Source organism: Epinephelus fuscoguttatus, linkage group LG19 (genome assembly GCF_011397635.1).
Source record: "Epinephelus fuscoguttatus linkage group LG19, E.fuscoguttatus.final_Chr_v1".
Lineage (NCBI taxonomy): Eukaryota > Metazoa > Chordata > Actinopteri > Perciformes > Serranidae > Epinephelus > Epinephelus fuscoguttatus.
In genome coordinates, this window is record NC_064770.1 from 8,670,597 (window position 1) to 8,737,825 (window position 67,229).

Below are 67,229 nucleotides of genomic sequence, written 5' to 3' on the forward strand. Positions count from 1 at the left end.
TTAACTTGAGCATTTCCATTTGATGTTATCTTGTACTTATACTTCACTCCATCTCAGAAGGTGATGTATTTTTTACACCACTACATTTATTTTAAACTTTTAGTCAGGCCTACTTTACAGATTCAGATTATTAACACTACAAATCAACAAATAAATTATTATTTATTGTACAGATAAAATACCCAGCTGTATATAAAGTAATTTACAAGCTTCAACATTAAAGTTATGAACACATTCATGCATCAATAATTATAGTCCAAATATATATCATTCTGAAAGGGGCCATTCTGCACAGAATACTTTTACTTTTGGGTCTTTTGAGTATATTCTGATGCTGATATTTCATTTTTTTTCTGTTTTTAGTGGAAAATGCACAGAGAAGAGGCAGACAGGACATGGGGATGACGAGAAGGTTATGTGGCATGCACTGTAAACACCACCATACATTTTCATGTCAGTTAATTTATTCAGTCACCAAGTAGTTTTAAAGTCATTCTGATTATGGGATTATAAAATTACTTCAGGGTGGCACGGTGGTGTGGTGGTTAGCACTCTCGCCTCACAGTAAGAGGGTTGCCGGTTCGATCCCGGGCGTGGGAGCCCTTCTGTGCGGAGTTTGCATGTTCTCCCCGTGTCAGCGTGGGTTCTCTCCGGGCACTCCGGCTTCCTCCCACAGTCCAAAGACATGCAGATTGGGGACTAGGTTAATTGATAACTCTAAATTGTCCATAGGTGTGAATGTGAGCGTGAATGGTTGTTTGTCTCTGTGTCAGCCCTGCGATAGTCTGGCGACCTGTCCAGGGTGTACCCTGCCTCTCGCCCGATGTAGCTGGGATAGGCTCCAGCCCCCCCGTGACCCTCAAGAGGATGAAGTGGTTAGAAGATGAATGAATGAAAATTACTTCAGTTTAACTCCTGCTTTATCAATTCATCCATTATTATATTTCCTTACCTTTGATTTTTGATTAATGTGAGCAGCATGAATGGGTTCTATGAACTTTAAAATGTGAAACATGCAGAAAACATGACACCTTGATATGATGTGTATATTGGCCCATAATACACTGTTAAAAAGAAATTAAGGGAACACTTAAATCACACATCAGGTTCCGATGAACAAATTATTTAAGTTGAAAATCTTTACTGATGTACATTGTATGATTTGTTGAGGACAAAATTAAGTAACAATGGTCAGTGGAAACCACGACCATCAACCCACTGAGAGCTGTATTCAAAATCACACTGAAAATCAAAGCAAAAAATGAAATCACAGGCTGATCCAGCTTGAGTGAATTTTTTCACGGCAACTCATAATGTGGCTCAGTAGAGCGTTTGGCCCAGTGTGCCTGTATGCACCCCTGACAACATCTGGACATGCTCTTGATGAGTTAGTGGATGGTGTCCTGGGGATCTCCTCCCAGACCTGGATCAGGTCAGCACCTGGACAGTCTGTGGCGGTACTAGGTGATGTTGGATGCAGCGATACATATCATCCCATAGGTACTCAATTGGATTTAAGTCAGGGGGAACGAAAGGGCCAGTAAAAGGTCATCATTGCCTTCGCCATCCAGGAACTGCCTTCATACTCTGGCCACAAGAGGCTGAGCATTGTCCTGCACCAGGAGGAACCCAGGGCCCACTGCACCAGCGTAAGGTCTGATAATTGCTCTGAGGATCTCATCCTGGTACCTAACAGCAGTCAGGGTACTGTTGGCTATGACATGGAGGTCTGTGTGACCCTCCAAGGATATGCCTCCCCAGACCATCACTGACCCACCACCAAACAGGTCATGCTGGAGGACGTCACAGGCAGCATAACAGTCACCACAGCGTCTCTAGACTCTTTCATGCCTGTCACATGTGCTCAGTGTGAATCTGCTCTCATCTGTGAAGAAAAAAGGCCACCAATGGCAGACCTGCCAATTCTGGTGTTCTCAGGCAAATGCCAATCAAGCTGCACGTGCTGGGCTGTGAGCACATGTCCCACTAGAGGATGTCGGGCCCTCATGCCCCCCTCATGGAGTCTGTTTCTGACAGTTTGGTCAGCTGTATGCAGGACCATTCCCTCTTTGGAGGTTGTCTTGCTTTTGCCTCTCCATTGCACCTGTTGTCACTTTAATCTGTACCAAAGCAGGTAAAACTAATGCATAATAGCTTGAGCTTCCTAAATGGACACATCCCTATAGTTTAACTGACTTGGTGTTAGACTGTGACCATAAAGTGTTCCCTTATTTTTTTTTAAGCACTGTGCAATCTGAAGCTGGTGAAGGTCTGTTCATAAATCATTTCAGAGCCTATGGATGCATATGACTTTGTAAACTAAGATTACAAATCTTTTCAGCACATCTACAAACTGTTTTCACAGATTTTGAAAGCTTTATTTACAACCACATCCATTAAACTTCCATCCAAACATCTTTTCACAGACTTCTTATTGAACCTGTTTATACCTGGTATTATCATGTCTTGGGAGATCCGATCACAAGTGAACAGTGCTGAATCCAAGTCTCAATGACCACCAAGACGTATTGTGATCCAATCACTTCCACCACATTCAGAGTGTGGTTCACATTCTTTTAGCAGTGCGAACACTAATGTGTCCTGCGCTACAGTGAACAACGGCCTACTCAGCTGACGTTCTAGCTGACATCCTGAAGCCACAATACTCCAGGTGAATGGTCACTTAGTTCAACTTTTTCCTGTTAACACAATCTAAGTGTGCGTATAGAACTACAAAGCTCCTGCCAGTTTAAAAGAACAACACATTTGGTCTTTGCACCGATAATGATTTGTGTTTATTTGCATATAGAGCAGGGAAGTGAGATCCGATCACAAGTGCTCACCCCAGACGCATTTGGAGATGCTTTCTTAATGCCAGGTGTGAACAGACAGACATGGAACTGTCCACGTGTGATCGGATCACCAAAGACGCATGATGATATCGGGTATAAACAGGCTCACTGACCCTTACCTGGGCCAACTGACACATTCAGGTGAAGTTGTTACGAAAAAAAGTGACATGTAAACATTAGAGGATTATTATCCAGTGTCCATTTATTTATTTATCATTCACTACTTTAACTCTAAACATTTTTTTTAAGAAATTCAAGTATTTGTTGGGAACACAGGTCAAAAAAACAAACAAAACTTTTTTTTGCTAAAACGAAGACAAAACATCAGTTTCATATTTATAATAATAAAAACATCAAGTTTCTTTTCATAGAAGAAAAACGACTCTAATTTCTAAAGATGACCAGCCGTCTGTCTGTCTGTCTTTCAGCCTGCCTGTCTGTCTCACTCTGCTTTAATCATCTACAGACTAGAGCTGAATCAAAGACTCAAAATGCACTCGTCAGCTGATCTCTGAACAGTGTGCAGGGAGGTCATCTAGTTTAAAAACTGGTTCTCACCTGAAGGATCTCTACTCAACACAACAACAGAAATAAAGGAAATAAAGAAAAAGTCCAAAAGGGAAAAAGTTTTGATTCATTGTTCCCTAAATGAGTAAATCTGAGCTTCAAATGAACAAATCACTCCGTCAAATGACCCCTTGTTTTGATAAATTAATTTTGTGTTTTCTATTTGCTAATGTTATATTTGTATTTATATTACATTATATATAATTTATTCTTTTCAGTTATTTTTTCAACAAAAATCTGGAGTTCTATCTTCTGCAATTCATTTTCAGTAAACTGAATCACCTGACAAAATAATGTAATTTAAAGACGTCATTCGGGGAAACTGCAACAGGAAATTGTATTCTGACATTTCATAGAAACACCAAGATTTGTAAATCAACAAACTGTTCAAAGTTCATTTTTTAAACTCTTCTGCAAAGTTACAAGATGTGCAGACAGAACGTATCTGCCAAATTTTCACTTTTTTCTTACTTTCGTATTAACCGTAGCTTTAACATTTTTAATGTTATGTTTAGGTGTTCAGAACACTTTGGTTAGAGGTAGAGAAAGATGGCAGTCTCGGTATGATATTTAAAAAGTTTGAGACAGGATGTGTTTTCTTTTTAAATAAAACCACCATGTTTCCCCTTTGGCAACCTTTACACAAATCAGACATGGCTTTAAGGACAAAGATTGTAATTAAGCTTTAGATCCAAAGTGGGAGTGTTCAGGGAATAAGAGACACATTGTAAAGGAGAGAGCATTAATGTTAATTTCAGAGAACTAACTCAGCAGTTTGAGAACATGAAGATGTAATTTAAAGACAAATTATACTGATAACTCTTCACTAATAAGTTTATATCAGTAACTTTCTGTTGTATTATCAAAATGAAAAGTTGCTATTTCACAACACCAACTGAAAATAAACATATTAGTGCTGACATCACGCAGAGGTTTACTTGCTTTTTTTTCTTTCAAATGTTTTTAGGGAACAATTCTCAAAACAATCTCCCTACTGCTTTTGTAAAAATCTAATCAGATCACAACAAACAAAAACAAAACTTCTAATAAAAATCACTTCCTAAAGATGAATTAAATAAAAAAATTACCACAAAATGTACGTTTTCGTCATCGTCGACAAACTCAACCAATTGCACAGCATTCAAACCCAAATGCTCTCCATGGGATAATAAATATACACATGCAGATATACAAGTCAGCCTCAGTGATGAGCTGTTCACAGAGACTTGCTGTGTTCCTGTAGAAGAGGAGCTGAGGTTTCAGGTGTTAGAAAATCAGGAAACTGTGAGGGACCGACAAAGACGCTCCGGCGCCTGGAGGCTCAGGGGCCCCGCCTGCTGGAGGTACAGGACATGTACAAGACTCCTCACGACTAAAGAGCCACAGGAACTAAACCAGGAGGTTCCTTCGTTGTGTTCTCAGGAGCCTCAAATTAAATGAACCAAACGTGGATGAAAAAGCAAACAGTCTGGTCAGAGGTGAATTTTAGCATGGGACAAGACAAAGTGAGGTGAATTCTGGTGTGGCTGGCCGTCACCTGGTTGGCACCAGTTGACTGTCATTGCAAAAGTTCCTGAGGTCCTTAAAAAGGTTCCTGGAAAAGTTCCTGCAGTCAAAAAGGGACCAAACATCTTGGGAGCATCACCAGAAACCAGAGGATCATACTGATGGTTGTTCATGTTTCACAGATTTATCTACAAATGACAATACTCCTGAACTTTTTGTCAAAGCACAGACTTCAGTTTCAGTTCATTTCAGCTACATAAACTTTCACAAACTGAAAACTTTCTGCAGATGTTTGTGTTGTAGTTGGAGGTTTTGTCTTTCAGTCAGAACGATGACCAAAATGGTGCATCTTCAGTGAACTCAGTGCTGCCAGTGTGCTAAAGTCGGCACTTTTTCCTCAAAGGGGTTACTGGGTTTAAGTCAAAAATTCACTTCCAGTTTCTGAAATCTGAATAGTTTCTTGAAGTAAACTGAACATCTTTTGAGTTTTGGACTGCTGAACCAAACCATTAATTGACAACTAAAAGTTAAATTGTCTTATCGATCTGCAGCAAGTTTCACATCTTTGCATGTTCATGTCCACTGAACTAACACTTTCAGGATGATTTCCTAAGTTTGTAGTTTAAAGGGTTGAACATGTAAAAACCACCAGTATGTTCACTTTTGATTTCATTGCAACACGAGAGGAAGTGAACCCAATTAGATGGTAGACTTAGTCACCTGTGTGTTTGATGATAAAGTCAGTTTGTCGACACAGGACAGATATCCCTTCCAATATCATACATATCTTCTACTAAACATCTTACAGCGTAGAATCTGATATGGTACTTTACTGATAATCCAAACCAGGATCAATACTGGTGCTTCCTTATGTGGCTTTGTACAATACATAGTCTATTAACGGGACACCTGAGCCTGAAACTAAAACAGGAAGTAAAAACGACAAACTAAAAGAAACAAAAAGACAACAAAAACAGCAGCATTTCACCGACAACATCCTTCTCTCAAAAATCCTCACACTAATTCTGAGCTGCGGGGCGAGAGGCGAGGAGCGAGCACGAGGTAAAAGAAGAAGTAGTCACTGAATCTGGAGGAATGACATTAAAGGTGTGACGAGAGGGGTTCACTTTACAGATATGCACATATCAGTTCTTTTTCTCTTTTCAGGAGTTTGAGGTAACTGAGACACTTCAAACCAAAAAGGGTGGAGACACACATTCTTCAACAAACACTCAATAAATTAGAAATTAAAAAAAAGAAGAATAAAGAAAAAAAGAAAAAACATTGTTGCTTCCTGTTTGTCCTTCCACTGGTGGGACAAAAAGTCGAAGCAGAGGAGGGCTGCAGGGAATAAAACCCATGTGGTGTGTTAAAATAATACGTGTTGAGATGGGAAGAAGAAAAAAAAAATGAGCTGCCAAATTCATAGTTTTGGCATCTTTCTGCAGAACATCGTTTCAGATGACTTAAAGTCACACTTTCCTGTCATGACTTGAAAATAAAATAGTTTGCAATGAGATGGTCTGTTGACGTCAGTAAAACTGTGGGGAATGATTTCCTGTTTCTAGACTTGTATCCTGATTAAATTCTCTCCTGCTGAATGAGGCAGGTTTCTAAAGGTGGTGAAACAACACTGATCCAGGACCAGATGACTCAACGAGAGGAATAGAAACTAAAACAATAACAAAGCTAACTGTGTGTGTGGAGGAACACTGGGGAACTCTGTGGTTAAAACCTGCTACATCTGTTTAATTGCATTATTAACGCCGCATTGAGTTGCGGTGAAAACACAGTGAGTGATGTGTTCAAATGTAGTTAAAAAAATAATAATAAAAACAAGGAAAACCTTGGCGGTGTTTGGCGGTTCATGGTGTCATGTCATTTGGCGGGTCTTGTTTTGGGTATCTGATCTGATCATGTAGCAAGTGTCTGAAAATCCGGCTGGCAAGTGAACACACACGGAGTGTTCGGTCTCCCCCGGCATGTTTACCGCTTGTTTAAATTAAACCATATTGCACAGGGCTGGAATGACTTCAAAAAATTTGCTAAGCAACAATTCTACCAAACAATTAAAATCATTATTTCTTAATGTCTCTGCTAATATAGATGGAAAATCCAATCTAGTACCAAGTTCCTCTTTCTTATCCCTCCTCCAGCACTTCAGCAGCATTTTTTTTTTTTTTTTTTAAATTCAGCACCGGAAACGCCTCGAGCATCAGCTGTTTGGGTCGTTTAAAAAAGTGAAGCAGTAGTTTTCATATCTGGAAACTTAGTAGATTTATAGGAGGGAAAAAAATGATGAGGATTTTCAGGAGGAGCTCAGGTGGGTCGGCTGTTTCCCCCTCTTACGTTGGGAGTGTTGTTCCCCTCCACACCTCGCCAGGTGGGGAAAAAAACCAAAACAAAACAAAACAAAACAAAACAAAACAAGAAGAAAAAGACCCAAACTCTTCAGTATTTTCACGGCCAATAAATCCTTTCTCAAATGTCGCCCCTCATGAGAAAGAGGAGGACCGTTCATCTCTCCTCCTTCCTGGACACCTTGGAGGAGTGCCATGCAGTGGACCTGAAGACATAAAAATTCCTTTCAGACATGGAACATGTACCATTCATCCATCTGTTAGGTGATGGCGTGTTATACATTACTGTTCATTACAAATTTATTCTGAAAAGTAATGACGTTAAAGAAGTAAAGTCTTCTTTGTGCTCTCAGGCTGCATCAGTAAAGGATTTTAAAATGTACTTTGCCATCAAAATTGTCTGAGCAAATGCATAAAATGACAAGGCATTATGTTTAAACTCTCATTTATTGCTTATTCCCTCCCATTGTTTATGAAATGGAAGACCATGTCTGATAGGAAAAAACACATAAACAAAAATACTTGTGGTAATTTAAAATTAGGGACGACTAAGTTAAAATTACGAAGAACAATGTATATTCTTACTTTTATCATGTCCAACTTTTATGTATTTTTCATTCATTGATTACATAACAATGTGCATGTCCTGAAGATGATGCAAAGTGAACAGGGAAATGATTTGATTTGTTGATTTAGAGCTAACAGAAGCCGGTTAAACTAACTTTTTTCAACCGTACAGACTGACTATGATTTAATGGTTTCAAACAGAACTTGGAAACTACACATTTCATTATGAGCTCAGACTTTTCCTCTCCCTCACCTGATGAAGGTCTTGAAGGCAGCACTCTGAGGGTTGATGCACAGCGGCACTCGTTTGCCCTGCTGGTGCTCCGTGATGAAGCGATGGATTAACTCTGGCGTTGGGACACAAAAGAACATCAGCAGTCAGGATTTATACACACAGTAACTTAGAGACTATGTAAAAGTCAGGGTGGAAATCAGTGTTCATTTGTTAACAAAATTTTGACAATAAGTGTTCAATGATCTTTTATTTCATGACTAAACTGACATCGTATATGAAAAAAAAAAAACACTGACAAAAAATTACTGTGAAATCTCCATTCAGTATGCCCTGATGTGTAAAGTTGAGACGGAGGAGTTGGCTCTTTTAGGGCGGACAACCTGAGTTAGATCACAGTAGCCATTTCAAAACATTGTTTTTTTCCCCCTTTAAACCAATGGTGTTAGCCATTAGCTGGCTGTAGCTCCCTCACCTTATTGTTAAATTTAATGGAGCCAAGCTAGCTTACCGTATACAGTACAGGCCAAAAGTTTGGACACACCTTCTCATTCAATGCGTTTTCTTTATTTTCATGACTATTTACATTGTAGATTCTCACTGAAGGCATCAAAACTATGAATGAACACATGTAGAGTTATGTACTTAACAAAAAAAGGTGAAATAACTGAAAACATGTTTTATATTCTAGTTTCTTCAAAATAGCCACCCTTTGCTCTGATTACTGCTTTGCACACTCTTGGCATTCTCTCCATGAGCTTCAAGAGGTAGTCACCTGAAATGGTTTTCCAACAGTCTTGAAGGAGTTCCCAGAGGTGTTTAGCACTTGTTGGCCCCTTTGCCTTCACTCTGCGGTCCAGCTCACCCCAAACCATCTGGATTGGGTTCAGGTCCGGTGACTGTGGAGGCCAGGTCATCTGCCGCAGCACTCCATCACTCTCCTTCTTGGTCAAATAGCCCTCACACAGCCTGGAGGTGTGTTTGGGGTCATTGTCCTGTTGAAAAATAAATGATCGTCCAACTAAACGCAAACCGGATGGGATGGCATGTCGCTGCAGGATGCTGTGGTAGCCATGCTGGTTCAGTGTGCCTTCAATTTTGAATAAATCCCCAACAGTGTCACCAGCAAAACACCCCACACCATCACACCTCCTCCTCCATGCTTCACAGTGGGAACCAGGCATGTGGAATCCATCCGTTCACCTTTTCTGCGTCTCACAAAGACACGGCGGTTGGAACCAAAGATCTCAAATTTGGACTCATCAGACCAAAGCACAGATTTCCACTGGTCTAATGTCCATTCCTTGTGTTTCTTGGCCCAAACAAATCTCTTCTGCTTGTTGCCTCTCCTTAGCAGTGGTTTCCTAGCAGCTATTTGACCATGAAGGCCTGATTCGCGCAGTCTCCTCTTAACAGTTGTTCTAGAGATGGGTCTGCTGCTAGAACTCTGTGTGGCATTCATCTGGTCTCTGATCTGAGCTGCTGTTCACTTGCGATTTCTGAGGCTGGTGACTCGGATGAACTTATCCTCAGAAGCAGAGGTGACTCTTGGTCTTCCTTTCCTGGGTCGGTCCTCATGTGTGCCAGTTTCGTTGTAGCGCTTGATGGTTTTTGCGACTCCACTTTTGGACACGTTTAAAGTTTTTGCAATTTTCCGGACTGACTGACCTTCATTTCTTAAAGTAATGATGGCCACTCGTTTTTCTTTAGTTAGCTGATTGGTTCTTGCCATAATATGAATTTTAACAGTTGTCCAATAGGGCTGTCGGCTGTGTATTAACCTGACTTCTGCACAACACAACTGATGGTCCCAACCCCATTGATAAAGCAAGAAATTCCACTAATTAACCCTGATAAGGCACACCTGTGAAGTGGAAACCATTTCAGGTGACTACCTCTTGAAGCTCATGGAGAGAATGCCAAGAGTGTGCAAAGCAGTAATCAGAGCAAAGGGTGGCTATTTTGAAGAAACTAGAATATAAAACATGTTTTCAGTTATTTCAGCTTTTTTGTTAAGTACATAACTCCACATGTGTTCATTCATAGTTTTGATGCCTTCAGTGAGAATCTACAATGTAAATAGTCATGAAAATAAAGAAAACGCATTGAATGAGAAGGTGTGTCCAAACTTTTGGCCTGTACTGTACATCTACTCCTTCACATTTGTATACGTCTTCTGATCAGCCTTTACAGAGACCACTGATCAAAGTATTTTTAATTTATATCAGCCGATAATATCAAAGCAACCTTAAGTGAAACATGATGCCGAATTTAGCAAAAGACCTCAGTAATATTGGTGATATAAAGTAGCAGTAATATGAATAACTTTAGGCATTCATTTTTATATGAAAGACGTACGGTCAGTGAGTAACACATAAGCCCTTTTTACACAGAGATCCACAACAGGGCTTCTACTCAGTCCCTTCATTATGCCACCATTGCTTTTTATACAGATCCAAACCATGGCGGCATCATGCTGACCCAGTGTGTGATTTTGGATGCCAGCATCCCCAAATCAAGAGGGCATGACATGTAACACAACAGTGACGGCCTGTTGTGTGACATAGCACACATGTCAGCGGCACTTTCATAACAATAACGGCAATACATGGCAATCATAATGATTTACCGTCCCTGTTATATTTCAGCTAGAATCTATCCCTTCAGCAAAATCCATGATAGTGTCTGAAAATTATGAGTAAGCCGTTGACTAAAATAAAAATGTAAAATAAAAAGAGAGTAAAATGGGCTTTAAACCATCTACTTTTCTTCAGTAAGTGATTCAGACGAAAACTTACTTCATTAAATTCTTGTAAAAATTAACACTGGGGGAAATGTGGTTATATATACACACGGTGATGTACCTTTTCCCTGCCACACAGAAAGCAGACTGTTCTCGTAGCTGTGGCTGAACGGCCGTTCGGCGACCGGCTCAAAGTCTCTGGTGTAGACTCGCCCGCTGGGAACAGAGTAGCAGCACTGACACATGCAGGTGTGGTAACGCAGACGCCCTTCGTCCAGGTACGGGTGGGAGAGGGCGTCGCTGCCGGAAATACGTTTGGCCTGGAGAGAAAACAGACAGGGGTTAAAGAGAGATACCAACACATGACTTTCATTCCATCAGAGATAAACAATAACACAAACATCAGAACCAACAATCTCCTTCAGTGTGCATTGTCTGAACTCACCGGATCAAACACCAACATCCGACAGAGCAGGTGCACCGCCTCGTGTGTGGCTCCATCAGACAGCATGTAGAGCACTGACAGCGACGGCTGTAAACAATGATAAATAAACATTTCTTTCATCATTCTGCTGCTGAACTAGATAGTAAATTAAATTTGGGAGAATATGAGCTTAATAATCGATATCAGTAAATGACCTGAGTCATGACAGATATTTCATCTTCAATAAAATCAATAGTAAAAGTTTACAATTTAAAATTATTTGATCCCAGTGGTCAGATCATGTGAATTATCATCAATAGTGTAGATTTACTCAGCTTTCTACTTGTATTTTTTCTACTTGATGTGTAAATAAACAGTTTTTTTTCCATTCGGTGATTGACCTAAAAAAAGGTGGAGATATGTAGCAGACTGTCTGTCAGCTTGTTTTCAAGGTTTTCTGTTACCTGGTGGACAAAAATCAATAAAGCAGCCTGAAGCAGCCAGTTTGCCTGAAAATTGATTATACTGTAGCTATTTAAACGCTGTTATAGGCTTCACAAATCCATTATTATTTATGCTGTACTGACAGCATGCTACAAGCTTAATTACCTTACAGGTTATTTAATTTCTAAATGAAAAAGTAAGGAGTACGCCAGTGTGTCAGGGGGTCAGAGAGATGTTATAATTCATACTTCAAGTAAGTAGCAGTGAAACAAAAAGGCCCACCACTCTGACTCAGTCTGTTAAATTAACTCAAACATGATGGATTATTATTTCTGTACATTGAACATATTCTTTATTCAACTATTGCACTTTTCTCTCCTCATTTCAAAACAATGTAGACATATATTTTCAATGTTTTTATATGAGTTTTTCTATTGTACATGTTTCTATTTTAAATTAATAAATCTCAACATTTGCTGTCCTTTTTTATTTTCTGTATGTTTTCTGTTATTCACCAAAATACCAAGGCTACTTCCTTGTATGTGAAAATCTTCTTGGCAACAAATCGGATTCTGATTCATTAACATTATGATTGTGTTTGTCATTTCTATAATTGACACAGAGTCTTGCTGAATGCTAAGCACCAATTTTAAAATAATCTTTCATATCTAAAGCAACATGCTTATGCTTATCAAAAATAAGGAGTAAAAGTCAGTTGGCTCAAACTGTTATTTCAATGTGTCAGATACCGTCTTGCTTACTGCTGAAGTATTTACTTAAAACACTTCTGTGTGATGTTCATCATCACGTATATCATTACTATCATTATACCTGATGAAGGTCAGATGCACCAAAACACTGTAAATAAATATTTCAGCGGTAACGAGACAGCGTGCAGGAGTTCTTCTCATCGTTTTTTAAGATTGCACCTCCTCCGACGCATCTGTCAGACATTCAGGTGTGCAGAGCTTTATTCACGTGTCAGATACTAATTTAATCAACATTTCATATCTTGTGCTACTCAGCTCATTTTCACATTGGAGCTGCAGGCTGTCAACATTAATTAGCCTGCCACTCAGAACTGCTTCTGACCTCTCAGACACTTCATTTACTTGCAAATGTTGAAAGATAAACCTATTTTAGATAAAATTTAAAACCAGACCATCATTTCAACAACACTCAGTCTCCTCTGTGAAACATTTTTGGTGTAAAAAAAAAAAAAGAAAAAAAAAAGAGCTTTGTTGCTGTTGGAGATTCAGTGTGAGCGGACCACACAGTCACGTACCGGTTTGTGCGGCCCCCTCAGGATGTGGGCTCTGGCTCCTTCGCAGGCTGATGCCAGGGCCGACAGAGGAGGCGTTCCCAACAGGTCTGTGATCAGATCCAGCTGGAGGACAAGACAGGGAGGGAGGAGAAAATGTGCGTTAAAGAAAGAGCTGCACAATAATCCCACTAATTTGGATTGGTTTGGTAGAACATGCTGATTCATGTGTCAAGATGCAAACCTGCACATTCTAAAAATTATGGAGGATGCATCGTCCTGTAAGGTGCACTCTCCTCACATAATATAAATGAGCTATACATTCCCATTTTTCTTCGTTAATCACATTACTACTGTTACATTAGACTACTATTACATATTAATCCTCATAGCTGGAAGGCTTTAGGTTTACCATTCTCAAGCTGGAAAGTATGGAAAGTACAAGTAGTAAAAATTCAATCAATGTATCATGCAAAAATGGCCTAATTTGGGACTTTTTAATGCGAGGAATGCTGGTTTTGTCCATTTGATATAATTGTAAAGAGAATATTTTTGCATTTTACACTTGTTGGCAAAGACGGAAATATTTGAGTATTTTATAGTTTTGTTGCTAGATTGATTGGTTGAGTGTGAGTAAAGCGGTTAAGAAGGAGTGTGTCAGCCTTAAATTGCATTTGTGCGTGCTGCAGCAGGGATAAATTGTGACCATTAATTCTTTATATGCAACTCTCCAAAGCAAGTTGAAATGAGACTGCATAAATGCCTGAATCTAAATCATGATCTTTTAATGATTTATCATGCAGCTCTTCCAAAAGGTACACGGTATGAAAAAAAAATTAATAAGAGTATAACTGACTTTTCCTCCGTAGTGTTTTTTTCCCCCACTGCACCTACATTTAAGTAGCAGTAGGAACTGGTGAGAATCTTACAGGTAACTAAATCATAAAACACAATTATGGGCTGTATTATAAAGTGTTACCATCATTTCTTCTAGTGTTTTCAGGAGACATAATGAAACACTGGGAAACCCGAGCTAACAATCTAAACAGGACAACTTACGTAAAAAGAAAAACAAAACCTTCAGAGGGATGTGATTTAATGAAGCAAGAATCTACAATAAGCCCCACAGTGAAAGGAAAATGTAAACATTCCATGGTGGCACCGGAGTTGTTTTACTGAATCTTTTATTTATTGATGGTAAGGTTGCAGAGCATGGATGCCCTTTTTAAACACCCTGCTAACGATGACTCAGCAGGTACCGGTAAATAAACAGATGTCACCTCATCTCACCTGCTGAATGGGGCTCTGAGCCTGGAAGAGGATGCGGCGTCCCAGCAGCTCTGCGAAGATGCAGCCCACCGACCAGACGTCGATGGCAGAGCCGTAGTGTCGGCAGCCCATCAGCACCTCCGGCGCTCTGTAGTACTGTGTCACCACCTCCTGGGTCATGTGACGGGACGGGTCAGGCTCCTCCACCCGTGCCAAGCCAAAGTCACAAATCTAAACAGAGAAAATAAATCATGTTAATGCATCTGTTTGGGATCATGACTGAATCTTGTTCTTGGTCTGAGGAACACTCCATTCAACACTGATCCATGTTTTCAAAAGGCAGACAGACAAATCTGAGGTTTACCTTAAGCAGGCAGTTGCTGTTGACCAGCAGGTTTCCAGGCTTGATGTCCCTGTGCAGGATCCCAGCAGAATGCAGGTACTTCAAACCTGAGGCACAAAACGAAAACCATCAATAGTTTATTCTCATGTTACCCATACCGCATTACTGTCAAGCTCGCATTACTGCTTCCCACTTAAATGTTTTATCTTAAACGTAAAATATAGGTAATCTACATACACCTTTTCCTCTCGCTCATACCTGTCGTACAAACCAGCCCGTTTAGTTTAGAATCTATTTACATAAGACAGGAAGATGTCAGATTTAACTCTCATAAACACAGTTATCCAATAGCTCTTCAGAGTTTCTGTCTGCCAGATCAATGTTTCTTTAAAATTTAGAAAAAGACATTTTGGTGTCAGGTGCAACGTGGTAAATCACACTTTTGATGTAAAAATGTTTAACTCGATAAGGTGTGCCTGACATTAAAACACACTAGTGGTGACAAAAGCCGACTGTTGCGTCACTTCTCATCACTTGTGTCTTGGCCAAAAAGCTGCATTTGAACACACCAAAACGACTACAACCAACAGCCAGCTACCACCTACGTTCTACGCCTGTGTAAGTGGAAATAATTCTCTATACCAGCAGGTGGTGGTAGTCTGTATTCGGCATCAAAAGGGAAAATGAAAAACCGACAGGATGGATTTCAGATAATAGTTAGCACATTAACAACATAACCCAATATTTACTAAATATTAAACGTGCTAGTAAACACTAATAATTATAAAGTGTTTCTGCTAAAGAGCTTAATAGCTAAAAAACGGTACCTAACACAACAAGTTTGTTTTGATTGTTTTGTCTCCTCACTTCCGTTTCTCTTCTCATACACTGAGTTGAACTGCCAATCAGAGATATTTCTCTCTCATGCTGAATTTGCCATAAAACAGCTTACATGGGCTAACTAGTGGCAATGACACACAGCCAAAACTAGGGCAACAGATGACTCACGGTCCAATATTGACTGATGACTGTCCGTCAGCTTGGTGTGTCAGGGTCCCTTAGATGCAGCTTTTTAAATGTTTACTGTTAAAAAAAAACCCCGCTAATTTCTATGCTCCCATCGTAAACCCCTGCTAGACAATTAAAAAGATGATTTTAAAATATTAAAAAAAAAGTATGAGGAAAAACTAAGATTAAAAAAATAAAAACTAACCTTTTGGTCGGATGAACATCTTTATGGAATCATCATGCAATGCTGACTACATGAAACCATATGTGGAATATTGCTCATGGAGACAGCCTAAACAATTCCTCAAACTAATTATTTAATTGGTGCAAAATTAACCTGCAAATATTTTGTTAATGGACTGTTTCAGTCTTTCAACAAACAAAATTTCCATCGAAATTCTCTGGTTCAAGTTTTTCCAACATCAGTATCTCCTGATTTTCTTTATCCTGTGTGATAATAAATTAAATAAATTTGAGTTTTGGACAGACAGTCAGAAAAAAGCAGGCATTTAAATTTGACAATGTTACCTCAGGGAAAATGTGGGGGGCGTATTTTTCTAGGCAATTTTTCTGATATTTTACAGACCAAACAATTGATGGGGCAAGTTACTACAGACTAGTTACTACAAACACAGCTCATCTTCTTGTCTTTCAAGCTGAAAAAAGCTTCGTACTGCAGTTTAGCTAACACTCCACTTCTGCTGGACTGAAACTGTCCGCTCACCTCGGAGGATCTGATAGAGGAAGACCTTGATGTGGTCGGTGGTGAGAGGCTGAGGAGACACGATCACTTTGTGGAGGTCGCTCTGCATCAGTTCTGTTATCACGTAGCTGCGGGGTGGTTTGCTGTCAAGGCAAATAAAAGCTCACACACGGACTGACCTCCACCTACATGAACATGATGCATCTCTATCTGAGAACAGGTCTCATTTTTTTTTGGGTTGTTGAGCAAATGTCAATAAAACAAATATGAAAAGAAAATCATATCAACCACTCATACTAAATATTCACTGGTGGCCAGCCTCACGTCTGCAGTGATGGGCTGGATTTAGACCAGAGAGTGAGTGAGCGGGTGGCTAAATTAAGTGAATAAAAAAGGAGGACGTGATGGGGACAATTAAAAGAAGAGAAACTAGGACAGAAAGCATGGGAAAGAAAATGTATGATTAGTGAGATAGTGTGCTGGAAATGAAGGAGAATACATTCTATATGATGGTAATATTACACAAATGCAAGAGTGATTCTGACTTCTGATCAGCTGTTTGTTCAAGGATACATTTCCTCAAAGCAGTCGATTTGTGGAGGCTGCAAAATATCCAGAGCTGACAAAACCTGCAGACATAGAAAAAAACAAACATTTAGTCCATCTTTAATCCCATCTACAACAAACAACAAGTTTTTCCCTTTGTCTTGTTATTACATTGTCATGTTTGAAGAAGCAGAGCATCCTCAACTCTCTGAAGACCCTCTTACAAGAAACCAGGTTCTGGAAGACATTAGGCATCTTCTTCAAAGCCACCTTGCGACCGTCACGTGGATCAGTAACGGACCTGCAAGACATCGAGAATCATGGGTACTTTAGACGTTTAGCTAGTTTGATGATGTAGTTTTGCAGACTAAACTCTCCTGTGGTTTGACATACTGCCAGTATAACTGTAGCAGAGAATAAATCTGCAAACAAATCTAATAATTCATTGTGGTATTTTCATGTACAAATACCAAACATTTGCTGGTTTCACCTTAACAAATTTAAGGATTTACTGCTTTTCTTTGTCTTATATGAGTAATACCTGAATATTTATCAGGTTTTGGACTGTTGGTCTGACAAAACAAGCATTTTATAGATGTCATGTTGAGCTCTGGGAACATGCGAAGAAACTGTCATCATCCAGGTGGGTACCTGTTTCCAATTACACCTCTACAATGATAAAATCAACTTACAGAGGTTTTACATTTAGGTTATATCTGCGTGGTAAGGCCGATAAAAGTGTAGATTGATTTGAAAGGCTATACCAGGCAACAACAATGCAAAATTTGATTGAAATTAAGGCAGGCATGACGTTCACTGAGATGAATAAACTGTTTCAAGATAGTTTGAACTCTCTGTAGAAATAAAAGGACACAAATGGCTGCCTGGAAGACCTGGAACAACAACAACAACAACAACAACAACAACACAGAAATTCTTTAACACACTCGTATGCTTTAAAGTCATGGTCACCAGTAATGCGCATTATGCACATCTTAAACATTCAAAACAATGGTATGATCCTTAATTTATATTTACCAGACAACACCAAAAGCGCCATAACCAATGGGGCGGTCAGGCTCCATTTCTGCAGGGCTGGGCACCTCACTGGCCGGGTTGCTGTAGGGCTGAGGCACTGCTGCTCCGCCGCCGGTGCTCCCTCCAAGAGCTGTGGGGTGACGAGGGGTCCCAGCCGGGGCGGTGGGTCCAGTCAGGCACGGCGTAGCACTGAGGCCCGTGGAGGGGGCTCCGCAGGAGGAGTTGACACAGAAATACTTGTGGCCCAACTCAGAGCCCGGAAACAAGTCTCCACAGACGGTCTGCCGGCCTGCACCGTGAAATGCCATCCCTCCTCTCACCAAACCCCAGAAACAGTCCACTTTGTCTGCACCAAGCTGCTGCTGCTAGGCGCGGAGGAAACACGGCTCCTTACTCAGCATGATTACTTAGTTTCCTGTGTGAACATACAGGAAAGACAATCACTGATAGTTTGGACAGAAATTCAACTAAAAGTATTGTCCTGTGAAAGCTCAGGCTAGTTTGGGGACATACTTTAGCAGACTGGATCATGTGCTGACAGCTCTCCTATAGTATAACACACTGTAAGTGCAACTGTAGCAGTCATTTAAGTAGCAACTCAACTTGCTAATAGCTTGAGGTACAACTCCCAACACAAACACCAAATATTTGCTGGTTCTAGCTTCACAAATGTGAGGATCTGCTGCTCTCCTTTGTCTTATATGATAAACTGAATAAATTTGTGTTTTGGACTGATGGTCAAACTAAAGACCTGTGATGGACATTTGTTTTTAAAAAATATTATTGATAACAACATAAGTAAAGCCCTAAGACACAAAAAAATGTTAATATTCAAAACAGATTCTGTATCTTTTAACTACAAATCACAGTATTTTTTATTGCATTTCAAAGTGTTTGAGTATTGTGAGTTATTTTGGATCATCACCCAGGTTTACAGTCACACTAATTCACTGATAAAAATCAACTTACAGTGGTTTTACACTTATGTTTGTGTGGTAATGCAGTCTAAAGTTCATATTAATTTGAGGGAGTGTTCTTTAATATCAGGCAACAGTAATGCAAAATGTGATGCTCACTGTGATAATAACTTGTTTTGAGTATCTACAGAAAGAAAAGGAAACCAACGGCTGCCTGCCCTAGGGTGTAGAAAATTAAAATTTTATATGTTGTAATTTTTCACTACAAATCAAACACTTTCCATGACTGAACGTGATAATGTAACGACAGCGATGTAAACAAGCTAGATGAAGAATGTGTTAACACTGCAGACACACAGAGGATTTATTAAACGTTAGCTAACATGTACTAACAAACATATTAAAAGCATGAAACATGTCGGACAAAGCTCACATAAATTCGTGAAACATGGTCACGAACGTGGCCGAACAAAATCACTGAGTCACACACTTGAAATCAGCGAGCTCAGTTACCTTTTTGTTTGCTCTTACCTGGTTAGTTGGTGAAGCTGCTCGGTTAACTGAGCTAACAGGATCCGGCTAGTTAGCCAAGTTAGCTAACGATGGTCCAGCGACGACTCCAAAACATGGAAAAAAAATAAATGTTCCACTCGATGCTAGCCTCAGCCACACACGCTGCAGAGTAATCCTCACTAACAAAAGCATGTGCATTAACGTTATTGCCTTTCTGTTACTGATAACTGATATTTTAAAAAAATACCAAAACAGCTAGCTACCGTGCTAACCAGCTGTTCCTGCTCATAGGTTAACCCGATGATGACCCATATAACTATCATTGGTCGGGTACAGTGACCTACATATTATAAAAGGAAAACCTTTCCCTTACTAATATAATTTAATAAACGTAAGAACAAACGCTCTGTTAAATCAAAGATGGCATGGCACGGAAACTAATTTCATAGAGGCGAAAAAGACAGAGTTGGATGCGGGGGTCCGGAGCTCCAACCCCGGCTAGCCGACCAGCTAGCTGCAGCTAGCTTTAGACTGCTCGCTAGCTGGCCATCGCGTCGTAATATCCACCGATCAAGCGTCCCATAAAGGCAGTTTCTTGTGTTTTCTGAGTGAATACGTCTCATCCAGGAGGCCCTCAATGTTATTTTAAAGATTTCTGGCCGCTTTTACAGCGGCTAGCTGGCTAGCTAGTCAAGTAGGAGGAGCTAGTGAAGCCGGGTGGGGGAGGGTTGATGCTTTTCACCCTGCTGTAAACAATGCTAATGTTAATATAGCTTCAGACAGTGGTGGAGGAAGTATTCAGATCACTTAGTGAAGTAAAAGTACCACAGAGTAAATGAATAAATAAGTAAATAACATACTTTGTTACAAGTAAAAGTCCTGCAATAAAAATGTTACCTAAGTAAAGATATCCATATATAATCAAGAAAATGTATTCAAAAGTACAAAAATGTCCCCTTTCACTGTTTTAATATCATGCAATAATTTAAAAGCAGGATTTTACTGTTGTAGCTGGCTGAGGTGGAGCATTTTGAACAATTCCCTTATGATTATTTTCATTCTGGATTAATCTGCTAATTATTTTCTCCATACATAAATAATAATAATAATAAAGAAATTACACTAGTGCCATCACAGTCACCAACAGCCCAAAGTGAAACATTCACAGTATCTCTTTTGTCCAACCAACAGTTGAAACCTCAGCATTATTAAATTACAAGCAAAAGCAGCAAATCTTCACATTTGTGAAGCTGAGCCTTTAAATGTTTTTACATGCGAAATGACTTCAACATCAAAATAATGCCTAATATAATATATTATCTTAGTTGACTGATCGATCAGACTTATGGTTTTGGCTGTACTTGTATAAACTGTTGGGGAGTTTAATTTATGACAAAACATCTTATTTTATAAACTCATATGTATAAATTCATCTGTTCAAAGTGAAAATCTCAATTACAGCAATTGAAGTTGTCAGATAAATGTAGTGCAGTACAATATTTCCCTCCGAGATGTAGTGTAGAAGTATAAAGTAAAATGTAAAGAAAAGATTCAAGAAAAGTAAAAGTACTTCAATGTGTACTTAAGTCCAGTACTTGAGTAAATGTACTTGGTTACATTCCACCCCTGGCTTCAGGTGAACACCTGAGAAAATCTGGATAAAGTCACCCAGACACTCATGAAGATCATTTCAACTTGAATCCACACATGCATTTTACTGCTTTTTTAATACAGTAGTAACGAGGCGCTATGCACTATGCATCAAGTACAATCAATATGCACAGCCACAGAAAAATGTGTCACCAAGGTAGCTACAAATTACATGGCAATTTACCTTTTTCAAGAATTACAAATCAGCATCCAGAGACAGAGCAAAGACCATATGAAGCAGAGAAGTTATGCACATTCAGTGTTCATGGGGGAAATATACACAAACAACTATTAGTTTGCCTTTATCAGCTATATAAAAGTGTATATACATGATGGCCCATCTGAAACAGCTTATCTTGTGTCCTGTTAGGTTTCCCTGCTCTGAAGAATATGACAAAGGCAAACTGGAGACTGTTTAGTAATAAATTAAGGGAGAAACTGAGATAAGTCATGTTGTGTCTTTAGGTCAATTTCCTCATTATAAATAAACACTAACATCATGGAATATAAATTATCTAAAAACATCAACGGCTTTACAAAATCATGACAGGCTGTGCAAGTTAGTTGACAATTCAAACAATGACATGATGGCAAATAGAAATAGCTAATCGCTAAGCCACATGAATAAAAATACACATTAATTTTCCTCCTTAATGAATGAGCAGAGGTTTTTCTTATCATTTTATCCACAGTCTCTTCCCTGGCTTGACTAATCTGATTTGCAAAGACACTGTACAGTTTGCAAAGTGTGTCTCTTAGTGTTGGTGGCAGGTCAGCTGTTTAACACTGCTGATGGAGCTGGAAACAAAAGGTCCGAAAGGGCCGCCATCCTCACAAAACCACAAGCAACGCTGGGGAGAAAAGACGACTTCCGTGGCAGCTTCTCCCAGTCTGAGTCCACTTCTGGCAGTCTGTTAAGAAATCATCTGAAAAGTAAAAACAAAGCAGTTCATGTAAGTTTCACATTTAACCATGCACACATTTATTTATAGACCATTACATCTTTTATTACAAAAGCAACTTACAGTTTTCCAATGGTCTAAAAGGTAACAAGCTACTTCTGCATACTGTGGTGAAAGTATGATCACGCAGTGGTTTAGTGGTAGTTGATGAGGTGGGTGTACTACTAGGTAGATAGGTAGGTTACTGATGGGGAAGTGGGCATACTCTCCTATATATTACAATGGCTTTTTAGCTGATAGGTGGGTATACTGTAACTGGATAGAAAAAGAAGTGGGTAGACATTAGTTGATGGGTGCAGAAGTGGTTTAAGGTTACAAGACTGTTTGGATAGTTTCAATTAGGCTTAATCAGTTGAATTGTTTGGTTGGTTGCTATAATCCTTCCTCTTGTCTGTGCTAACTATGAAGGGATTTCTCTATGTCAGTGAACACTTACACGACTGTAATAAGAGGACAAAATCCACAGTTATTGTTCTAAATTTCAGCAGAAGCTATATGTAGACAAATCAAGTGGGTATCTTCAAGAAAAGGAAAAATACAAAAAGGAAATTTCATATGAAAAAGTCTAACTTCTAAAGATCCCTACTTTATTTGTCCAATTCAAGGCTGCAAACAACCAACATATCGCTCAACATGCACATGGCACGAATGTTGTTTCAAAATAGACTTCACAGTATCCATTTATACAATGTACTTGATGAAAATGGCTGACAGCAGCCCTGCTGTAGATATCTTCAGTGTACGTATTGATTTACAGATCAGTGTCTCTACCACAACACCAGATGGATGTGTTGTACATGATCAGGTCATATCGTCCTTTAATTATAGTACCCAAATAACCGTGTTTACATTATTTCATTTACATTTCTTTATCAAAAGCCTGCTGCTGTGTAGTCGCTGTATTTCTGTTCTTTCATTCACAGGGACTAGAAAGTGGAGGTCACGGTGAGCAGAGGGTTTGCAGATATCTTTGTTAGATGTGCATTTTGAGACTTTTTTTCAACTTGCTTCATATTGTCTTTACTATTAATCTCCACTGACATCAGAAACTTATGGGTGGAAACGCAAGAAGTCCACCCTGACACATCCACTGTGATGGTGCTACACCAGCTATGTGCATATGGTGTGTTCCATTTGTAATAGGAAGTAAGAATTTCAGAGTGCCCAATAGGAAATTTCAATTGGAACGCCCCTGAAGTCAGATTTCCATCTTGGAAAGTCTGGGTAGCCTCACCAACCCCGACTAAGTAGGTATAACAGCAGCTGGAGCAGCTAAGTGACCCACCCAGTCGCTACATGACTCACCCACCATACCTACAGACCAGTCTACGATCAGCCCCCTTCGGTTCTTGGCCCAGAGGCAGAAGTCAGAACGAAATTGTTAAGTTAGCGATTAGCTAGCTATGAAGTATTATATTAAAAGATAGGTGGTTAAGCTCAGGGTAAGGGTAATGGAAAGACTACGTCTCATTACTTATGCTAATGCTAACTTAGCGATTAGCTGATGTTTGCTATGAAGAATTATGTTAAAGGAGAAGAGGTTAAGGTTAAGATAATGATAATGGGAAAGGTTATATCTCATTACTTATAAAATGAATCACATCTTCATGTATTTTGCTTAAAAAGTGGATTATTGCTACATTTGGTCTCATTTATTTATTACAGTGTAGCACTGTAGCAGGGTTCAGATAATGTGTTTGATCTCATCCGCACTCTGACATCCAAGTGAAATGGAACACAGCAAAAGGCTCTGAAACTACACCTGATCCCCTGACGCAACCATAAATCTCAGCAGTCTTTCCAAACCTACATAATGTTTCAAGAGTACTCCCCAGATTTATCATTACATGACGGTTACATGATGGCTTCTCATTCGGAATGAAATGAATCTGAACAAAGTCATTCGGAATTAAAGTGTTTCCAGGTAGTTTACATGGGAAATATTAATTCCGAATGAGGGTTTACATGGGAGATCAGTTTAATTGCCTTTATTCGGGTCTGCGCAAGGTTTGGGGCAGGGAAGGTTTCTGATTGGATAGGGGGCGGGGCGGATGTTACGTGTTTACGTTTACCGGAAGAAAACACTGTAGTCCTCGCTCCGGATAACAAGATGCTTGACGACGTCGTTCTTAGTGCCTTTTTCGGGCGTGTTTTGCTTATATTCTTAAAGCAGCAGTACGACAACAACCTTGTTCTGCTAATGCTTCATCTGTTGAGCAGGAGAAGGGAGGCAGAAGACCGTGCTGTGGCGAATGGAAACCGGTGAGTGCAACAAGTCCGACTGCTCTAGCTCAGCCCGTTGCTATGCAGCCCGTTGCTATGCGCGCTATATACGTCATCGCACCAGAAGGGCAAGGAAACGAGCATGCGCAGAAAGACCGGAATGAACTTAAAGAGGAATGAGTGTATACATGCACACAAAACTCTTTCATTCGGAATGACAAACGGAATAAACCACCCCCTTTAATCAGATTTAATTTTCAATCGGAATGACCATTTTTAAATCAGAATGACCGTTTACATGACCACTTTTAATCGGAATGGCCGTTCATTCCGATTAAAAGTGGAATTAAACTGTCCATGTAAACGTACTGACTGTCGGATCCACTATGGATAGTTTAAAGGATCAGAATCAATGCAGCAGAACCAGAGATGTCGTCTTTTTTATTCCACACATTCTTCTTCCTAATCAAAACTGTGCCCGTACATTACCCACAATGCAACACTGACAACTGTTTGTGAGATTGTGGTGTATTCTGCTGGCAGCAGCTAATGTAGTCTGGAGCCTCTAGCCTGCAGTAGTGATGAGCAGTGGGCTACAGAGGTCTCACTTTCTTCTAACTCCATACCTCCAGATATTTTTCATTTTCAAACTCGTAGTTTTTAGACCAACACTAACTCAAATGACATCATTTGAGGACATTGATCAAAATTCAATCAGACACTGACACATCTGGAAACATACACTGATGTGTAAAATCAAAGGGGTTCTCCTTTGAGAGCTTCATTTTAAATAAATAAAACGAAAAGGAACATGTTTATAGATTAATGACACACACCTGGATTGGATGTTGTCTTTCCTCTCCTCTCTTCCACGAGTCCGCGTTTGCTTTTGCCTCCATTCAACCAGCTCCCCCCAACTCCATCCCCAGCCCCACCCGTCCCATCCCCAGCTCCCCCCCCTGCCCCAGCGTGCTAGCTGTGGGGCTGGGGAGCGATACTGGAGCAGTCAGTTACCAGCAGTCCCACTGTGCTAGCACTGGACACAGTAACAGCCACGCTGGTGGTGCCCACGGGGCCCGCGCTTGTCTGGTCGGGACCAGGGTCACCCTGGTTGGCGTGGGTGCCCATGTGGCCCTGAAGCTGCGTGGCCGTCTTGCACTGCACCCCGCACAGCTGGCAGAGCAGCACCCCGCCGGCCCCCGTCCCGCCGAAGCCCCCCCGTGCCCCTCCGCTCTCCTTCCATTCCTGACCATGGTGCTTCTGAGCATGAACTCGCAGGTAGGTGAGGGTGGTGAAGCCTGGAAACACACAGACACTTCCTTAATATAGGATTGTTTTTAAAAAGTTATACTTGTTATTTTATTTCAGAAATATTGCAATGTACTATCAAAAACTTGTCAAGTATTGTGACACTCCTTGAGAAATCCTGTGATTTTGCTGGTTGAAAGTACATTTATTCAAGAACTTAAGCACAATTTGAGGTACTTTACTTGAGTACTTACATTTTATTCTACTTTATAAAGTAGTATATCAAGTAATTAAAATCATCCTCACCTTTACCAGTTGCAACATTTAAATGATAAACATATTAATGCATCAATAATTACAATCCAATATTATTCTGAAATGAGTACTTTTACTTTTGGTTCTTTATTTGAATACTGACGCTACTACTTTTGTACTTTCACTTGAGTAAGATTTTGAATGAAGGACTTTTATTATAACAGAGTATTTCTACACTGTGGTGTGACTGTTTTAGTCAAATAAATGGTCTGAGTAATTCTTTCACTTCTGTGTAAATCCTACAACTGGTCAGAACAAAAATTAATAAATAGGTGAATACAGGAAACCTTCAGCTGTGTTGGATGTGTGCTAGTTTGTGCAAACCACAGTTGAGTCTTTCATTTGCAGCTCTTCATCTAACAGCTCACTCTGACTGTTTCTGCTGCACTATTGCCTCCTGCAGCATTTAAAACTGATCCACTGACCAAATAGTGCAGAGAAAGTCTATACCTTGTTATGGAGACCGGTCTTTATTTAAGAAAGCACTGCTAATGAAGCGCTGCAAATTCTGCAATAACACATTCTCCTGTAGGTTCGCAGGTGGAATACTCCTAATATGAAGCAGCAGTTACAGGAGATGAACAAATCTTTGATACAGCTGAAAGTGATTAGTCAATGAAGGCTGATACTGTATCTGACATTATGAACAGGAACACCAGCATGAAACTAAACTCACAACCACAGACGTTCACTTAGAAGTAATGAGAGCTGAACGCAGAAACTTCTCTGCCTTTTCTTTAAAACAAGACACAGCCTTGATCAAATGAGTGAAAACTGCTGCAGCAGTATAACTTTTTTGGTGCCGTTTCCTGCGACTTACTGCGGTTGCAGAGGTGACAGGCATGGTGCTGTGACTGGTTGTGGACTCTCATGTGGTCGGTGATGTACGCAGCAGAGAGCAGCTTCCCACAGATGTGACACGGAACTTTCTCCTCGTGGCGGACCAGGTGAGCACGTAGACGATCCCGCGTGGCGAACGCTGACGTGCAGGTCTGTGGGAAAACAAGAAGACGTGCACAGATACATGTAGTGAGTGTAGTAAGGGACACACACAGAAACACAGAGAAAAGCCAAAAAACATCACGTGAGAATATAAATACATTTATTCATTCATTTTCTGTAATAGCTCATCTTGGTGCAGGTTCACGGGGGAGCTGGAGCCTATCCTAGCTGTCATTTGGCAAAGGGTGGGGTGCACCCTGGATAGTTTGCCAGACTGTCACAGGCCCGACACATAGAGACAGACAACCATTCACACTCACATTCACACCTATGGGTTAATTTTTGAGTGACCCATTAACCTAATCTGCATATCTGAGGGAAGAAGCCAGGAACCCAGAGAGAACCTGCACCATCATTATCTTATTCATCATCATCATCATGCAGTGTTTCAGGGTCTATATTATTCACTAACCTATATTGATTGAACTACTATAAACAGTCAGATGAAAACGTTACCGTGCACTTGAACGGTCTCTCTGTGGAGTGCACCTGTCGGACATGGCTGTTGAGGTGGTCCGGTCTGAAAAACACAAAACGAGTCATTACAAACTGCAAAATATTTTATCACCCCACTAGATTATACCTAACCATTGATATATTTGTAATCTCCTGCCACCAAAGCTTGATTGGGTCCGGTCAGATTTCTGAGGGGACTTCTCCAAATGTTTGAATAGTCTTTGATGCAGTTAGGTTGTAGAACATCCTCTTTACAAATACACGTTATTTTGTATGAAGTGTTTGTTTTATATATGGATAACAAAACGTGTTAACACTTTATTTGGACAGTCCATCTACAGATAGTTTATAGAATATCTGTAACATATCATGTCGTGTCCTAGTTGGCAGGGTTTTGATGTGTTAAAAGAGATGTCAAATGTGATGTTTTATTATCTAAAGGTTAAAGATGCGTCACACGAAAAAAAAAAAACACTGCCCAAACTAAACGTCTGCTCTTATCAAAGTTTGTACCTAGAGAAGGCCTTGGCACAGTGAGGACAGACGTAGGGTTTCTCCACGCCGCCTTGGTGTGAGCGCACGTGGTAGCTCATCCTGTCTTTCCTCTTGAAGCGCTGCTGGCAGATGGGGCAGGAGTACGGCTTCTCGTCCGAGTGGGACAGGCGGTGGCGGTTGAGATGATAGACATCTCTGAAGGCCTTCCCACAGGCCTCACAGGCATGGTTCTTCCTCACCTGGTTAGTGTTGGGATTGGGATTTGGATTCTGTGTAGCAGCAGAGGAGTTAAGAGGCTTTGTCACTATTTATCCTAATATAATAATGAGTTGACACAATGATATATACATACACATGATATATAAGAGAGGAAAACTACTGCTGGTATAGTTAGAATATATTTGTCAGATGACATCAGTGAAATCTTTCTTCTTTCTAAACTTAAAACCTTTGTATATTATCTAACAGTTGCCTGAAACATGTAGCTGTTGCTTGGTCACCATTATAAAAAGTGTGGTCAGACACATAACAATATGTGATAACAGACTGACTATGATCTACACCCTAAAATATATAAAATTGAAATGAATGTCATGATGTCCTGAGTTGATCAACAGACTTTTTTGATTAATTTTCGAACCAGACATTTCCTCTGAGAATGACTGTCAAAGAAGACGTGTAGTTATGCTAACAGTGGCGTATAGATTGTTTTTTCCTGGAATTGAGAAGGAGTAGGAAAGCATCAAAGTAAACTTGTGATACAAGTAATGCTTTCTTAATATTTCTATATTGATTTTTCTATTGATTTTTTCATTGTAATGCATGCCTACTGTATGCTAAAATGTAGAAATAAACAAACAGATAAATAATTCAAAGAAACTCTTCTACAGACCATCAGAAACCTGAGCTTGTCAAAGTCATACAGAGATGATGAATAACCAGGTCTAGGTTCCAAAGCATTACTAAAATCATTATTAAATAAATAAGGATAAGATGTGTAACAGGGACACCTGTGCGATTAAACACTCAAGTGTTGTTCATGATGTGGTAGACACAATATTTTGAGTGAAGTTGGATGAGATTAAACAGAACAAAAACCAAAATGATAATTGGAGGACTGGTGGTGTGTCTGTGGACTTTGCAGGCAGATGCCATTTGCAGAAATAAGAAACAGACCTGTCCTTTAATCCTGGTCCGCTACCCTCACTAACCTCCCTGCATACATATTAAACTCACTCACTGGCTCTTCTCCCAACGAACCCACCTGCTCCATGGAGCCCACAACAACAACAGCTGCCTGGATGGGTTGAGGCGGTGCAGCCATGGTTACAGTTGCTGGGGCGATGGACACAGAGACCGGCTGGCTCTCTTGGTTGGCGAGCTGTCCGGGCTGGGGGAGGGTCTCCGGGGCAGCAGCAGCGGCGTTGGGGGGAAGGGGAGGGGGAGGAGGCTGTGGGGGCAGGGTGAGGTGGAGGAGGGAGAGAGGGACCGTCTGTTTCTCCACCCGTCCTCCTTTCCCTCCGTCCTCCTTCTCTCGGGCGGCTCGGTCCTTCATCTTGATGCCCGTGTGCACCGACTGGTGCCGCCGCAGGTTGTAGCTGTTCTTGAACTCCTTGTTGCATGTGGCACAGATGTGGGCTGGCCGGCTCGGCTTGGTGAGCGGTTTGACTGACAGACACAGAGGAGGGTCAAAATAACATATTTAGATTTTGAATTTTTACATTTCAATCAGGTTTGAAGATGTTATTTCTACAGTTAAAATACACCCCGTTTTTAATATGTACATATAGCAAGCACAGTCACTGTCTATAAAAGCTACAACATGTATATTGACATTTTAACCTTCAGCAACCCTCGATCATTATTGGACCACTACAGTGTAACTGGGCTCTGGATGTTAAGTTTGTCCGTTTCACTTTGGACCCCCTGCAGTCTCCTCAGTGGTCAGACTGAACAGATTTAAACTGTGATTTGTCGGTCCACAGTAGGTTCAGCTGTAGATTTAAACAGGAACCTGTCCCTGTTTAAATCTGCACACAGTTTAATGCCTAACTTCCAGTTTCTTGTTTGTGTGAAACAGTTTTAGACCCTCCCCACCACCACCCCTCCTCCTCCTCCTCACCAGGTAGTGGCTCCTCACTCAAAGCGGCGGTGTCAACAGTGGACGGTGGAGTGACAATGTGCTCAGCTGGTGGACTCTGAGCTGAACCGGTGAGCTCCGGCAGCAGCTCAGACTGAAGAGGTGTCTCAGGTTGGCTCTGAGTCGATGGCGTCTACCAGAGATAAACAGGAAAACATGTTTTAATCCTCCGACACAGAGTTAATCAGCCAGTCCTCACAGTTTTTAATCAGTTATGTTGGATCACAGCATGTTTTTGGTCCGTTGATCATATTCACCCCACCAGGTATTATATTGGAGAAAAAATGTAGTGACCCACTAACTGAAGGTCAGGATTAGATGTAATGGTAACTACTTTACTTAAGGTTACTCAGTTGGCTAAAGGTTTGGTGTTCTAGGTAAAAATCTGCCAGAGACCTCTATTTATTAGTCCACTATTTGATTATTTAACTATTTTGAACATTAATTAATTCAATGTTTAAGCAGAAAAATAAAACCTTCTCTGTTTACAGCTTCTTTTCTCTAATGTATATTTCTTGGATTATTTTTTCAGTCCAAATAGCACTATTTTCTTATGTTTTATTGACTTAAAAGTTAATCACTTTCTTGAGAAATTAATCTGCAGATCAATAAAACATTTTTAGTTGCATCAACTCTGTCAATACCTAAATTGTGTACCTGTTTATACCTGCAGACACCGCAGTTTACGTATTTATTTTCGTCTACCACAGTATTGTATTTTCGACTATTTTATTCTATTTGATCTATGTTGTATTTTACTCCTACAGTTTAATGTTGCACTATTTTATGTCTCATGTCTTGGATTTTCATTCTAATTGTGTGTTTTGTAACTCGGTGTTGTTGAAGGGAGCCTGAGATCTCAGACTTTCATTGCCAATGACTGCTTCTATGTAACTGATGTGCAAGACAAGACCTGACACTTAAATAAAAACCAAGAACAGATTACCAGCCAGGCAAAGTGTGCAACTATCCCAGGACCCCAGACATCCAGGGGCCCCAAAAAGGTCCAGGATGAGTCCCTGTCAACTAGTGTCACATACCTGAGCACAATTTATTTAAAATAGAAATCTGCAATACTATGACACACACCAGTTTTGTGTGTTTAGTGTGTGTTGAGAACAGTTTTAAGTAGTAACTAATTTCTTTCTACTGAACTACACCCCGCCAAACGCATCACCCTGCAGAAGCAGGTGGGCATCTACTTGTGGACGACTGAGTCATGCTCGTGACAGCGCGAGATGTAAATATTAATGGTGTGCCCCTTGGCTGAGCTGTAATGTTAGCTGGCTCTGTGGTGCTAGTGGTTGAGCTGAGCTAGCAGTGAGTGCATGCCTCCTTCTGCGCAGTGACACAGTTGGCAGGTGTACTTTGGTAAGAAGAGAATAGTTCTTATATGATACTGCTCACAAGAAGGCCTGTGGATTATCTTGAGTATTATCTTGGGTCATGACTTCTGGAAACAGACATTGCTGTTGAGTTTTTCAAATGTACTTTTTTGGTGCTTTGAGCACCACAATTTGAGCGCCATCTAGTTCTATTTTATTGGAGAGAAGGCAGACATTGCTATGGCTGATATCTCCAACAACCAGCAACTTACACTAAAACAATCTAGGGTGATCAATAACAGTATAGGTAAGAGGTAAAATATGTATTTTTATATAACCTATTTTTAATTTTGTGGTGAACTGTCCCTTTAAGTAAAAGTACCATTACCTCAGTTAAGAAGTACTTTGTTGCAAGTGAAAGTAACGTGTTAATTTTAACTTCCTTATACTGCTGGGTAGCTTAACCTATAATAACACATCATATTTTATTTTTTGTATCACTAATCTGTAAACCTAAGTTATCAAATAAATGAAGTGGAGTAAGAAGTACAATATGTACTTCTGTGATGAAGTTGAGCAGAATTATAAAGTAGCATGAAATGGAAATACTCAAGTGAAGCACAGTTACCTCAAAACTGTCCTTGAGTACAGTACTTGAGTAAATGTACTTAGTTACTCTCCATCACTGGACAGGGAACATGTCTGTGTTTACATGTGATCCAACCTGCCAGCTGGGGAGGACCAACCCAAAAGCCAGCTTTACCCTGACCCCTCTGTGACCTCCCCCTCCCTCTGTAACCCCATGCAGAAATGTCAAACAACCCCCTCCTCCTCCTCCTCCTCTTCTCCCCTCCCCAAAAACATCCAAAACCACAAAGCAGCTCCAGCATCAAATAAGACTTACCTGAAAAAGGAAATTACTCCAGGAGGTATCCATCCTGAACACTGCAGCCGGGGACTAACAGCTAAGCAGCCCGGGAGCAAAGAGGGGAGGGAGGAGGGGAACGGAGCCGAGGAAGAAACGCTCCAACTGCTGCTATGAAAACAAAATCTGAGGCCTTTATCTCTTCTCTTCCTGCCCGGGTTAATTAATGGAAAATATATGATGACAGCGGACGATATTTAGCTTAAATCGGCTAACACTTATTAGTCATTCGGCTGCTATGAGTAATGAATTAATATGGCAATCTTTTGGCATTAAACAGGCACTGACAAAATGCTTTATGTAAATGCGACAAAATGGTTCATGCTTGCTTTTAATGGTGCATTTTTTAATATCATTTGCTTATGTCTACTGTAATAAAAAATGGTGAATTGCATGCAAAATAGAGAGTATTTTATATAGAAGAGGATGTAGTGCTAATCATAGCAGCTGTTCGGGAGTCATTTATTTTGCGATAGCTCCAGGAAAAAAAGGCCGCAGCGTCGGGTCCCAAGCCTCGGCGTTGCGTACAGCTCGTCCCCTAACTAGAGAGCTCCTGGTCGGCCGCGGTCCATGGCTCCGCCTCGGTGTTTCAATCGACAGGATGACATCTTTCTCTTTTTTTCAAACTCTCTCTCCGCCCTCCCTCCCTCTCGGTCTTTCTTCCTTTTCTTTTTTTAATCTCTCCTTCACCCCCTCTGTCCCTCTCCGCTTTAAAGGGAAAGTATTTTGTGTATGCACCCTCCTCGCGGACCCCGTCTCGTCTCGTGCCGTCCCTCGCCCCCGCCACCACCGCCGCCACTTCACGGGTAGGCCGACAAATAATGAAATCCGACATTTATACGTATCAGCTCAGCCTGTTCATTCCCTCCGCTTCGATTTCGCGTAAAGTAAAAAATATCCACCAGTGCATCTAAATAAAAAAAAAACAAAAAAAAAAAACACGCCCGGTCACCGGGATGTCTCTTAGCTAAAATGGTGTCGGGTTTAGCTAAAACAAGGCTTTATCCTTGGAGCATCTTAAAGGTAACGATGCGCGCAAGTGCAACAGCTGGATTCAATCCACATGATGTCCATTGAGTGGGGCTACACCAAACTCCATTCAAAAAATCCTAAAGTTCATGCACCCTTGCTTTAAGTTCATAAAAGTGATGTAATAAGCACAATCATCGATCTTTTTCTATTCTGTAAGAGGCACTTGTAAATTCGGCATATATCCAACACACCAAGAACTGTTTAATTACTAAAAAAATATTAAGTCTTAATGTTATTTTTCAATAAAAGTAGGCCTACATTGTGCTCTACATTTTCACTGAGCTGTTTTAGACTTTGCCTCGCAAAAAATTGAAGTAATGCAAACAGGGCCTTATTTGCAATACTGCATTTCCCCCACACATTTATGATAATTCACCTGTAAACTATAATTTATTTCTGTTTTTATATCCTTTACTTAAAATACACCGTCCTACTATTCAACTGCATGTTTCACTCAGAAAACCCAATTAAAAAGAGCTGCAAAAAAGTGCACTGTGCTTAAATGGGGGATAGGGCAGACTGAAGTAAAAGGGGTGGACTTTTGAGCTAAATTATTTCCATTAACTTATTAATGTAACAATGACTTTTAGCAACAATATTGAAGATAAATTAAATATGAACGTAAGCAGCACACGGACCTGGAAGGGGAAAAAACAAACAAACAACAATCTGGTTTCCATCGTCTTTATTTTACAGTATATTCAAACCACCTGTGCTCCAAACCAAATAACCATCAAATATTCTAATTACTACATTTGACGTAATTTAAATCTTTAAATATAGTATTAAACTTAGCTTTACTTCGTCGATATACATTTCTGTTCTAGAATAATACATTCTGGGAAATGAGTTCCATCAAAAAACAAATATTGATATTTTAACACTTTTAAACACACACGCGCACACGCACACGCACACCCACACGTTCTGCATTGAAACATGGTTTTACAGAGGTCTATAAGCAGCACATACATACAGTCAGTGGCTTTAAAATGTACAAACCATAATACTTGGTGCTCCTCACGTCATATATAACCTATGACCTGCATCACTTTCTAACTGTTTCTAAGTCAAAAGCAAACACGTCTCTTCTACCACAAAAACATGTCTCAAAACATCACATAATTGTCAAATAAGCACAAACTGATCAACTTCCCTCTACTGCGACAATCACCATTTAATTGACACCAAAATATCAGCAGGAATCTCCAGAAAATCATAAGAAAAGCAATAAGGAGTGGCTCGGAAGTTTTCTCTTTAACATGAACAAAAGGGTGTCGTCTGCATCAAGTGAATAAAACTTCAGTGTTTTGGTCTGTCATAGAGTTCAGGGACACAACTTCATCTTCATATATGTAAAAAAAAATAATAACAATAAATGCTAAATAATTTGGGAATAAAGGTAAAGCAGCTCAAGTACCACTTTCTTTTAAGTCACACTTTGTCAGCAAGAGTCTATCTGTCAAACTAATGGCCTTACTGCTGGTTAATAAATCTTTTACAAATGTTTTTTTTCTTGCTCCTCAGCTCATCAGGTACACCCTGGACCCTAATCTGTTATTGATGACTTTAGAGCTGCAGCTTTCCATTATTTTCTCAATTCATCATTTGGTCCCTAAAACGTCAAAAAACAGTAAAAGAAAATGTCCAACACAGTTTCCAACAGCTGAAACTGACATATTTAAATGTCTTATTTTGGCTGAAAAACGTCCGAAACCCACAGATATTAAATGTAATATCACAGGAGACAACCAGAACATCAAATATTCACTTATGAGAAGGAACCTTGGAACCTGAGTTTTTGTCATTTCTGCTTACAATAATGCTCAAAAATAGCTGCAGAAACATTTCTACATGCAGATATAACCAGCAAATGGTATTTCTCACAAACTGTCAATCCAAATGTTGTGGATTAGTCATTTATAACCAATCCATAAAGCATTATTTAAAGATTTATTCACCGTTAATAAAGCCATAGAGGCTGGCTTAGTGTGTGGTACTGCAGTTACAATGGATGTCAGATAATGTGATACAATGATTGTTATCATACTGGTTGTTCTGGTTTCCAATATTTCAAATATATATATATATATATATATATATATATATATATATATATATATATATATATAGTCTCAGTAATATGTTTTAGCTTCTTTTGATTTCACATGTTATATATTTCGTTTGACTATCATTTTTCAAAATGATACATTTCTTAATAAACATATTTTATAGTCGTTTTAGCCTGATTGTCTTTTTCATATTCGAACTTCCAGATGTTTCAGATGAGTACAACCAAACTGGACAAAAGAGTGGCTGTAAAACACGAGCAGCTTCACATAAAATGACTCGTGATCTAAATGTGGTATAGGAGCACCAGAACTTCACTGTGGTTGCTGTCTCTGGCCTCTACAGATTCATTTCTCAAACATCCAGTGTGAATATTAAACTCCCCGTCTTTGACTGCTCAACAACTTTCATGATTATCAGAATTCAAGGTAATGAAAATGCTACAAAGAGCCATCTGCTGAGGCATGTTAAGACATCATTGAAAGAAAAAAGGAGTTAGGATCATGAAGGTGTGTAACAGTTATAACATTTCTAGTTTGTGCTTCTTATGTATCATCATTACATCCTTGTCACAGAGTTAAAGATGAGTCCCTCTAAAACATAAAACCCACAAGGTTGTTTAAAGGGGACCCATTATACCTTCTCTTATTTTCTGTCATATCTATAATGTCACAGTGTCCGACGTTCACACTGAATGTGGCCAAAGCTTCAAATGATGTGGTAGATTAATGTAAAAGTAATCTTTGTAAGAATGGTCTCAGACCATTAGGAATACTCTGTTAAGTTTTTCTTCTACTTTTTTTTTGGGGACAAGCTGACGCCAGCTCATGATGCATTTCTTCATGTGGTCATCTGCTCTATGCACTGGTGATGCACGGGTCGACCCACAACCCTTGGGTTCTGTGGGCTGACCTGCGCGTTGGATGGTTTGGGTTAGAAAATATCGTTGGTTTCTCTTGAGTGGATCTTAAAGTGACAAAGCAGCATTCTGAGTAAGTTATAACTTACAGAAACACTGCAGCAGTCCACCTTTCACCTTCTCTTCCCCTCTCTCTGTCTCTCCCAATCACACACAGCAAGCGGCTTCATCATCAGCCCTGCTGCGCTCGAGTTTCTGTTATACGCTATTTGACCTTATTAAATCTCTCCAGTCCACTATAAATATTTCCCTCTGAGAATATGCAGGACTAACACTGTGTCCTAACAGCATGCAAGCCTCTCTTATGTTACATCATGTAAACAATCAAACAACTGTACCGATCAGCTGGGAGCTCATGTAAACAAACCACGTATGATATCAGCTGTGCTCCAAAGATCACATTGGAGACCTAACCACTCAAATGATGAGTGAGTACTTGCTGTTTACCTACTTTTGTACTTTTTAAACAAAAAATGCACATTTTACATTGTGATATTTACTGATATTGACACACAATACAGCTAAAAGCAAGTTGGATATTATTTCCCAAACTTTCAGCTCTGGTTTTTGGGTTGGGTTCAGGTGATTTGCGAGGCAGGTGGGGCGAACTGGCTCTCGTAATGGGTTGGGCTGATGCAGGTTTTAAAAACCCTGACCCATGCATGATTACCAGGCACGCTACAGCAAGTGTTTCCAACACACTGCTACATGAGCTACATGCTAATGTCAGGGAAACATGGAATCCTGCTTGCTGATGTTGTTTATTTCTCACCGATTTCAGATCATACTCCTACTGGAAGATGTCTGGATGCAAAGATTTGGTTTAGAAGTTTTTATTGGTAATTGTTCATGTTAGAAAGTGCCGCTGTACTCTGTTACAGTCACCCCCGGCTCAATGATGGTACAGATAATGAAGACCTGGAAACACTCTTTTGGGAGGAGGGCTCAGGAGACAGGCACTAAAATGGAACACTTCAGATGGTGTTCCAGCACAGACAGTATGAGGAAAATAACCATTGACCCTTAAAGCATGTAAACATGTTCTAGTAGAAACTCAAAATACAAGGATGAATCTGAAAATGAGCAGAATAGGTCCTCTTTAACAGCATTTTGTGCAGCTCTGAAGGTTTCTCCAGGATTTGTAAACACTCTTCAAATCATCTTCTGCTGCTTGATAAACAACATTTTTTAACATGTTTCTAAAGTTGGGACGAGGATTTTTCATTCAAAGCAAACATGATAGCTCCAGGGTTTCCTCGCACTAGATTGGCTGGCTGTTGCAAAATCAATATGAACTTTTAACTTCAACTCCACAGAGACTGATTTCAGCCTGGTGTCTGATCTGTAGCGCAGGAGGTGACTGAGTGAACGGTTTGTCTCAGACATTTTTAATTTCTTCTGACATTGTGACATGCTGCTCTAATTTAACATGGCAAAACAACACTACGATGTGATCATTTAATCAATCGCCTGCTGAGCTGGATCAGACGGATCCTCCTTATCAATATAGTTATTAGGCGCCAGTTAAACCCGCCACCTCAGTCATTAAATATGCGGCCTTTGCTGTGTGTCTGCTCCTTTTTTTCTTCTGAAGCTTAATATTATATTTGATAAAAATGGCATAATTTCTTCCATCACTTTGAAAAACTCTGGGAAACCCTGAGCCAGAAAAGACAGATTATCTAAATAAAACTAATTTTATGAGCTGAAACTGTGACTCAGATGTGAAAAAATACATAAGAGGGACAAACTGAAAATACTGACTGCCCATTCATACATCCATCTAGTACAGGGTGATGCTTATGAAAGTCTTCTTTTACAATATATGACTTTTGATATTGGGAGATCAATTTTGACACATAATTCTCACTGCATTTATTGTCATATCACCAAAGTGTCAAACCTGTCAACAGCGTATGTTTGTAAAATAAATCAGAGAAAAATCAACTGTAGAAACTGTTGAACTCTTGTTTTGAGACACATCTAATTTGCAATATTTGGTCATAAACTTTCTGTCTTTCTGAAGTTGTCAGACAAACTGAAGTGATGTGTTTCACGCTGTATTTAAGTGCACAAAGTCTACCGTTAAACCCTTATAATAGTAATAAATAAAAACCGTGGTGGATTTGTTGCTGAGGCTCTCACTCACTCCTCTCTCTCACTGCGTCTTCCTCTTTGCCTCCCGCTCGGCTACGTCGAGGGCGGCCATGTTCTGGGAGGCGGTGACTAGGTGCACGAGGCTGATGCCGGTCTTCACCACGCAGATGATAAAGCACAGTCCCTGCAGCCAGTAGAGCCATGCTGCAGCAGAGGGAACTGAATTAGGTTGTTTTCAGGGTGGAAAAGCCTCTGATGTGCTTGGTGAAAAATGACTTCAACCGACAAAATAGTTGCCAAATAATTTTCTGTCAACTGCCTAATTGATTAATGGACTGATCATTTAAGCTGTGCGTGTATTAACTGTTTAGGAGTATAATTTATAACTAAACATCACATTTTAGGAGCTCTTCATATGCTATGTCTGCAAAAATCTTAAGCTGTTAAAGTAACTAAAGCTGTCAGATAAATGTAGTGAAACATAAGTAGAAAACTAAAGTACAAGTATCAAAACTGTACTGTACTTACTCATTAGATGTTAAGGAGAAGGAACATCTTACCTGCAGGTTCCTGGATGTGATGGAGAAGGTAGAGCAGACAGAAGAAGAGCTCGTTCCCAGCACACATCACAAACAGCACTGGCTGCAGGACACAAACACTCAGTCATTCTCTTTCATTTTAGAGTTACAGAGATTTAATGCATGATGCACAGCATCTGTGTGTGTGTGTGTGTGTGTGTGTGTGTGTGTGTACTCCTCACCTTGGATGTGTAGTAGATTCGGAGAATAGGGTTGCCGGAGAGGTCGATGGACTTGTGACTAGCCGATCCGTGTATTGTCGAGCTGAGAAATTTTAAATTAAAAGAAATTTTAGGCTGATTACAGTTATGTATTATGCGATTACAGCCTTCACATGCAGCCGTTGTAGCGAACATGCGCCTCCTTATAAATATAACTCCACATTGGCAGCAAGAGTTACCTCATATTCAGTAACTTACCTGGATGTAACTTCACTTCTGTAAGTACATGTGTAGCCCTGGGTCACTTTGTATAACAGAGTACATGAAAGAATATAAACTGAGTTACTTTTGAGACTATAATTAAAACATGAAACCTTTGCTGAGAGGAAACCATGTCCACACACAAAAATTGGTGAATAAAATATTTATATATACAGTACAGGCCAAAAGTTTGGACACACCTTCTCATTCAATGCGTTTTCTTTATTTTCATGACTATTTACATTGTAGATTCTCACTGAAGGCATCAAAACTATGAATGAACACATGTGGAGTTATGTACTTAACAAAAAAAGGTGAAATAACTGAAAACATGTTTTATATTCTAGTTCTTCAAAATAGCCACCCTTTGCTCTGATTACTGCTTTGCACACTCTTGGCATTCTCTCCATGAGCTTCAAGAGGTAGTCACCTGAAATGGTTTCCACTTCACAGGTGTGCCTTATCAGGGTTAATTAGTGGAATTTCTTGCTTTATCAATGGGGTTGGGACCATCAGTTGTGTTGTGCAGAAGTCAGGTTAATACACAGCCGACAGCCCTATTGGACAACAGTCTTGAAGGAGTTCCCAGAGGTGTTTAGCACTTGTTGGCCCCTTTGCCTTCACTCTGCGGTCCAGCTCACCCCAAACCATCTCGATTGGGTTCAGGTCCGGTGACTGTGGAGGCCAGGTCATCTGCCGCAGCACTCCATCACTCTCCTTCTTGGTCAAATAGCCCTTACACAGCCTGGAGGTGTGTTTGGGGTCTTTGTCCTGTTGAAAAATAAATGATCGTCCAACTAAACGCAAACCGGATGGGATGGCATGTTGCTGCAGGATGCTGTGGTAGCCATGCTGGTTCAGTGTGCCTTCAATTTTGAATAAATCCCCAACAGTGTCACCAGCAAAACACCCCCACACCATCACACCTCCTCCTCCATGCTTCACAGTGGGAACCAGGCATGTGGAATCCATCCGTTCACCTTTTCTGCGTCTCACAAAGACACGGCGGTTGGAACCAAAGATCTCAAATTTGGACTCATCAGACCAAAGCACAGATTTCCACTGGTCTAATGTCCATTCCTTGTATTTCTTGGCCCAAACAAATCTCTTCTGCTTGTTGCCTCTCCTTAGCAGTGGTTTCCTAGCAGCTATTTGACCATGAAGGCCTGATTCGCGCAGTCTCCTCTTAACAGTTGTTCTAGAGATGGGTCTGCTGCTAGAACTCTGTGTGGCATTCATCTGGTCTCTGATCTGAGCTGCTGTTAACTTGCGATTTCTGAGGCTGGTGACTCGGATGAACTTATCCTCAGAAGCAGAGGTGACTCTTGGTCTTCCTTTCCTGGTCGGTCCTCATGTGTGCCAGTTTCCTTGTAGCGCTTGATGGTTTTTGCGACTCCACTTGGGGACACATTTAAAGTTTTTGCAATTTTCCGGACTGACTGACCTTCATTTCTTAAAGTAATGATGGCCACTCGTTTTTCTTTAGTTAGCTGATTGTTTCTTGCCATAATATGAATTTTAACAGTTGTCCAATAGGGCTGTCGGCTGTGTATTAACCTGACTTCTGCACAACACAACTGATGGTCCCAACCCCATTGATAAAGCAAGAAATTCCACTAATTAACCCTGATAAGGCACACCTGTGAAGTGGAAACCATTTCAGGTGACTACCTCTTGAAGCTCATGGAGAGAATGCCAAGAGTGTGCAAAGCAGTAATCAGAGCAAAGGGTGGCTATTTTGAAGAAACTAGAATATAAAACATGTTTTCAGTTATTTCACCTTTTTTTTGTTAAGTACATAACTCCACATGTGTTCATTCATAGTTTTGATGCCTTCAGTGAGAATCTACAATGTAAATAGTCATGAAAATAAAGAAAACACATTGAATGAGAAGGTGTGGCCAAACTTTTGGCCTGTACTGCATATATATATATATATATATATATATATATATACAGTATATATATATATAATATATATATGACTTCAAAGGCTGTATCCTGTTTACCTTTATATACTGTTACTTACTGCTCTACTACCTCTTTACATCTCTGTATGTACTATATGTATATATATTGTATTGTTGTTATATCCATATAACAAATAGACTGTGATATATCTGCACAGCAGCAGATAATGTTCAACATTTTCAGGCAGACATCACTAGATCAAATGTCAGAGGCAGAATGGCAGACAGGCGTAACAGTGACCCTGACATGCATTTTCACTCCAGTGTTCACTTCGGACCCTATTTTTATGATGGACTTTTTTTGTGAGTATATGATAATAATTTAATGCAAGTACTCGAGTAAAGAAATCACTTAAAATTCCCATCCATAGTTCTGTGTGTGTAGCATGGAGGGGGCTACAACTACATTTCATTGTGTAATCCTGTACCGTATATTGACAATAGTCAAACTGTTGCAAGGGTCCTAAAGACAGAGGCATGTGATATGCTGTAAAGCCCTCTGAGGCAAATTGTAATTTGTGATATTGGGCTTTATAAATAAAATTGATGATGATGATGATAAATTATTTAAACCTCGTGCACAAAATAAATTGAATTTGCTCTGTTTTTTAGTCCCAGATAAAGATTCAAAAAAGCCTGACACAAAGACTGCTCAGGTCGACACTTGTGACTCGACTTCCAGTGGCACCACCTGCGCAGGTTAAACAGGTTCTGGTGTTACCTCAGAACACTGTCTACAGCTGAACACTGAACAGTTAATGTTCCTGCCCACAGACTAATGTAATGTTTAATCAGCATTAATATCATCTTGTTCCTCATCCACATGGCAGAGAATCTATTCTGCAAGCAACAGTCACCCTGAGGGTTAAATCCATGTGAGGACAGAGACTTGTCTTGATAATAGCGTACCTGTGCAGGTGCAGCCAGTGGCTGGCTATGTCCACACACATGCTGATCTGGAACAGGAAAGTGTAGGAGGGGTAGAGCAGGGACAGATTCACCAGCAGACACATGGTGGCACAGCGGTCAGTCAGCATGTCCATCATGGCTCCAAACTTAGTGGCTGAAAAAAAGCATCAGTAAATATAGAAAGTCAGGAGAATATAAAAAACCTCATCTGTTTATTCCTAGCTGGGGTTAAGACTTTAGTGGTGAATGTTAAACTGAAGATGCTGAAACTTTTTTATATTTTTCTCTGGTAAATAAAGACTTGTCTCTCAGCCTAACACAGATATTCAAAGACGTAGGTTTGGTTTAAGAAGTGGAACGGACACAATTATTAAAACATTAAGGGAGTATTGACTGTGCATAAAAATGTACATTAAATGATTTTTTTAATTAAAAAAAATGGCAAACCTGTTCTGTGTGCAAGTGCACTGGGAGCAACTTAAAACTGGAGTCATATTCCTTGTATCTGTACACATACCTGGCCCCTTCAGTTCCTGAGATATGATCTTGAAGAATGCTGGAATGTGAAGCTGACCTTTGACCTTTTGGATCTATAATGTCATCACTTCATCATTTTATCCCACTAGGTAATGTTGTGAAATTTCGTCATATTTAGCATATGAATTCACGGCCAAAAATGTGTTCTGTGAGGTCACAGTGACCTTGACTTTTGACCACCAAATTCTAATCAGTTCATTGTTGAGTCCAGGTACTGTAGGTTTTTGTGCCAAATTTGAGGAAATTCCCTCAAGGACTTCTTGTGATATTGCATTTACGAGAATGAGACGCACACAAGGTCATGGTGACTTTGAATTCCCACCACCAAAATCAACTCATCCTTGAGTCCAAATAAACGTTTGTACCAATTTTGAGTTAATTCCCTCAAGGCCTTCCAAGGCTGAGAGGTACATGTTCATCACTCCATACCCAGTGGAAAATAATGATCCTCACAAATACGTACACTGATTGAGTGCCCGTGCAGCGTAGCCATCAAAATTATCAAGCAGAGCACTGAGCAGGTAGCAGAAGACGGCGGGCCACGGACAGCAGGGCATCAGGTAGAAGGAAACCAGAGCCAACACAATGCGGCCGTAACCTGCAGGTAAAAAGAACAAGTTACATGTGGAGAAATGTGGACAAGTTTCTCTTGTCCAGAAACATTAAGCTTAACCTTGTTTGCTGGCCTGACTGGTACTGTGCAATTAACAATTTTGAGGTACTCCTACTATACTTGGCTATTTTCATTTTTTAGTTCTACTTCACAGTATCTTAGAGGGAAATATTATACTTTCTACTGCATTTTAAAACTTAAGTTCCTCTTCAGATTTAGATTGTCAATACAAAATAGAATAACCTAATAAATGATGATGCATTATTACAGTTAACCTACCACACAGTATAAAGTAGGCTAAAACAAAAATGTTCTCTCTACCTTTAGCAGCTGCAACAGTAAAGTGATGAACACTGATGATCAATGCATCAATACTAAAATGAAATTATAAAATACTTTAAGTTTAATTTCATGCTAATACTTCTGTACTTTTACTCAAGTCATTTTTTGAATAAAGGGCTTTTACTTGCAGCTGAGTATTTACACACTGGTATCTCTTTTGTCTTGAGATGTGCATACATAAAGTCAATCAGACATTAATTACATTGAGTATGTTTATTAATCGGTATATCTATAGCAGTTACAGTAAATGCTTCTATACTTCCATGAAGATTTAGAATTATTAGTTCGTTTGTGAGCCTCTGAAAATAAGTCGAAGTCTACATGTGACACCTAATCACAGTTTCTGAACTTGAGTTTAATCTAAGTGGGATTTCTCATTGTCAGACAATTAACGTTAGAGGCCTGAGGAGCTCTAAGTGCTTTGAATTTCACAATATACATGGCAAAAACTGGGGGGAAAAAGATAACGTTAGAAAATTAAATAATCCAGATATAACAGTAGATGGATAACATTATGTTGTATCGGCACTTTTTTGAATAGATTTCGGTGCGACTCGTCTCACAGCAGCATCCATCCTGTATGTTGGCTAACTCTCAGCTAGCTACATGATGGAAAACACGATAGAAACTCACCAATTAAATTGGGAACGAAGACAAAAATATTTTCCTGCGTCATCTTCGATGTTCGGGTGGTTTGCTGTCGTCTTTTTGTTTCTGTTAGCTTCGTGTTTTAACTCGTATTTTACAGAGAAACTCATTCAAAGAGCGACAGTTGAATGTATGTTGAGCGGTGACTTCCGCAGCGATGCTAAACGTCAAGTGTCAGACCATATCACAACTTCCGGTTAATTTTCTAAATAAAAGTCTTAAAATGGCGCTGGAGATTTTCGACCTCAAACCTCAAATTAAAATATGTGAGGTATAATAAAAACAAAACGACGCTGTGATGATTATTGTTTATAACCCCCCTCACAATGTATTTTTCTTAATAATAATATACATACTATATAGTATAAGCCTACATATTATACTGTACAGTAACTAACCATACGAGGCCTATATCATGTTATATTAGAATATATTGCTAAATCATATTATCATATTACTTTAACTACTATTAACGTACACCTTACACTATATCTTACACTTCATAATATACAATACAGCACTATATCATACTATATTGTGTTATGTTATATTGTCTTACCTCATCCTATAGCTACTCTATTATGTTTCTGTTTTGCTATATTATTACAGGCAACACTATGTATCATTACTTAATCACAATAAGATATATATGATTGTGGTTTGCGCAGTTTACACTTTAACTTGAAACTTGCCGCCTCACCTCATCAATTTGTCTTTCATTGCTCTTGTAGCTATAGTTCCTATTTTTACTTTTACTCTTATACTAGTTGTATACCTCTTATTTTATTTATTTATTTATCTTTACTTTCTCTATTAATCTGTACTTATTTCTGTCTTTGTGCTGCAAATAACACCTGAATTTCCCCTCTGAGGATAAAGAAAGAGTTATGTTATTTTAGAGCTGGAAAGTCAGTCAGTTAATCATTAGTTGATGAGGTGGACCTGTTTTGATTGTCAGCTAATATATAAGTCATTTTTTAAGCATGAATAATGAGCTTCTGAATATAAACGTTCATTGAAAATCAAATAAGAGCCCAGCAGTTAATTTATTCTAAGCATACAGTTAAACTCAGTGTCAATATAAAACTGTTTAAAACATCAGGTGTCACAGCTATTGTCTACTGTACTTTCAGTGGTGGAATGTAACTAAGTACTTTAACTCATCATTGTACAGAGAATCTTTTCATTTCATGTCACTTTCTACTTCAAACTCATCTCAGAGGTAAATATAGTACTTTTATTGCAAGATTTTTTATCTGGCAGCTTCAGTTACTTTACAAATGAAAATGTTCATATAATACACAACACAAATATTACCAATTAGTCGAACAACTGAAAATAAAATAGAACTTATTTTAATGGTTGAAGTCATTTTTTATGTCTAACATTTTATGGTTTCAACTTCACATGTGTGAAGATTCGCTGCTTTTCCTTTTAGTAATTTTAATTATTGTAATGTATTATTAATAATCTTGAGGTTTGGACTGTTGATTGGACAAACAAACGTTGTGAAGGTGCCCCTCAAGCCTCTGGGTATTTCTGTGATGTCACAAATCTTACAAACCAAACAATCAATTGATTAACAGAAAAATAATCAGCAAATTAATCCAACAAGATAATTATCAGTAGTTAATGGTTCAAAATGAGCTTTACCTCAACCAGTAAAATGCTGCTTTTACATTAATGCATGATAATTATCTAACGATGTAATAATAATGCTATAACAGTCACAGGGAACATTTTTTAATACTTTAGGTAGCCTACATTTACCTGATTATACTTACATATTTGACTTAAATAGCATATCCAATGCAGGACTTCTAACAGAGTATTTTTACAGTGCTGTATTAGTAGGCTACTTTTACTTTTGTTAAAGATTTTAGTAATAATTCTCCACATTTATTTTCAGACATAGCTGAGAGAAATAGCCTACCTCAAGTTGTGCTTTTATTTTAAAAGAAAATATCCAACATTCCGGTCTCAGCGCGAATCCGCTTGGTTGGGTCGTGACGTCATGTGACGCAGCGTGCACCGCGCGCCTCCCCTTTAATTACGTCTGCCAGAAGTTCAGCGGGAGTGTGTTTCCTCCAAGACAAGAAAAAAAGGCGAAAACTAGTTCATGATAAAAAATAAAAAACACCTCATAGTATTTACTTATTTATTTATGACATATGAAAAAGAGGTCTTTATAGATGTTTTGTACACTTAAATTCAACAAACCATATATATCTATCTTTGTATCTATCTATCTATCTATCTATCATTGAAATATAGTATATTTGTTATGTTTTTAACCTTTTACTAAAATTGATCAGATTTCGGGCTCCATATGAATTTAGTTATCACCAATTTAGAAAAAATGTACATATGATGTAAACATCTCAGGATAAATTCATATCATGCAGTGTTTCAAGTGGAAAATAATGTGTGTTGTCCTCAGTTGGGGAAAATAAATTCATACTGACATGTTTGGTGTCCTTGAAAATGTTGAGACCTGAACAAGCACTCAAAATAAGGTTAAGAGTTCTCCTGTAAACACTTAGATTCAGACAGACATGTCTTCTCACTTTTTAAGCACCAGTTAACACCTGAACCACTCAAAACACAACATGAAAACAATGACAACAAACACATCGTCTGTTTTTGTTCATTTATTTCTCCAAAATTATTTTGTTACGTTTCTGTACAACTTATTTCTCAACTCTCCTCCAAACATTTTGAACCTGAACATTTTAAACTCGGCCTCCTGCTGTAAAAACTGTTTTAACTCCATCCATCACACATCCATCCTGCTCTACACAGACTCTCATTATCATCATCATCATCATCATCATCTCTTTCTCGTCAGTGTATTAACCTGCTGGCCACAACAGTCGGGGCGTGTTTGGGGGAAAGAGAAGTTGTTTCTTTCCTTTAGAGGCTGAGGCAGAAACAGTGAACAAGGTGGGTTTGTCCCACAGAAACATGTAAAACTGCACTAGGAAACATATGGACCCACATTAAAACAAGGAACTACTAATTAAAGGAATAACAGCATGGCATTTTGGGAAATCTGCTTGTTTGCTGTTGAGTCATAGACAGACTGAAACAAGCGGCATTTTCACTACATTTTAAAAGAGGTAAATTCACATCTTTTTGTTCACATCTTCTGCCCTTGAACACACCACTAGGTACAGTTTACGCTCCTAGCTGCAACACCAAATGACTTCATCTGACAAAACAACAATGGCAACTAAATTAGAGCTGAAATAATGAACTGATAAACAGCTGACTTCAACTGACAGTTTAATCGATGATCAATTTATAATAAAAAAACAAAAGGTTAAGTAAATTTCCAGCTTCTTGTAAAATAATTTGTAGTTTTTCTCCGGTTTATCTGACGGTAAACTAAATGTGACTGGACTGTTGGTCAGAAATAACAAGACATCTGAAGACCATTTTATAAGCCACACAGTCAGTCAATTAAGTCAATTAAAAATGTGAACAGTCACCAACTCATTTTCTGTCGGCTACTTAATCCATTAATTGACTAATCCTTTCAGTTCAAAAAAGAATATTTTCATGTGTTGCAGAGTTGCTAAGAACTAAAGAATTAACAGGCATTTTTCACTTTTTTTCAGACCTTCCATTAACCAAATATATTATCAAATTATTGAGAAAATAATCAGCATATTAATGGATAATTAAAATAATCATTAGTTGCTGCTTTAGACTGAAACATCTTCTCATCTGACAGCAAACATGAAAATTTCCCAAAATGTTCCTTTAATTTTTAGGATATGAAAACACAGAAATCCTGATGTCAGTAAACTGATGTGTTGAACTCACAGCTGTAGGTGACTCCAACAATACAAACTGGATAAATCTACTTCTACTTTTCTCTTGGCTGGAGGTACTGAGTGCAGCTTTGATTGGCAAAAAATAAGAAATAACACAACCTCGGAATGATCAGCACTAAAAGTCTTTACAAAATAATGCATTTTAAAAAAAGTTGGCAAAATGAAATCTCACAAACATTTTCTAGAGGTTTTGATGGAGAAGTTGATCGGCCTGCGGCCAGCAGGTTCCTGCCAATCATCTCCATCAGCACAGATCAATACAACATGTTGGGTGACTTGTTTTCACCACCTGAATGTCTCTAGTGTCTCCACATGGGATTAAAGTCCAGCATGTCCTGTAAAGATGACATAAAAAAAAAAATAAATAAAATTCCAGCTTCCACTCTGATGCGTTTTCTGTCCCCTCCTGACCTCAATCTGCATCTCCTGTCAAACATTTGCACAAAGACGGGAAATAAACTAAAAATACTGAAGCAAAATCCAAAGTCTGCATACCAGAAATATGCATTATTTTAAATACACCCAAACATTCTTTTACTATCAGTGCAAATGAGGTAGACGTGACAACTACAGACAGCATCAGATCCAACCCAGTATCACTGAGGTCAGCCTCCTGCAGCAGTGATGGAGGGCCATGTGACGCGTTGGCAGGAAATCAGCTGATTTATTTTCCACCCGTCGGGACGCCGACGCTGCAGGAAGTGACCAGATGATTTTTCTACCCATTCACACTGTGCAAAATCAAATGATGAGCTGTTTATCTGGAAACGGTCTGCTATAAAAACCCCACAAAGTGTTCAATGTCAAATCAATAAATCAGTTTGGGATATATATATAATCATATCAATAACCTGTGTAAACTAAGAGAAATATATGAAATTAGTTAAGAAATTATTAAAACTCAACCGAATTTTGGTAAATGTTATTCTATCGCTTATTTCTATAAGAGTTTTAGACCAAATGCAAGAAAATATTATTTCAAAATGCCTTTTTGGAACTCACCACAGTGAGTGTAAATAAGAAAAAGAAATTTTGGAATAAAGTGGCATGAAATATAACATGTCACTGAGAAAAACAGAATTGAAATAGCTCAAAATGTCTATAGTGAAATAAATATGATATCCAAAAACACTGTTATTGTCAAAAGGATCAAATGTATGTTCATATATGTATTTCTTTAATCCATATTGCTATTTATATCCTCTGTTTGAATGATCTAACATTGAACACTTCTGGGGTCTGTTTTTTGCAGGTTACAGTGTTTTTTGGGGAAAAGTCCTTTGCACAAAGACTTCAGGGTGCAAAATATAAAATAAAAATAAAAACATGGCACCAAACGTCATGAAAGAAATTATTACTATTATTCAGCTCCACCATTGAACGCTCCACCTGGTAATACTGGCTCAAAATAAAAAGTCAAAAGTCAAAAGTAGCCCTCCCCAGAACTGTAGACTCCCACCCTGAGACCTCCACAGGAATGCTGGGAAAGGTAGTCCTTTTGTCCTCCTAAGAAACATTAATATTTTTTTTTCTTTTTATAGCTCTATCACAGTAACATTGCGCTTATTCCCCCACCTAGTGGTCAAAATTGGCAATTACATTTTTAAAAATTAGCATACAACATAAATATTACAGCTGCAGTAGAGGTAATAATAATGATAGCGTCTATTTGTCTGCATCTAGTACAACATCAAGAATCATTATTATTACTCTAACACAGTCTCAGTTAGTGCTTTATGTACACTGGTAAGTACAATGCAAGTCAAAGTGTTTGGACAGTGAACAATCTTCAGTATACCTGCTACATTTACAGGTATCTTACATTTATATGCATTTATATAAATAGGTAGTGTGCATGTTATCCATACAAATGCTGTCTGTACACAAGTTCCATGCACTGAATTGTACTAATTTGTAATGTAACATGTACATCTTATCTACAGATGCAGACCAGACTGTGAAGAGGAGAACGACAGGTGGAGGTGTAGGTAAGCCGTCAGCACACGCACACGCGCACACACTCTTTCAGCAAAGATCGCACACAGATTTAGCACTCGGCTCACTCAAAAATACTCTGGCAGCCCTTTAAAGGAGCAATCTGACTTTTGGGACATTTTGCTCGAGTTATAAGAGATAGAGAGAGATCACTGGTTTCTGTCTTCTCTGCGAGTTCAGTACAGACATGTGGAAGCACAAGGAAAATAAAATATGATCTGGTTTTAACGTTGCATATTCTTGGTGAGCAAGTAAATCCCTGGTGGGCAATATGAACCATGGGTCCACATGAACGAATTTACCATCAGATATCTTTTAATATATTGTTTATGCCACAGTGTCTATTCCTTTAACAACTCTGAATATGTTAGGTCAGAACTACGTGTACGCAAAGGTGTGTTTCTGTAAGTGTTAAACGTTGCTACCCTCACTAGTCTCCAAGTTGTCACGTTTTGTGCACACTGTAATTAAAATGCAATTTAGTTTTTGAAAAATGTGATCATCAATTTCAAATGGCTCTCATAACATAAGCTGTTTTTACAGTGTTTACCCTTAAAGATTCAATTGTGCTGAATTTTTACTGTTGTCTGAGTGCTGTCTTACTTTTACTCCAGTCAACTAATCTAAGTTGAACCTTTTGTTTAAACATCAGGGAAACTCAATATATACACAAATACATACATAAATACGCATATCTAAGCTCACAGAGTATGCTTTTTTAGCATATTTATAGTTACATAACCAATAAACTACAGGGTGTGACCAGATCTCCTGGGGGAAAAGGCATCCATAATTCCAATTGTATGCAATACCATTTAAAATACTTCCATTTATATGATTAAAGTGTTTAATAACATCCAGTGTACCATGGATTCTAGTGGGGCTCGGTTTCTGTCATCTCTCTCCTGTTGTCTTTCTGATAAAGGACATAAAAATGCCCAAAAAATACAAAAAAGGTTCAAATTTGAAACACTGCAAGAGTGACTATGCCAATCACGGGTTTCACTTCCTCAATGGTTTTCTCCTCAATTGTAGTTCAACTACAGAATTCTGGTCTTAATCAAATCAAACAAGCAAAATGTTTTCAGTTTAAAATTGCTAAAATCTAAAAAAAGTAAAATCTTATCACATGGACGTCTGTGATCTAATGTGGATCTACATAAGGGTCCTTGAAACAAAAAGGCTGACTTTTATATCGATGTTAGGCATTAAATTTGTTAGACACCCCTGCTTTCTTTCTGATGTATATTGTTTTATTTTCTGTTTTCTGTGTATTTGTATATTGTATTGATGTTTTTTATGCCTTATGTAAAGCACTCTCAGTTGCCTTAGTGTCTTAAATGTGCTTTATAAATGAACTTGTCACAATGTAGACAGGTGACATATCAATATCAGAATATGAAATGACATGTACTTTTATTAGAGGAATTTATTGCCCACCAAAACCTGTGTTTTATTCAGAGCTGGCAAAGTGTGAACAACTTTTCTTAAAAGGATCCGACTTCTGAAATGCAATGTTCAAAGCTGTGCTATCTCATTCTTTCCTCCTGGATCTAACTGTGACTACATGTGCGAGAGTTAAGGTTGTTGGGAGGTTAACAGTTCCCTCCTGCTAAAGCTAAATGTCTGTACTGAACACCCAGAGATTAAACTGATTAACATCTAATTATCTCGTCCTCTGACTCCTAATTGATACAGCAGACAAGCTTGCTTCAAAAATGTCAGACTGTTTCTTTAAGAAGACTTAAAGGGCAGTGGTAGAGTTGTCTTGGGTCAGCCCAACAAAGAGATGGCAGTGTTTCTTTAATTGTCATATACAGAATCTTATTTATCACTACAAATCAAAGAAATGTGTTTTCAAGAAATCTTCCCTTAGTTGACCCCCGCCCCGCTGAACATATGAAACACTTACAAATCAAAAAACTGGGTTTACAATTTACCGTTATTTACATAGTTACAGTGGTTTTTAAAGCACCGCTAGCCGAGTGGAAGCTCCACAACTGTCGCTGAAAACCAGAATTTAAACCCGCCCGCCAGCTCAACTTTAAACCTGCTGTCAGACTCTGAAGGTCTCAAACCTGAATCTCAAACTGGTCCAACAGGCGACACTAGTCTCCTGCAGTTAAACTGTCATTACTGTGCAACAGATTCAATGTGCCACAAAATGAACAAATGGACTCAAGTCATTTTGTTTTTTGTCAGATTTTACAGTTCGACTTGCTCATTTTGCAGCACATGGCTCATTTTTCACATGTGGACATGTCGTCATTTAGTCTCATCACTGTTCCTGTGCAACTCTTTAATGTGTGGAAGAGGTTAACAGTGATGCTCTGGGTCTTAATACTCGTATATTTCTCTGTAGTGACTCAAAAAAAAGGGCTTCCTCTCTTTCTTTTCTTGTGTATCATGAACATTTATACACACTGTGAGAAAGGAGATACTAAAATTTACACTTAAAAGTGGGGTTATTTGTTTGGGTTTTTTTTTGTTGTTTTATGACTGATTTACTTTGCTCCGGCTCTATGAAGCCTCTTAAAATATGCTAAGAACTTAAAATTTGCTCTCTCTCTCTCTGATAGGTTTTGTTCTACTTCTGTTGGTTTCTTTACAGAAGAAAAATGACAGATCTCAGATCAGATCAGAGAGGAGAAATTGGGCGGTTTCATGAGTAAGAGAGGTGAGAGCCGTTAGAAATGTGAGAAGTGACTGATGTGCTCCGGCTGAGCCCTCCGTCGCTCCCCCCGCCACCCCCCGGCCCTCCAGAGGCCGTCCTCCTCAGAGGCTGGGGGCTGTTTCTGAGGGCCATCAAACTGGGGCCCCTGATGCTCAGGCCCCCACCCCCGTAGCCTCCCTGTGACGATGACGATGAAGAGGCTGAGGAGGGAGGAGAGGAGGAGGAGAGAGAGATGGGAGGAGGTGGTGGTGGGGGAGGCAGGAGAGCCAAGGACTGAGAGGAAGCGTGGGTGGAGAGGTGGTGGTGGTGGACCTGGGAGTGATGGGGGTAGTGACCCCCTCCTCCCACCCACTCCCTGGCCCGCTCGCGCTCCCTGCTGTCGTGGCTGTCCCGGTAGAGCTGTGGCGTGCTCTGATGGTGCTGGTAATGCTGAGGGAGGTAGTGCTGCTGGTGATGATGGTGGGAGGAGGAGGAGGAGGAGGAGGAGGAGGAGGAGTGGCCCCTGCTGCTCTTGTGCAGCTCACTGTCCCTGCCGAGGCCATGGGAAGAGGTGATGGACTCTGCGCGGCTGAAGCTTCCCCCGCTGTGGTTCTGACTGCGCCAGGATGGAGTCGACACCGAGTTCTGCACGCTGTGGCTCCAGTGGCTCCCTGATCGGGGTACTGTACGGGACGGGAGGGCCACCCACTGGAGCCCGAGGAGGGACTGGGGGTCGGGTAGCCCTGGTTGAAGGCCTCGGCCGGGATGCCGCTCAGTGCCATGTTGCTGAATCCGAGACGCATGCTCTCTGAGTCAAAGGCCTCGATCTCATGAGCCTGACGCTCGAGCAAAGTCCGGATTCGCTCCGAACGTTCATTCTGCAGGGAGAGCATCTCCTCCTCGATCTGACAACAGATGTTGAGACTGTTAGCGATTTGTGAGTCACCACAACAACAAACAAGCATGGCAATCACAGCTGGAATCATTAGTTGATTATTGCGCACTTTTCACCTTCAACCTTCAGATACCACACAGTGGAAACACGAGGCAAAACCTGGTTCTTAAAAGTTCAGGTTACAGGTCATTAAAAGCTTCTGTAATGGAAACAGGGCTGAAGTGTGGATATGGTCTAACTGCACACATTAACTTACTCTCATCTTTTCTAGTTGGCAACGTAGTTGTGTCAGGCCAGCAGTAGAGCATTATAAAACACTGAAAAGCTTGGATAGTGTTGTCTGTGTTTAAGAAGACAGTGTAACATTGTGTTCATACCCTTTGCTCCAGTAGCGCCCGGCGGATGGACACCCTCTGCTCCAGGTCCTTCACCTCCCGCTCGTGCTGAGTGTCTGTGTGGATCTTGATCTTGCTCTGGTAGGCGTTGAGTAGCTCCAGCTCCTGCTGCAGTTGCATCCTCAACACCTGGTACTCTGCCTCCTGGGTCTCATCTAGGCGCAGCTGTGCGAACAAACAGGAATGAGCATCAGTATCAGAAGAGCTCAATCTGCTCAGAGCACTGAGGTGATGATGTGACAGCTGTTGTTAAAACAGCAGGAAAATAGTGTTGTTGTTTTGTTTTTTTTTATCAGATGTGTTTGCAGCAATCTCTTGCAATCTAATGCTATGTACCGGGACACTGCTAATGCAGCTTGCCGTGCTGCTGTAGCTCAGTCGTAACTGTAACTGATGCTGAGACTCTACTGACTGTGTGACTGGTAGACGGCGGTGGGTGGCGCAACAGGCCAAAACACAAATTCAAAACATAAACATGATTTGCGGACCATAATTTTTTTTTTTTTTTTTTTTTTAAATGCAAATATTCTGGCTGTACTATTGTTGTCCGTGAGATCAGTATGTTGTATGAACATTATTCCTTAGTCTCTGTGACATATTAGAAGGATTTTATGACTATTTGCTTTAGATTTCTTACATATAGCTCCTTTAAAACAGAAAATCAACTATAAAAATTCTTGTTTATTTTCTGTAGATAAATTCAAAAAAGTGTTTCAGCTAAAGTATTTTCATTGTATAACTTCAGTTTTGCTGCGAGATAATTAGAAGATAAGATGTCACTTTATTAAGCAAATTGCTGTGCAGCAGTCACATTACAAAGTAGGACAGAGATAATTAAATGATAATTAAATCATTTTGTCAGGCTGTGCCATTAAAAAATAATAGTTGGTATTTATTGTTTGTAGAAATCTTCTTTGTCGACCTGCTGATTTGTGCTGCTCACACAAACGAAAATTTCCACAACACTGCTTGTACTTTTGCTTTTATTTTCAAACTGTGATGAACACATTGAGGTGATGCTGATGCACTGATGGATGACGTGTGGTGTGTTGAGGTGCAGATGCAGTTTCAGGTGTACAAGGTGCGCGGGTTTCCTTGCCTTACTCACAGCCTGTGTGGACAGCATGTCGTTGATGGAGTGGTCGTACTGCTCGGCCAGGATGGCCAGCTTACGTGTTTGCTCCTCTTTGATGCGTTTGAGGACGGCCTTGTGGTCGGATTTGGGAGTGCTCTCTAGCAGGTGGTTCCTCAGGGCTTTGTACTGACGAGTCTGGATCTTACACGTCTCCTGGAACTGGCGCGATCTGCAGCTCTTTGGACTGAAACATGGTTTTGATAACAATCAGATGATATTTGATATATTTTACTTTATTTGGACGTGCTTTACTTGAGCATTTCCATTCTTTGAAATATACCTCTACCTCTCAGTACTAATCAACCCTAGTGAACAAAGTATCTAAAATTGACTCCACGTTGAAACTGCAACATTAAAATATTTTAACATGCAAGACCTAGTGATAAAGATAAGTAATAAATAGACCCGTTTCCACCGCAGGAACTTCGGGGTAAATTTACGGGGCCGGGGCCGTTGGTGCATGTCTCCACCGCAGCAACCACCCCCGAAGGACAGAGTTCCGGAACTTTTACAGGGGCTAAACAAGTCCCTGCCTACCCTACCTCCTGGCTGGGGCTTGGGGGTTACTTGGTGCTGATTGGATATACTCAAGGCGGAATGTGACGTCAGCAGAAAGCAACAAAATAGCCGGCATTTTTTAAAACTCAGCAGACGAGGGTTAGCTTGTTCATAGCTTCCACCACCATGTAAACAAACTCAATAACCGGTCCGTGAAAAACACATTTTTTTCTGGCGGATATCTTAGTTACAACATGATTGAGCTAGCAAAGCAGTTTTGTGTTGCTATGTGTGGTATTTATTCACTTTTGGGAAATCACGATGTCTAGCAGCTGACAGGGACAGCTAACAGCAGCAGTAAAGCTAACATCAGGACATCATCTGTTAAAAGCCTCCCGTTGTCGGAAACGACACGAAACTACTCCAGTTAGCTCAATCATGTTGTAACTAAGACATCCGCTGGAAAAATATTTTTTTCACGGGCCACTTTGTGAGTTTACTGAGTTATTACAGACACCGCTATCGGCTAACAGCTAACGGTGTCCCTACGCCACTACGTCACCTCGGTCAAAAATGGTCGCGCAACGAAACATCACATCCAGAGCCCGGTAACTTTACAGGAACCTTCCTCCTACTCTGCTCTCTCAGTGGAGACACGGCGGTTGAGAGGGCTGAGTGAGAGGACGTTCATGTAGTAGTTCCTGTTCCCCAAATAGTACCAGGAACTTCTTCAGTGGAAACGGGCCTAAATATTCTAGTACAACATAACACTATGAAAGGAGTCATTCTGCATATAACTTTTACTAAACTATACTGTGCTTTCATTTTTATTCTTTATAGTATATTTTGATTTTTTTTTCATTAAAAGATGAGAGTTTAAATGCTTCATTTTGAGTGAAAAATTTGCATGACGCGGTGCCGCAAAAGTCTATGAAAATTTGTCACTGCAATGCCTATTTCACAGGAGATGTCTTTAGTCCTCTTTTCCTCTTGTTGAGTTTTTTTAAGCTCCCTGACAAGCTCCCAGATCAGAGGCAAATTGGTGCTCAAGCACTGTGTGTAAACTGTTTTAAAGGGCCAGTGTGTAAAATGGGTTGAAAACAGTGACATCAGTGGTCAAATTCTAGATTGCAGGGCTCACTCGCTCACCCCTCCCGTCGGGTAAATGACGGCGGCCTCGTAGGGACAAAAAGCCTTGCGCACGACTTTTTCAGGAGTTGGTTTATCTAGCGATGAGGTGAATGTTTATTTAGAAATCTAAACCATGTTACGATATTGTAATGAATCCCTCACAAGCAGAAGACCAGAGGTTCGGGAAAAAGGCCAGTTTATTTGAGCACTCCAGAAACTCTGGTAACACTCCAGGGGGTAAAAGACTCCATCCCAAACTCTGACTCTTTCTCATAACTTTACACACATACTCATTTACCATATCGAGTGGGGACCCCCCTCCCCTCTCTGCTCCGCCAATCTCCAGCCCGCACACTGACTGACAGCGTAGCCTGTAAACAGAGCTCAGCTGTTTATTTAGCCTAGCAATATCTCCGGACTATAGTCGCTGCAATGGACGACTTTGAACGCGATTTTGAAGAGTTTCTTGTAGCGGACACAGACCCAGAGCCATACCTGTTTGAGCCGGAGCATACAGATGAGGAACTCCATGTGTTTGATGCTGAGCGGGCGAGAAGAGAGGCTGAATGCACAGAATGGCATTCGGTGCTACTGCTACCATCGTTGGGGAGATATATCATCAGGAGGAAAAGCGCCGCAGCAGCATGGCGCACTCCAGATCCTTCTGGGTCTGCTTCTTGTTCAGGTCCTGATGGAAGATGAGACAGAGGGAGAGCAGAAATGCAAGAGACATAAGGTTAACAACCACAGAGACAGTCAAAGGCAACGGGTTTATTGAAGTGGAAGTACTTAGTGTTTGACAAAGGACAAGCGCACCACTCAATCTGTGCATCTCCAATTTATTTCACATTTTTTATGCATAGCTTTGGGGGGATTTTAACCATCGTACCTCTCTAAGCAGGTCCTGCTCCAGGTTGTGGTGAGCCAGCAGCATCTTCCTCTTATACTGGCGACACTGCAGCTTGTAGTACTGCCTCTGCCTCCGGAGCAGAAGATGTGAAGATAAATTACAAGTTAACTCTCGCGTGTTCTGCGCTGAAACTGTCCGGGTGCCGCACTGCCCCCTCTCTTGTTCCACCAACATCACGTTATTAAGTTAACACTGAGATAACTGATAACTGACATTTGTGAATCAATGCTCGATGGTCCACGTCCGCGTTGTGATTCATCTAAGAATTGATTATTTCCCCTAAAACTAAGAGATGTGTGAGCCAAGTGTCTCCTTCATGGCTGAATTTGAAGTTAATGTATGTAAATGCAGCTTTATATGTTATGATAGATTTCATTTCAAGGCTTAATTTCATTCTACAACACTGTCACAATGAAATGTAGTTGTAGCCCCTCCACACTACACACACAGAAAATGTATTAACAGATATTTAAATAAGACTAAAACAGTACAAACTATACAAAAGCATGAAACTAAACCTTTATTTTAAGCAGGGAAGGGAATGTTATATTTTTTCCTTTTGCTAATCCAAACTACTCAGGAAATATAAATGCAAAATAAAGATCAGTGTGCAACCATCGTCAAGTATCTGTTTACTGCATCTAAATTAGTGCTGCACGATTAATCTAATCGCAATTGCAATCACGATGTCAGGCTGTGCGATTACATAACCGCATAAAAGGCTGCGATTTGCAATTTAATGTAAATAAATGTTAACATGTGTGCCTGTGAACGTGACTGCCTCTCCTGTAGCGTGTGGAGTTTGTTGACATCACGCCCACAAGCTATCCTGGTGCGTGCAGCCGGTGTGCAGCAGTGACCAACACAGACGCTGAAGAAGAGCATGAGCATGAACAGGCTGAGTTGGTGGCGAAAAAAAACGTCTGTTACATGGCGATACTTTGGATTTAGGTACGGTGACGTTGAACAGAAAGACGTGCTGTGTAAGTGTAAAAGTTAAAGTCGCCATGTCCCGCGGCAATAGGATTGTGCCGATGGGCAATCCGATTGCCCATCGGAAGGGTTGTTTCACGATGTCTTTTTTAAATGACAATGCAATCGCGAGGTGTGTGTGAGTGTGTGTGTGTGTGTGTGTGGGGGGGGGGGGGGGGGGGGCAGCGTGTGTGTGAGTGAGCGTGCTGAATGCGAGTAGACAGAGGGAGGCTGCTTAGTGAGAGAGCGGGGGGGGTAATCAACGCCTCCGCCCGCTGGACACAAGCATACTCGGGCGTACGATAAGCGGAGCGGACTCTGCGAGGAATGTCCGCAGTCATTCGGGCTTTCATAGTCGAGCACACTTCCGCGTTGTAGTTTCCTGTAAAAATGTCCGTGAAAAATCCCCGCGATGTGAAAAATACATGCCGAGCAGTCACTGGTGCGCGGAGCGGAGTCCGCACAGGGCTTGCAGACGTCCGCTTTGAGTCCGCGCAGACCTCCGCGGAATCCGTTCCGCGTATGTTCCGCCCGAGTATGTTCGGGCCTTCACGCGCATGACCAAACAACACAATGTCAGGAGAAATTGAAAATATATGCCGTCTATGTAAAGTCAACTTGCTAATTCAGGAGCCATTACATGTTCAAGAGTTTTATAAAGCTGCTCAAACGCCACAAGTGAACGTTTCATCGGCAACGCGTAATGACCCCAGCGTACTTGACTGTGCTCAGTCTGTTGATGGTCATTTACACTGTCCATAACAATAACTATTCAGGTCAGGTCAGGTCAGGTCAGTGCCCCCCTGATATAATGTAGGGGAAACACTGAATCAAGCAAGAAGACTCATGATACCATTTATGTATTATATTGTAATCGCAATCACAAATCGCGATATCGTCCACTCAAATCGCAATCGCACATTTTTATAAAATCGTGTAGCACTAATCTAAATGAGCTGCAATCATGTTTTTAACACTAAAACACAAAAGGATGGCTAAACAACTCCAAACAACATCGAGTCTTAAATATTTCCAGTGAACACTTGGACCGCTGGAGGAGAGCAACAACTACATTTAGAGGACATGGGGTGTAAGTGCTAATACGCATGTTCTCTGGTTTGAGGAATATCACCCATTGTCAACATTAGTTTTAATATGCGTTAGCTCTTACCTCTTTCAACTGATCCTTTCGCTGACGGTACTGCCGTTTCTGTGACTCCAGTAAACTGGTCAATTCTTTCTTCTGCTGGCCCAGTATGTGCTGCTGGAACTTCTTCTCTTCTGTCAGAGCTGCTTTTGTCTGCAAGACAACACAAACAGAGGCTGAGGGTAAGAGGTTGGCTTAAAGAAACAGCAGTGCTAATTCAGACATAGCAGCAATTATGAAATGATCAAATTTCAGGTCAACAGGATAAAGGTGTGATCACACTGAGTCTACTGATACATGAAGTCCTGATGTCACCTCTTTCTCTAGGATGGCCTGGTGCTTCTTTGCCAGCTTGTCGGCTTCAGTGGAGAAGCTGTTCCTCTGGTTCTCCAGCTCTTTGTCCAGCTTCAGCTGATGTTCATCCATCTCCGCCTTCAGCTTGTTCTCTAGCCCCATCAGCTGCTTCTGGTGCTGCCGCCTCATACGTTTGTAGCCAGACATCTGCTCTCGCAGTGCCGAGCCCTGCTCATGTTCCTGAATCTGACGGGTTACCTGGATGAGGGGAAGAGGTGAACAGGTCAATACTGATGTTTGAAGGTGGGCGTTCATTTCAGCTGGCCAGCAGAGGCCTGGCAAACTGATGTAAAACTTGTTACAACTGCTGTCATATACACTAGAGTGCACAAAATGTGGCATAAAGGCATCTGGCTACATCTGCAGTGTGAAGTGGACCTGTTTGACATGGGTCGGGTCACCCAAATCACAAAACATACTCAGCGAGCCACGAGCACAGTTTAATTTGCGTACTCTTTGAGACCTCTGCAGCCACCACAACAAAGCCCAAACTCAAGTATAACAGAATCATGTCAGACCATAAAGGCTGACTTCAGGAAGGTTTCTTCATCAAATGGAATTTTGTTTGTGAAGCTCAGGATGAAGATAATGAAACCCTCTTCAGCAAAATTCCAGATAAAATCCCTAACTGCCAATTTTTTCCACAAAGAACCATGTTCTGCCTTACCAAATAAATTAATTTCAGGTCTTAAGAACCTGGGAAAAAACTGAAATGACCTGTATGGCCTGATAGCAGTAGAGAAAACTGTATGCAAGAAAATGTTTGTTTTGTTAGCAATTTTTGTAAACTAATAAAATACATATAAAAGCAAATCACAATTTCCTAAAGCCCAATTTTACATCTCCATATGTGCCGAATATAAATATTAGAGAAAAACAGCACATTCTCACAAAAGAATTTGGCACAAGAAAATGAAAACAATTAATCCATTATCAAAATGGCTGTTAAGAGTTTTGTCCACCAATACATCTGTTATTCAAATAAGCATTTCATCTCTAGTATTAAATAAAGTTTCCACTGAAAAACCTTTGTTATACTATCAGATAATGAGAATATAAGACAAAAATGTATCTATTCTAAGAGAAACTGTCATGCAGCAGTTGCAGAACAAAGGAGGGAAGAGCCCTTTAAACTGGAAAAAGAAATGCAGCTCAAAGTCCCATATGACATTTGCAGCTCTCAGTCTAACCTAGAGAAGATATCTGTACAAACCTGACTTTACTGAAAATGAAGCTGACATTTTTGGAGGGCAAAGACAAAGCATTAAGAGATTTTGAGATATTACATTAATAATCAGAATCACACGAAACTGGAAGTGAAAAAACAAACAATCTGGTTTCCATCGTCTTTATTTTACAATAAATTCAAACCACCTGTGCTCCAAATAAAATAACCATCAAATATTCTAATTACTACATTTGAGGTAATTTAAATCTTTAAATATAGTATTAAATTTAGCTTTACTTCGTCGATATACATTTCTGTTCTAGAATAATACATTCTGGGAAATGAGTTCCATCAAAAAACAAATATTGATATTTTAACACTTTTAAACACACACACGCACACGCACACCCACACCCACACCCACACCCACATGTTCTGCATTGAAACATGGTTTTACAGAGGTCTATAAGCAGCACATACATACAGTCAGTGGCTTTAAAATGTACAAACCATCATACTTGGTGCTCCTCACGTCATATATAACCTATGACCTGCATCACTTTCTAACTGTTTCTAAGTCAAAAGCAAACACGTCTCTTCTACCACAAAAACATGTCTCAAAACATCACATAATTGTCAAATAAGCACAAACTGATCAACTTCCCTCTACTGCGACAATCACCATTTAATCGACACCAAAATATCAGCAGGAATCTCCAGAAAATCATAAGAAAAGCAATAACGAGTGGCTCGGAAGTTTTCTCTTTAACATGAACAAAAGGGTGTCGTCTGCATCAAGTGAATAAAACATCTTTATATATGTAAAAAAAAAACCAAACAAACAAAAAACAATAAATGCTAAATAATTTGGGAATAAAGGTCATTTTTCTCGAGAGTCAAAGTTTTTATGCTTACAGCTGCCATTTCCTCCACAAACTTAAGAACACATTGTTTGAATGTAGAAGCAGCTCAAGTACCACTTTCTTTTAAGTCACACTTTGTCAGCAAGAGTCTATCTGTCAAACTAATGGCCTTACTGCTGGTTAATAAATCTTTTACAAATGTTTTTTTCTTGCTCCTCAGCTCATCAGGTACACCCTGGACCCTAATCTGTTATTGATGACTTTAGAGCTGCAGCTTTCCATTATTTTCTCAATTCATCATTTGGTCCCTAAAACGTCAAAAAACCCACAGATATTAAATGTAATATCATAGGAGACAACCAGAACCATCAAATATTCACTTATGAGAAGGAACCTGTGAGTTTTTGTCATTTCTGCTTACAATAATGCTCAAAAATAGCTGCAGAAACATTTCTACATGCAGATATAACCCGCAAATGGTATTTCTCACAAACTGTCAATCCAGATGTTGTGGATTAGTCATTTATAACCAATCCATAAAGCATTATTTAAAGATTTATTCACCGTTAATAAAGCCATAGAGGCTGGCTTAGTGTGTGGTACTGCAGTTACAATGGATGTCAGATAATGTGATACAATGATTGTTATCATACTGGTTGTTCTGGTTTCCAATATTTCAAATTAATATTCTAATATTCAAATATTCTAGTTTCTTCAAAATAGCCACCCTTTGCTCTGATTACTGCTTTGCACACTCTTGGCATTCTCTCCATGAGCTTCAAGAGGTAGTCACCTGAAATGGTTTCCACTTCACAGGTGTGCCTTATCAGGGTTAATTAGTGGAATTTCTTGCTTTATCAATGGGGTTGGGACCATCAGTTGTGTTGTGCAGAAGTCAGGTCAATACACAGCCGACAGCCCTATTGGACAACTGTTAAAATTCATATTATGGCAAGAACCAATCAGCTAACTAAAGAAAAACGAGTGGCCATCATTACTTTAAGAAATGAAGGTCAGTCAGTCCGGAAAATTGCAAAAACTTTAAATGTGTCCCCAAGTGGAGTCGCAAAAACCATCAAGCGCTACAAGGAAACTGGCACACATGAGGACCGACCCAGGAAAGGAAGACCAAGAGTCACCTCTGCTTCTGAGGATAAGTTCATCCGAGTCACCAGCCTCAGAAATCACAAGTTAACAGCAGCTCAGATCAGAGACCAGATGAATGCCACACAGAGTTCTAGCAGCAGACCCATCTCTAGAACAACTGTTAAGAGGAGACTGCGAATCAGGCCTTCATGGTCAAATAGCTGCTAGGAAACCACTGCTAAGGAGAGGCAACAAGCAGAAGAGATTTGTTTGGGCCAAGAAACACAAGGAATGGACATTAGACCAGTGGAAATCTGTGCTTTGGTCTGATGAGTCCAAATTTGAGATCTTTGGTTCCAACCACCGTGTCTTTGTGAGACGCAGAAAAGGTGAACGGATGGATTCCACATGCCTGGTTCCCACTGTGAAGCATGGAGGAGGAGGTGTGATGGTGTGGGGGTGTTTTGCTGGTGACACTGTTGGGGATTTATTCAAAATTGAAGGCACACTGAACCAGCATGGCTACCACAGCATCCTGCAGCGACATGCCATCACATCCGGTTTGCGTTTAGTTGGACGATCATTTATTTTTCAACAGGACAAAGACCCCAAACACACCTCCAGGCTGTGTAAGGGCTATTTGACCAAGAAGGAGAGTGATGGAGTGCTGCGGCAGATGACCTGGCCTCCACAGTCACCGGACCTGAACCCAATCCAGATGGTTTGGGGTGAGCTGGACCGCAGAGTGAAGGCAAAGGGGCCAACAAGTGCTAAACACCTCTGGGACCTCCTTCAAGACTGTTGGAAAACCATTTCAGGTGACTACCTCTTGAAGCTCATGGAGAGAATGCCAAGAGTGTGCAAAGCAGTAATCAGAGCAAAGGGTGGCTATTTTGAAGAAACTAGAATATAAAACATGTTTTCAGTTATTTCAGCTTTTTTTGTTAAGTACATAACTCCACATGTGTTCATTCATAGTTTTGATGCCTTCAGTGAGAATCTACAATGTAAATAGTCATGAAAATAAAGAAAACGCATTGAATGAGAAGGTGTGGCCAAACTTTTGGCCTGTACTGTGTGTGTGTACATATATATATATATATATATATATATATATATATATATATAGTCTCAGTAATATGTTTTAGCTTCTTTTGATTTCACGTTATATATTTCGTTTGACTATCATTTTTCAAAATGATACATTTCTTAATAAACATATTTTATAGTCGCTTTAGCCTGATTGTCTTTTTCATATTCGAACTTCCAGATGTTTCAGATGAGTACAACCAAACTGGACAAAAGAGTGGCTGTAAAACACGAGCAGCTTCACATAAAATGACTCGTGATCTAAATGTGGTATAGGAGCACCAGAACTTCACTGTGGTTGCTGTCTCTGGCCTCTACAGATTCATTTCTCAAACATCCAGTGTGAATATTAAACTCCCCGTCTTTGACTGCTCAACAACTTTCATGATTATCAGAATTCAAGGAAATGAAAATGCTACAAAGAGCCATCTGCTGAGGCATGTTAAGACATCATTGAAAGAAAAAAGGAGTTAGGATCATGAAGGTGTGTAACAGTTATAACATTTCTAGTTTGTGCTTCTTATGTATCATCATTACATCCTTGTCACAGAGTTAAAGATGAGTCCCTCTAAAACATAAAACCCACAAGGTTGTTTAAAGGGGACCCATTATACCTTCTCTTATTTTCTGTCATATCTATAATGTCACAGTGTCCGACGTTCACACTGAATTTGGCCAAAGCTTCAAATGATGTGGTAGATTAATGTAAAAGTAATCTTTGTAAGAATGGTCTCAGACCATTAGGAATACTCTGTTTCTTAAGTTTTTCTTCTACTTTTTTTGGGGACAAGCTGACGCCAGCTCATGATGCATTTCTTCATGTGGTCATCTGCTCTATGCACTGGTGATGCACGGGTCGACCCACAACCCTTGGGTTCTGTGGGCTGACCTGCGCGTTGGATGGTTTGGGTTAAAAAATATTGTTGGTTTCTCTTGAGTGGATCTTAAAGTGACAAAGCAGCATTCTGAGTAAGTTATAACTTACAGAAACACTGCAGCAGTCCACCTTTCACCTTCTCTTCCCCTCTCTCTGTCTCTCCCAATCACACACAGCAAGCGGCTTCATCATCAGCCCTGCTGCGCTCGAGTTTCTGTTATACGCTATTTGACCTTATTAAATTTCTCCAGTCCACTATAAATATTTCCCTCTGAGAATATGCAGGACTAACACTGTGTCCTAACAGCAAGCAAGCCTCTCTTATGTTACATCATGTAAACAATCAAACAACTGTACCGATCAGCTGGGAGCTCATGTAAACAAACCACGTATGATATCAGCTGTGCTCTAAAGATCACATTGGAGACCTAACCACTCAAATGATGAGTGAGTACTTGCTGTCTACCTACTTTTGTACTTTTTAAACAAAAAACGCACATTTTACATTGTGATATTTACTGATATTGACACACAATACAGCTAAAAGCAAGTTGGATATTATTTCCCAAACTTTCAGCTCTGGTTTTTGGGTTGGGTTCAGGTGATTTGCGAGGCAGGTGGGGCGAACTGGCTCTCGTAATGGGTTGGGCTGATGCAGGTTTAAAAACCCTGACCCATGCATGATTACCAGGCACGCTACAGCAAGTGTTTCCAACACACTGCTACATGAGCTACATGCTAATGTCAGGAAACATGGAATCCTGCTTGCTGATGTTGTTTATTTCTCACCGATTTCAGATCATACTCCTACTGGAAGATGTCTGGATGCAAAGATTTGGTTTAGAAGCTTTTATTGGTAATTGTTCATGTTAGAAAGTGCCGCTGTACTCTGTTACAGTCACCCCCGGCTCAATGATGGTACAGATAATGAAGACCTGGAAACACTCTTTTGGGAGGAGGGCTCAGGAGACAGGCACTAAAATGGAACACTTCAGATGGTGTTCCAGCACAGACAGTATGAGGAAAATAACCATTGACCCTTAAAGCATGTAAACAAGTTCTAGTAGAAACTCAAAATACAAGGATGAATCTGAAAATGAGCAGAATAGGTCCTCTTTAACAGCATTTTGTGCAGCTCTGAAGGTTTCTCCAGGATTTGTAAACACTCTTCAAATCATCTTCTGCTGCTCAATAAACAACATTTTTTAACATGTTTCTAAAGTTGGGACGAGGATTTTTCATTCAAAGCAAACATGATAGCTCCAGGGTTTCCTCGCACTAGATTGGCTGGCTGTTGCAAAATCAATATGAACTTTTAACTTCAACTCCACAGAGACTGATTTCAGCCTGGTGTCTGATCTGTAGCGCAGGAGGTGACTGAGTGAACGGTTTGTCTCAGACATTTTTAATTTCTTCTGACATTGTGACATGCTGCTCTAATTTAACACGGCAAAACAACACTACAATGTGATCATTTAATCAATCAAAGCTGGATCAGACGGATCCTCCTTATCAATATAGTTATTAGGCGCCAGTTAAACCCGCCACATCAGTCATTAAATATGCGGCCTTTGCTGTGTGTCTGCTCCTTTTTTTCTTCTGAAGCTTAATATTATATTTGATAAAAATGGCATAATTTCTTCCATCACTTTGAAAAACTCTGGGAAACCCTGAGCCAGAAAAGACAGACTGTCTAAATAAAACTAATTTTATGAGCTGAAACTGTGACTCAGATGTGAAAAAATACATAAGAGGGACAAACTGAAAATACTGACTGCCCATTCATACATCCATCTAGTACGGGGTGATGCTTATGAAAGTCTTCTTTTACAATATATGACCTTTGATATTGGGAGATCAATTTTGACACATAATTCTCACTGCATTTATTGTCATATCACCAAAGTGTCAAACCTGTCAACAGCGTATGTTTGTAAAATAAATCAGAGAAAAATCAACTGTAGAAACTGTTGAACTCTTGTTTTCTTGTTTTGAGACACATCTAATTTGCAATATTTGGTCATAAACTTTCTGTCTTTCTGAAGTTGTCA

General features: G+C 39.9%; 4 protein-coding genes and 1 pseudogene across 4 annotated transcripts in view; all 5 read right to left on the reverse strand.

Annotated features, from left to right (window-relative positions):
• Positions 1-3,047: 3,047 nt before the first annotated feature.
• nlk1 (nemo-like kinase, type 1) lies at positions 3,048-20,005 on the reverse strand. The gene is made up of 12 exons (XM_049561563.1): positions 19,312-20,005; positions 17,864-18,278; positions 16,997-17,126; positions 16,853-16,908; positions 16,301-16,407; positions 14,590-14,675; positions 14,247-14,456; positions 12,981-13,082; positions 11,273-11,359; positions 10,949-11,147; positions 8,106-8,199; positions 3,048-7,491 (listed from the first exon to the last, which is right to left on the reverse strand). Exons 2-12 carry the CDS (start codon positions 18,169-18,171, stop codon positions 7,443-7,445), a joined length of 1,428 nt encoding a protein of 475 aa, XP_049417520.1. The 5' UTR covers positions 18,172-18,278; positions 19,312-20,005; the 3' UTR covers positions 3,048-7,442.
• A 996-nt stretch (positions 20,006-21,001) lies between these two features.
• On the reverse strand, positions 21,002-33,391 carry LOC125879606 (myc-associated zinc finger protein). The gene is made up of 8 exons (XM_049561565.1): positions 32,014-33,391; positions 29,767-29,917; positions 28,909-29,312; positions 27,663-27,913; positions 27,150-27,213; positions 26,512-26,683; positions 24,965-25,426; positions 21,002-21,869 (listed from the first exon to the last, which is right to left on the reverse strand). The coding sequence occupies exons 1-7, from the start codon at positions 32,044-32,046 to the stop codon at positions 25,101-25,103; spliced, it is 1,401 nt and encodes a 466-aa protein (XP_049417522.1). The 5' UTR covers positions 32,047-33,391; the 3' UTR covers positions 21,002-21,869; positions 24,965-25,100.
• A 345-nt stretch (positions 33,392-33,736) lies between these two features.
• Positions 33,737-44,345, reverse strand: cdipt (CDP-diacylglycerol--inositol 3-phosphatidyltransferase (phosphatidylinositol synthase)). The gene is made up of 6 exons (XM_049561607.1): positions 44,157-44,345; positions 43,032-43,166; positions 42,032-42,185; positions 38,913-38,994; positions 38,713-38,794; positions 33,737-38,356 (listed from the first exon to the last, which is right to left on the reverse strand). Exons 1-6 carry the CDS (start codon positions 44,197-44,199, stop codon positions 38,214-38,216), a joined length of 639 nt encoding a protein of 212 aa, XP_049417564.1. The 5' UTR covers positions 44,200-44,345; the 3' UTR covers positions 33,737-38,213.
• Positions 44,346-52,559: 8,214 nt separating this feature from the next.
• On the reverse strand, positions 52,560-55,349 carry LOC125879539 (serine/threonine-protein kinase TAO2-like; annotated as a pseudogene).
• An 8,983-nt stretch (positions 55,350-64,332) lies between these two features.
• The window catches only part of LOC125879639 (CDP-diacylglycerol--inositol 3-phosphatidyltransferase-like), a 15,424-nt gene continuing 12,527 nt past the window's right edge, over positions 64,333-67,229 (reverse strand). The window contains exon 6 of the mRNA XM_049561608.1: positions 64,333-67,229. This exon is cut by the window's right edge and continues 269 nt beyond it. The gene's annotated coding sequence lies outside the window, so the exon portion shown is untranslated.

Bases quoted from the DNA above. Each gene is read 5' to 3' on its own strand.
- cdipt (XM_049561607.1), bottom strand. From the start codon at position 44,199: ATGACGCAGGAAAATATTTTTGTCTTCGTTCCCAATTTAATTG. The intron at 38,995-42,031 runs GTACGCTATTAT...AAAATTTCTCAG, and splicing joins CACTGGCTGCACCTGCACAG to CTCGACAATACACGGATCGG. The intron at 38,795-38,912 runs GTGAGGAGTACA...TGTGTCCTGCAG, and splicing joins GAATCTACTACACATCCAAG to CCAGTGCTGTTTGTGATGTG.
- LOC125879606 (XM_049561565.1), bottom strand. From the start codon at position 32,046: ATGGATACCTCCTGGAGTAATTTCCTTTTTCAG. The intron at 29,313-29,766 runs GTGAGGAGGAGG...TGTGTCTGTCAG, and splicing joins GAGTGAGGAGCCACTACCTG to TCAAACCGCTCACCAAGCCG. The intron at 26,684-27,149 runs GTAACGTTTTCA...GTTTTCCCACAG, and splicing joins AGAGACCGTTCAAGTGCACG to ACCTGCACGTCAGCGTTCGC.
- nlk1 (XM_049561563.1), bottom strand. From the start codon at position 18,171: ATGGCATTTCACGGTGCAGGCCGGCAGACCGTCTGTGGAGACTTGTTT. The intron at 16,408-16,852 runs GTATCCTTGAAC...ACCACCCCGCAG, and splicing joins ATCGACTGCTTTGAGGAAAT to CTACGTGATAACAGAACTGA. The intron at 8,200-10,948 runs GTACATCACCGT...TCCCAACGCCAG, and splicing joins TTCTGTGTGGCAGGGAAAAG to AGTTAATCCATCGCTTCATC.